Source organism: Lagopus muta, chromosome 1 (genome assembly GCF_023343835.1).
Source record: "Lagopus muta isolate bLagMut1 chromosome 1, bLagMut1 primary, whole genome shotgun sequence".
Taxonomy (NCBI): domain Eukaryota; kingdom Metazoa; phylum Chordata; class Aves; order Galliformes; family Phasianidae; genus Lagopus; species Lagopus muta.
Window position 1 is genome coordinate 183,642,816 of NC_064433.1, and position 57,434 is coordinate 183,700,249.

General features: G+C 43.5%; 2 protein-coding genes across 3 annotated transcripts in view; one reads left to right on the top strand and one right to left on the bottom strand.

Annotated features, from left to right (window-relative positions):
- The first annotated feature begins 5,668 nt into the window (after positions 1–5,668).
- Positions 5,669–49,822, top strand: SESN3 (sestrin 3). 2 transcript variants are annotated; one of them, XM_048937358.1, is made up of 11 exons: positions 5,669–5,895; positions 29,082–29,147; positions 32,715–32,912; positions 33,229–33,411; positions 33,806–34,042; positions 35,569–35,716; positions 37,791–37,906; positions 40,284–40,474; positions 40,899–41,043; positions 41,906–42,029; positions 42,290–49,822. In XM_048937358.1, the coding sequence occupies exons 1-10, from the start codon at positions 5,791–5,793 to the stop codon at positions 41,990–41,992; spliced, it is 1,476 nt and encodes a 491-aa protein (XP_048793315.1). In that variant the 5' UTR covers positions 5,669–5,790; the 3' UTR covers positions 41,993–42,029; positions 42,290–49,822. The 2 variants fall into 2 exon arrangements, with proteins under 2 accessions (XP_048793315.1, XP_048793306.1); XM_048937349.1 differs by having other exon boundaries at positions 41,906–49,822.
- A 3,726-nt stretch (positions 49,823–53,548) lies between these two features.
- ENDOD1 (endonuclease domain containing 1) overlaps positions 53,549–57,434 on the bottom strand; it is a 10,585-nt gene continuing 6,699 nt past the window's right edge. Inside the window, exon 2 of the mRNA XM_048937371.1 lies at positions 53,549–57,047. Within this exon, the coding sequence (XP_048793328.1) occupies positions 55,917–57,047 (1,131 nt within the window). The 3' untranslated portion in view covers positions 53,549–55,916. The remainder of the gene's footprint in view (positions 57,048–57,434) is intronic.

Here is a 57,434-nt window from a genome sequence, read left to right on the forward strand (position 1 = left end):
GCAATAAAAATAAGCCAAGTTTAAAACAGATGCAAATGTTTCATCACTTCAGCCCTTTGTCCAGAAACAAAGAATAAAACTGTGTTATAATTCAAACTCATCTTCCAACTTACTTAGATATCTTGGGGGGCTTCAATAGGAGATGGTCCTAAATTATGTGCCATATCCCAAAGGCTGCTGAGTTTTGTATTTGTTGTGAAAATAATGAAAGCCCTACCATTGCCAGTGAGTAACGGAAGCTAATCTCACTGATCAGCTCCATCTTTAACATGGCATCATGCTGTACCATGTGTTTCATTTGCAAAATATGAACAGACAATTTTTGCTGCTTGAGAATTTCTTTCTCCAGCAGGACAAAGACATCTACACACACACACAAAAAAAAAAGAAAGAAAGGAAAAAAGGCTGGCCAGGCACACAACTGAGCCAAAACTCCCTCTTGCTTGCCCTCTTTTTGGCCCTTCGACTTTTGAACTCTTGGCTCCTCAGCTGCCTTGCTGCCACAGGAGGGATTGAGGCAAAATAGGGAGTTCTTAATGAGGGATACCTGAGATCTGAAGCCAACAGCCAGCAACATCTTCAGGGAAGTGACAAAATCCTGATGAGTCAGCAGTTGTTGTGCACACCTCAAATCCTGGGTTCATTTGCTCATGGGATTCACATCTACAAGAATACATTACAGGAGATCATTTATAATTCTGAATCAGGAGGAAGACCACTAACAAGGCTACCTGTGTCCTGCTTTTTGGATTTTCTTTCAATTAATGCATTTCTCCAATGTATCACCCCCCAAAACTGTAGGCCCCAAATACTTCCAAAGTGAACCTGAATATTTCCCAGGTCAACTTGAAGCATAACCTGTTTTTTTTCTAGATGATCCCTATTTACTGTCTCAGCACTGGCCTGTGTGGTCTCAGAAGGCTGAGCTGAAGTAAACAACATGCTGAAATGTATTTAGTGAATTATCACGCAAACCTCAGAAAAGAATAGAGAGAGAAAGGATTTCTTGGTTGGGTAGTGATGTAATGTTTTTTAGAACTACATATTTGTCCAAGAAATTAGGTATTAAAAAAGCCTATTAGGTTGGCAAGCTCAGCTCTCCTGGACAGGCTGTAATTGTTTCATACGATAAACATAATTTAGAGTGCTTTATCTAGTCAGGGTTTAAATGCTGCTAATGAAAAGGTGTGTGCCCCCACCCTCGAGGAAGAATTCCACAAACTGACATCTCGCCTTCTCATGTAATTATCTGAACACTCATTTTGCAAAATGTGTGTGTGTAATTTTGAGGATGGGAAGTCATTTTGTAGTGTCAGGGCACAAACTTTATCTGCTGCCCTTCCTTCCTCTAAGAACACAATAAAAGTCCTGTGCAAACAATGCTAAAATGGTGCACCAAGCCTGGTGTAATGAATGCAGGACTGTCACTTGTTTGACATGCTGGTAACGTGCTGGTTTTTCTGACCTTTGAGAAACCATATCAGTTTTCCTATCTATCCGTGTTTCATATGGCTCTGCTGAATGATTCATGGACTCAAGAAATGAAAGGCATGTAGCATGTCAGTCACCCATCTGACATTTGAACAGGGCTTTTTAGTGGCAGTCAGATGGGGAGAGTGGGTAAGTCTCCACTTAGGTACTCACATATCCTCTTTTTCTGCTTCTGAAGTTTTTTTTTTTTATGAATAAAATTTGAGGATCTTTTAATTTCTTATGAAATATCTTGTCTTGTAGCAGTCCAGTCTGAGTTACTGCATTGCAGTTGCCCCCTCTTTTCCTTTCTCCCTGGGCTGCCAGAGGTCTTTGAATTGCAAACACATCTATTGCATAACTAGTTCAGTTTTATAGCACTGATCTTCTCAATCCGACCTTTTCAGGAAGCATCAAGCTTTTGCATTTATGTATGGACTGTGAAGGAACTGTGCCCTTCTACAGGAGGTTTGCATCATAGGAAGAACAGATATGGACCTACTGAGCACTCCAGTAGCATCTGCATGCACACCATGGCCAGGTGGATTTTTCCAGGACACAGTCCATCTACACAGCATCTTCTGTCTTAGCTTGCGTGGACAGATTGGCTTTCAGCTGATGACTGTTGGATGCAATGCTTTCTGAAAGGCAGTAAAGACGCACCGTACCACTCTCAACTTGCTCATTAGGAAAGTCTAGGCAGAAATATTACAGCCACAAAGTGAGTTCAAAAGCTGGTATCCCACCATGGTGTAGGCACTCATTACTGGGGGTGAAGACAGCTTAGTGTTTTGATGGGCTACATCTCTTAGCTGATTGGTTTGAACCAGCTCAAAGGCTGAATAAAGCATTAGGTGAACTCCAACTGTCACATCTCATCCAGTTACTTCTATGGTGAGCACAGAAACCTGTGCCTGGCTGTAATGTGTCTCTCAAGAATGCACCCAAATGCTTGAGAAGGCAGAGAAAACCCTATTTTCCTTTGGAAGCGTGTTCCTCTCTTATCAATTAGTATTACTCTTCAGTAATAAGTAAAACTTCACAAAAGTTTCAATCATCAATGATAAAATTCTGCTTAAACCATTAACCACTTAAGCCAATCTGTCTTGGCAGGTCACTGATCTGTCTGCAGGGATGTGATGGTCTCAAGCCAGTATGATGCATGCCACTGATACAAAAATTCTCCCCCTTTCCCATACATGGCAATAACTGGCAGCCTCTTTGTGTGACTGCACCAGAGAAGGCTGGTTGTGTTTATAGAATTCACCACCTTCTTAACATTTCTGGGCAGGTCAAGGTGCCAGGCTGCTGGTAACTAAATTATGAGGTAATTTCAGGATTCTGCTTTCCTTTACCATTCAGTAACTGGACAGAAACTGAAGGAAACACAGCAGTACACAACCACTAAGGTACAGTTGGATCACAGAAGCTAACAGGTAATTGTGAAGGGAGCACCAGATACTTTTTGTAGTATTTCTTTTGTGAAATAAATTTACAAGAACTTTCAGGAATGTGGCTGTATTCACAAAGACAGCTTGTGCAAAGACTTTTACACATTTGTTTAACTTGAAATGGAACAAGCCAAGGGCTTAAATTCAGTCACACAATGCACATGCCTTGTCAGGCACTGGGGCCTTGCAGATGGCATAAGTTAAGCACATACACAGCATTTTACATGATCAGTGCCATGGGGATCCCAACAACTCATTTCAAAATACTGCATCTAGACAAAGACCTCTGGTATCTGGACTTTTTTATTTTTAAATTGTCTCTGGTCGATGAATTATTTAATACTGATACTGGATATGCACTGCATCTGGCCCAGTTAAGTACTTTTTTCACTTCCATTAGGTATCAAAACTGATTATAAAAAGAAAAGAGAAGAAAAAAAAAAATGAATTTCAGAAAACATATAAGAGAATTTGTTGGGGGGGGAGGAGGGGGTTGCAGGAAAGAATGTTAGCCGACTTCTACTTGCTGTATTGTTTCCAGAAACAATGAAACACAAAGTGTATGTTTCTCTTGAGAGTTCTCAGACACTGAAGAACTGAATGGCAAGCCTGGGACCCACAAAGGTATTTATTTTAAGGGAGGTAGTTCACAGAGTACTTCAGGCATCTGGGCCAGTACTTCCCACCTCCTCTCACAAGAAGTTTGTGGCAGAACAGAGACTAGATATCAAATTTCTCCAATTGTAAGTTGCCTTACACGTCAGCTTTACTTTAACACTCACTTGGTTAATAGAAAATGTTCCCTTTTGTAATGGGCTTTGCTAAAGGTCTGAAGTGGTCACCCCAAGTGGGAATAATTGTAGTGGAGAGGAACAGGACACAATCATATTTCTGAGGATGTCTAGTCGTGGGTACTTGTCACTGTCAGAATAAAATAAATGAATATTATTCAAGAAATCTGACTATTTGCCAGTACTCGGTGCTAAATATTAGCCCAATTAAAACCATTATCTTACTTGTGTTTCAAGCTTGCCTGCTCCTGTCCTTATCAACAGGTTGAGTTCTGAAGCAGGCCCTTTGACAGCAAATGACTCCAATGGATCTTACTTGTGCTAAAGAATCAGCTGCTGCTCATGGCTATAACCCTGATCCTCTACTGCTTGTTCTAAAGCTTCTCATTTCAGATAATATCATAGACCTCAGCAATAAATAAAAAGCCGTTTACATCATTCATGTTGTTTACTTACATTTTAGCATTACATGCAGATTAGCTGATGGAAACTAATCTGTCTGGCTTCCCACTGTCTTTTCAATGCTAGTAGCACCATGCTGCAGCATGTGGGATGCAAACATGGCACAGCAACTACCTGCACTCCAGCAAGCAGTGCTTTCTCACATTAGGATCCCATTTCTACCATTCTGCTTGGGGAATAAAAACCTCTTGTATTTATTTCTCTGTGAGTGCTGCGTTCTGTTCTCTGTTGCTGTGTCTGAGTGCTTTCCACACTGAAATGAGTGACGAGTGGCAGTCCTCACTGCTGCCGACAGCTCTGTTTGAGGTAAAGAGTCCTTCAGAAGCTGCTGGAAGGGGCAAAATGGCAGTGGCTGTGGTTTTACTTTGGCGGAGAAGTTTGCCAAGAAATTTTTCAGTAGTTCTTGAAAACAACCAGAGCTGGGTTCAAAAGATGTAAATTACTTATTTCACTGTGCCCTTTTTAGCTCAGCCAGTCGTCAAAACGACACAACACGTGGTTTTGCAAAAACAGGAGGTATTCTAATGGATGAAGGCACACAAAGCAGATCACAGCTCTCAGGCGGGCCATTTACAATTACTTGGACAGGAGAAATGTCGAGAACGCGGTATGCAACACCCTAAGTCTTCTTACAGATTTGGGGAGCCGTGATATTCAGCTTCCACGACCAAATCCAATCCTTCTTACCGTAATCTTTCAACATCAGAATGACGCCACGCGGCGTCTCACACACAGACGCCAAAGCCTACACGCACACCGCTGGGGCTGGAAGAGCACGCGGACCAGGAACCTCAGCGCTGCTCCGAGGCGCAGAGGAGGCGCGTAGCCCGGCTGCCTTCCGCCGCAGATCGCGGCCCTGCCGCTCTGCTGATGACACCCTCCATCTCCGTGCATTAGCATGGAGCCGAGAAAACCTGACTCATCGCTTCTCCCAACGCGGAGAGCCGAGCCGAAGCTCGCCGAAGGCGGCCAAGGGAGGGGCAGGCTCAGCCCTCGCCTCAGGCCTCCACAGCGCCATCCAGCTCCCGGCCCTCGCTCCCTGTGCCTTTCGGGCTGCTCGCTGCAGGTCGCGGAGCGGGGCCGATCCTGCTCCCGACTCGGTACCGCGCTGCGGCCGAACAGACGCGGCCCAAACCGCCCCCACCCCCAGGCCACCACCGCCACTCCCTCACAGCCCCGGGGGCGGGGCTTCCCGCGTCTATTTGCATAGGCACCCGATTGGCCAGCAGAGGACACGCGCCGACGCGCTGACCCCGCCTCTCTGCCCAACGCTGCCCAGAGACGCGGCTGGCCCCGCCCCTCTGCCGCGCCGGTCCCGCCCTTTTCCCCGCCCCTTATCTCAGCTTGCCCGGAGATGGGAGCCGGCAAAAGCTCTCCCCATTGGTCGCCGGCGTGTGGCTCTCGTGATTGGTCGGTCGGCGTAGCGGTGGGCGGGGCGGGAGGCGCGGATTGGTGGAGCGCGCAGGGGTGTGTGCTCGGGGGGCAGCGGCCCGGAGCGGGGAGCTGGGGCCGCGGCTGGAGGATGGGGGCGGCCGGCGGCGCGGGCTGCTGAGCGGCACGGAGCCCAGCACAGCCGAGCCTCGGTCCCCGCCGCACCCCGGCCCGGCCCCGGCAGCATGAACAGGCTCAGCGCCGGCTCCATCGGCGGCGGCGGCGGCGGCGCTGCATCCGCCGCCGGCCAGTACAGGGTGTGCGGCAATTGCCGGAAGGTGCCGAGACAGGTAGCGGGGGGCACGGCCGTGAGTGCGGAGGGGCAGCGGGGGGTGTTGGATGCTGAAGGTTCGGGGGGCTGGAGCGGGGCCGTGGGGTGCAGACAACCGTGGAGGGGGGAGGGCGAAATGGGCGCAGGGTGAGGGCTGGGGACCGGGAACTAGGGGTGAAGGCAGCGGGGTGGGAGTGTCGGGGGACAGGCGGTGCCGCCCCGGGGTCGCCGTGGGGCTGCTTACGAACCCGGGAGTTCGTCCCCAACACCTTTTCGGGGGCGAGGAGCTCCGGGAATCAAAGCTGTAAAAAAATACACGAAATCACTCCAAAAAGGCCTTCGGCAGCCGCGCGCCGCGCGCTGAGCTCAGCCCCGTTCCGAGCAGCTCCGCCGCCCCCCGCTGTGCCGCCCCGCTCCGCCGCCCCGGCGAGTTGCGCTCCGGTTGCGCTGCGCCAATGAATTAAAAGCGCTGAGCTGTGCAAACGCGACCGCCCCGAGCCCGGGAGAGACTGCGATTCAATCCGCTCCGGCTTCGTCTTCCGAAAAGGCTGAGAAAGTCTCGAAGTCAGCGAGCTCAAATATTTGCGCTCTTTGTCCAAAATCTGTTTTTCTTCCTCTGTGGGTCAGGCCAAGTGCCAATCAAAGTTGTTTTTCCAGCCTCTCTTCCCTGCAGTACGAGCGCTCTTTTTTGCTTTTTTTTTTTCCAAGGGTTTGGTTTTTGGACAGGAGGTGTGTGTTAGGGGAGGGGGAGGAGAGATGTTAGAGCCCGGTCGGAGGGCGAAGCCGATCTCAAAAATCATGTTTCTAGGCTGTTTGAATGGAAAGAAAATCTTATTAAATGTGCGTGCTTGGTATGCGCGGTTATTTTTTCCATAAACTCTTGGATCATGTTACGGCTGATACTCGGTGCTGGGCTCTGAGCTCAGCCTGCGAGAAATGCTATGGATCAGAGCCGCACATCGGCGGCTTAACCATTTCCTGGCAGGGCCGAACCCCCCGGGCTGCAGCGCTGCCTTTGGGGCAGCGGTGACACGAAGAGAGGAGTGGGGTTGAAGCCCAGAACAGCTTCAGACCTGCCTTAAGCTGTGCCAAATATGTGGAGAAAGTGGGGAGGGAGCGTGCTGCCTTCTGCCAGATCATCAAAACGTTTTGTTGACAAATAAAGTGGTGCTTGGCAGCGCTGGCATGTCTGAAATTAAATCGAAATGATTAAGTTGCTGTTGGTTTTTGGAAGCTGCGCTCACGCCGTGCTGGGTAGGGCTGGTTTTGTGTGCTGCTTTGATACTGGGGGGTAGGAGTAGAATTTACAGTCCAGGTAACAGGAAACTTTCCCTAATTAGGTGTTTTTCAGTAATTAGGGAGGATAACAGTCATAGGACGAGAGAGGGTGGTTTTAAACTAAAAGAAGGGAGATGTAGATTGGATATTAGGAGAAAATCCTTTGCTCAGAGGGCAGTGAGCACAGCTGCCCAGAGAGCTGTGGTGCCCCATCCCTGGAGGTGCTCAAGGCCAGGTTGGATGGGCCCTGGGCAGCCTGAGCTGGTGGGGACAACCAGCCCATGGCAGGGGTTGGGACTGAACGGTCTTTAAGGTCTTCTCCAGCCTCAGCCATTCTATGTGGTAATATTTCTATGGCAAAGCTTAGGAACCTGCCCTGGTTTGTCCACGGTCGCATAAACTGCTGCAAAACTGGGGAAAGAAAAGAGAAAGCTTGTAGCCCACAAAATGCAGCCTGTTCCTTGAGATGTGCATTGTGCTTGTGTTGGTTACACAGGACATCGTTGCATCTGTTTTTTTTTTCGGCAGGGCAATAAACATAGAAGCAGAAAGCTGCTGACTTCATCTGTAATCATTTAGAAGTTGGTATAATAAAATCACTGTAAATTTTAACCTTTTGCACTTTATTGGCAAGCGTACAAGTAGAAAACAGGGAGAAAACAACAAGGCTTAGTGGAAGTGAGATGCAGATTTGGCTTGAGACTCAGAGTAATAATCTTCAGATAAGTGCTGCCTCATCTGTTCTTTTGATGGTACTTTTTTTTTAAGCTCATGTGATAATATGCTGGAAGGATGATTGGCCTTAAAATGTGCTGAATCTCTTCTGCCCTCCTCAGTCTCAAGCCTTTATCTGGAGGCACTTAATGCCTGCAGCTGGGCAGTGCAGTGTCAGTAAGACACAAGGCCAAAGCAGCCTCCTGCTTGGTGCCACAGGGTGAGACTGCAAATAGCCTGGAAGATTTTGGATGCTGATGGGTGAAGGTGAGCTTCTCTTTCAACAGGAGCAGCCAGATGCAGTACTTCAGGTTTCAGATCATTTCCCATTGATCACAGTGATGTAATGAAACAAAGTTCTGTTGTACTTGCTGAGGATCTTCGAGTTAAATTGGCCTACGAAGAAGATTTGTCATAATAAAAAGAATCATTTCCAGTTGGTTTTCTTGTTAGTTGCACTTCAAGTAACCAGGTATGCTTGCAGAACAATTGCTACTGATGAGAGGGGTGAGATGGTTGTAGCCATGAGAGCTGTGTTGCTTTTCCTAATCAAAGGATGACACCCAGTGATTGGTGAGGCTGTTCTAGACTGCAGGTGAGCTTGTTGGAAAGGCAGTCAAGGCTAAAGCTGCAATTCAGCTTAAAATAAATGGAAGAACGAGCAAAATTAGATCAGTAGTTCAGTTTGTGGATGTGATAAGCAGGCTTTTTAACTAAAATGTGGTGTTTTTGTGTATGGGGAGGCACATAAGCACATAAAGTGGTGTGGGAATGTTGGAGCCAAGAATTTCATTGAGGTGGCTGAGAGCTATTGCTGTTGCTGTGACCCGTGTGGTTGTCAGATCTGGAGGTGGAAAGTCCTCAGCTGGCTGCGAGCTGCAGCTTGTCCCAAACCCCAGCTTCTGTACCCAAAAGAAATCTGCATCCTGAGCAAGCCAGAAGGGTGCACACAGGAGGGGCTTGGTAATCCTTTGGACAAATAACTGCCTCAGGAAGGCTTTGTGCAGTAAGCAGAGAGTCTTCAGGGGATGGAAAAACCTCAGCACGTCAGGAAGTGTAAGAACAGGGAGAGTTCACCAGTTGGTGCAGCTCAGTTGCAAATGGTAATGCACAGATAGTAAAAGGATCTTTTTTTGTGCGAGTACAGATGAGATAGAAAAGAAAATGTGTTAGAGTGGTCCCAGAAATAAATACTTGTTTTGTGCCAGGTGTCGGTAAGGGAGATGGAGGGCAGCGCTGGGCAGCCGAGGGGAGCCTGAGCCCATCTCCCTCCTGGTGTCCTGGGAGAGCTCTCAAATCCCAGATCTGTTCCCATTTTTTTTTCACAAACCTGCCAAATGTGGATGATCTCTGGGAGGAAAAAAGCGCTGAATGTGAGGGGTGGAATTTTCCATGCTCTGCATCCCCCATGCCAGTCTCCTTCAACATGAATTTCAGCAATAGGCAAGTTACTACAACTGATGTAGAAGGAAAAACATACAGATAAATGAAAAATGCATGTGATACCACCAAAGTAGGTCACACTAGACTTAAATCGTAGCCTTCTGCTGATGAGATCTGCTGTAATGTCCTCTTCTGAGAGCTGCAGATTGACTGAAACTAGATCTCATTCATTAAACATCTGAAGTAACATCACAGGCCGAATTTCTGGCTTCACCAGCAAGTCAGCTGGAAGGAAATGTTGTTCTCAACAGCAGAAAGTTTAAATAGGTTTGGAAAGCATTGGGGTGAATTTGTGACCGAGAAATGGAAGGAGATCTGTCAGTAGGATGTGGTAGCTCTGTGGGCAGGTGCTGCTGTAAGCTGTGCTGTCTGCTGCACGTCAGCTGTGCCAGCCCTGTGGGCACTGCAGACCTGTGGTCTGCCCCGTTTTGTCTGTTTTTCTGTTCCTGTAGTGAGCAGAGGGGTGATGGGGCTGGAGATGGTGGTGGGCCACAGTGATGGAGGTTGGCATTGGCTTTTCAGTACATCGCTTTCAAAACTAATCTGGTTTAACACTTTCCTGAATCATGATGGAAGTGTGACCATTTCTCAGATACATACAGGAGCGAGAAGTGGTAAATATTGGCCATCTGGTGGAAGAGCAGAGTGTTCCACAGCAAGATGGGACACCTTGAGCAGCAGACTACTGAAGGGTTGGAGTGAGATGCAGTGGCATGGCGTGTAAGAGTCACCTGTAACTGCTCATTACCCGTAAGTCTGGTTAAGCTCCATGTAGGGGCCAAGGAGAGGGATTTCAGTGTACTGGAGGACCAGGACAGTCCCACAGGATTTTGCAACTGGGAGGAAGGAAGCCAGGATGGATCACAGTTCAAAAGGTGCAGAATTGAGCTGGGTGGATGCTCGGAGAAATAGATGACTTACTTTACAAAAGGAGAGTAAAAGACCTTTGCTTTTTTAATCCAGCAGAAATATGGGGTTATGATGGATGTCCATAAATACATCATACAGTAAGAACCAGCAAGGAGAAATAAGCTGAGGAGCAGATGGATATAAAATGGTCATAAATACACTTAGGATGGAAAATTACGTGTCCTGGGCTGTGAGGGTTCTGGAAGAGTTTGTTCTAGGTCTAGATTGTCAAAAATACACCTGCTTTTAAGATAGAAAGTGTTGTGAATGTCATTCAATGATGTAGTGCTAACAATAGCACTGGCCTAGACTCAGTGAGTTGAGGTCATGTCAAAAAAAAGAAAAAGAGAGAGAAAGAGGAGGGGGACTTTCATTCACTTTAATGTTTCACGTGGGTGAATAAGGAAATAGCCCAAAAGTGAACCAAAAATAGTCTGATGTCAGGTCTCAGAAGCTCCTGTAAGCAAAAATGCACATCACCATGAGTCATACAGGTGCTGTCACCTATTCTGTAGAAGTCAGTAGGTCTCTCAAAGACATCTCAACTATTGTAAGGAAAGCCAGCCTGGTTCAGTGGCTTCTGAACATATGCAAACTAAAGCTGCTTTGCTTTTGCTTGAAAAACAGCCCTGGTTTTCTGTGATGCAGCATCTTCACATTACTGTTCTGTGGCATGGTACTCCAGTATTGTGGTTGGTGTTGGATAACTGGCCATGATGCTTGGCAGAGCATCTTACTTTGTCAGTCTGAACAATGCCCAGTGTAGTTTTGTGCTGCTCTTGGTCACTCTGTAGTTATCTTAACTCATGGTTGCCTTGTGGGCAACTTTAGGTCTTAGGTGGGCTTCTTTCTAAAGAAGTTCTCACAACAATTTGCAGTCTTTGGCATGAAGAGCTAACTCTTTATCAAATCTGATTGTAGTGACTGTTGTCTGCAACACGATGTGTGCTTCTTGTCCATTCCCTTGGAATGGAGCTGGGGAGAAACCAACTCAGGTCTCTGCAGTGCTGAGCCCATCTGCACGGCTGGGGCAGAAATGGGGAATGTGGTCTGTGAGGGTCCAGAATGTAAAAACCAGGCTCAAGGCAATCAACAAGACTCTCACCCTCATTATTTGGTCCTATTTTCCTGGAAGGATTGGCTCTATAAATAAATAAATAAACAAACCCCTTACGTACCAAGATTCTTCCTTTCAGAATATGTGCATCTGAAAGTCCAGTGATGATTGATTTCTGTCCTACGTTCTCACAATCTTTTAGCATTTTCTATCTTGTTAGAATCTGATCCTTTAAAATAATTGTTCTTTTGATTGTGTTCGTTAATGTTTGGCTTTGGTGTCTGGAATTGGAGAGCAGTAGTGTTTCTTTAGCATGTCTGCTCTTATTGAGCGTTCCTGTTTTCTTCTGCTTTGTATCTTAGGTGTCAGTATAAAACTTTTTTGTAGTACCTTTCTAGTCTCATGTGCTAAAAATGAGAATGCAGTTTTTGAGCTGACCTGTAGTATGAATGACAGGGGTAAAATGAACCTCCAGTGGAGGATGAAATTTTGCAGTGACGAGCTTTGTATGAACTGCACTCATGTAGAATAGTCACTTTTATTTTAAAGAGTAAAAAAGAAAGGAAATGTATTCTCTGAATTGCAGGGAACTAATGGAGGCAGGAGGGGAATGGGAGCGGGGGGAGGATTTTCTTCAAAAGAAACCTCGAGGCTTAGTGTTGAGAGCAAGTTGGCCAAGTGTGGACGTTGTCCTCTACTGAGACTTACTGTTGCTGGTAGGAGTGGTGCCTTACGTTAGCCAAATCGCAGGCTGTGGTTTGGAGATGTGGATTCTGTGAGCATTTGCTTTAAATTTATGCATATTACTTAATTAGTGCTTCAAACTTCATGTCTCTTTAAATGATGATGTTTTGAAATCTAAACAAAAAAAAGGTGGCTTGTTAAGCATCCTTGGTTTTTCCTCTCTCACATTGGCAGGGGAGATGTTGATACTCGTTTGGTTCTCTCTTTGAACTATTTTTTTTCTGGCTAGAGACACTTGAGAGAGAAGATAGTGGTATAATTCTCCTCTGGTTTTGCTTAGCTAGGGGAGTTAGTCTGGAGATCTTATTATCAGAGTTCCATTTCCAGGGCTGGAGAGTAAGAATGGATTGCAGTTTGCGTGGCCAGACTGAATATTGGCTTTTGTTTAAGTGGGTCAGGATAGACTGGGGGGAAGAGTGGTGTTTTCAGTAGAAAAGAGCTTCAAATTATCAGGAGGGAGATCTTAATTAATGAGAAACGGCACATCATCAGCTTTGGAAAAATGTGCATGGAAATAATTCACGCTATTTAATTTCCCTGTTCTTTGCAGGTGTTCCAGTTCGTATGCTGAGGGCCTTCCCATTGCTTTCTCAGCAGCCCAGCCTGGTAGTCTGTGCCTTTTAAGTAGAAGCTATAGGAAGTGTGATGTAGATGACTCAAATATGTTGTAAATATTTTATATAACATGTATATTATAGAAAATACAAAAGTATTTTTGAGGTGGGGATATTCTCTGCAAACAGTTCTCTTTTTTTCTCTGTTTATCAATCAGTGCATTGAATGCGTTAGTGGTGTTTCAACAAATTGTATGGGATTCTGTCTGACACCTTGGGCAAACTGGTGTTACTGATAATAAGGGAGACTGTGATCGAGGACTATTAATTTCAAATGTCTCTCTTAACTACTGGTTTCTGGTTTTTATTATAGGATACTTCTTGCATATCAGACATTGGGTAACTATTGGTTGGGACAAAATACCAGAGTAGATGAGATTTAATATTGCATCTTCAGGATGCTGAGAAACGAACAGCTTTGCTCTTGGTATAGACTGTTATCAATCACTGACTCATTTAAACATCTTCATTTTTGCATCGTATTTAAGTTGAGAGTTAGATGTTCTGAAGTGTAGGCTTTTTTCTGCTAGGGTGTAGTGTTTGTGACAACTGCGGGCTAAACCAAACACAAGTTAGGGGAGGGCTAAGCAGAGTGTAAATGATGACGGTCAGGATCAGAGATGGAAATTGGTGTGCTCATTCTGGAAAGGCGTCTTACATCTTTCCTGAATGTCTCTGATTGCCTGAATTAGAGAAAGATAAGTAGATACAACCTCCTGATTAAACATCTGCTTTCTTTCTTGTTAATGACTCTTATATTTCTCTCAAGGTAAGCACTAGTTTTCGTAGACTAGCAAAGTGGTGACTCAAGGCTGCATACAGTCCCTTTCCTTGGGCACTGTGTGGAAAAAAACTAATAATTTTAGAGAAATAGGAAGTATTCTTGGCTTTGTGTCTTATAAATAGGCTGGAAGCGGAGGGGATAAGCCTGTATCACACAAGTGAGTTCCCCATGGACTTGCTCCATATCGTGTGGTTAATGCATGGACCACCCTTAGAGCTGTGTTTTAAATCTTCCAACATAACCAGTGTTAGATTAACACATATGAAAGCCAGAAGAAACCACATTCTTAAGTATTATGTGGAACCATAGGTTTCTATAATCTCTTAAAGCACAGAAGACATTTGGAAGATTACTTTGAACACAAATTTTCATCTATTTGGAGCAAGTAAAAAACTCGTAAATACATTTAATGTATCTCAGTTACTGCACTTCACAATCAAAATACATAGTTGTGCATCTGTTTCTAGAGTATTAAATTTGAGCTTGATTTTGACATAGAACCAGAGAGGACTCTGCATTCTTACAGTTAGGTGATACTTTTAAAAGATTCTTCCTTGGAAGGGAATAATGATCACAAAGAGGTCGTGCTTAACATTTTCACATGCAGGTGAACATTAAATGTGACTTGGGGATAGGTAGCTTGGGAATTGAAGAGATAACACTGCTGAGCTACTCCACAGAACCAAAGTCAGAGTTACATTGATAGTATGAAGGCTCGCTGTCTTGGTGTAAGCTGTTCTTAGAGCAGTATGCTTGCCTACTCAGAATCACCTTTTGTCTGTCTCTGCGTTATTACTGCATTGGATTTGCTTTTGCTGATACTGATACAACGACTGAAAGCCGGCATATGTTCTCTCTTCTATATGGATTGTGCAGTTAAAATTATTAAGTAAAACACTACATTAACAGCAGTGAAGCTAATTCAATAGCATGTGCTTGTAAATATGTTTAATGTCTCCTGCTTTAGCATGTGGCGAAGGGAATATAGTTATATTATTGACTGAATATATCTGGAGGTGTTTTGGCCATATGCTATTAAGTCTGTTTTAATGTATTTCCATTAACTTTAAAACAAAACAAAAAAAAAAAAAACCACCTCTTTTCGAGTTGATTGACATCGTTCTCAGTAAAGCACCCTCACTGCTGATTAGAGAGGTGTGGAAATAGTAATTTGTTCTAGCATTTAGAAATTTGATTAGACCTCTAATGAAATGGAGCGCCCACACACTGTCTAAATATTCTACCTGACACCAGTTGGATCTCATCCACGTTGGAAGAACCCTTGAAATGTTGCTTTACAGCAGTATGTTTTGTGTCTTGAAATCAACTGCTTTCCTGCAAATACCCACTGGGTGTTCAACCAGCAGGATGAACCTTGACCCTCCTTGGAAATCAGCATCAGGATTTGATTATTCTGCTGAGTACTCATTGCCTTACTGCAATAATGAAGGTAGAACTAGGAAATCATAGAAGGCACTTGCTTCAATGGAAGCACCCATATTACTGAATAGACTTCAGAATTGCTGTGCATGTGCATGGTAGGCATTGTATAACATACAGATGTTGTCCAAGTATGCTGCTTAAAATTCACAAGCTATTATTGTTCCTGGGAAGCAATAACTTGATATGAGCACACTAAACGAAGATTAAAGTTGCAGAACGATTCCAGCTCTCCCCATGATGAGAAGGCTTATTCTGTTTCCTCCGAAAGTTGATCAAAACAACCTGCAGGTGCCCTGACAGTTGTTGTAGCGCCTGTCTTTTAAGCCCTCTTAACTCAGCTGGATGCAGTTTTTGTTCAAGGGCACTACTGTCAGAAAAGTCTGAATCAGGACTCTTCATTAGTATCTTGCAGTGGAAAATTCCAGGTTTTTCTGGTAGGAAACACATGAAAACATGAAATGCATGGTGTCCACTAGTCAGCAGCTCATTGTGACTGATTAGCTTGCAGAAGATAAGCTCTAACCTATCTTTTGTATTCTTCCTTCTAGTTTTTTTGTCAGTTATCTCAACCACTGTGGTCTTCAATTGTTTTACTTTTTGCAGACCCTACTTGTGAGCAAATACCTTGGGAGGGTGTTGTACTGAAAGACTGCAACTGATTTATGCTGTTTCGATGCATACTAAAACTCAAGGTTTTGTGTTTTTTTTTTTTCCATCTTATGCTCTTTCCAGAAAACCCAAACAAACTGTTCAATTACATCAGTGGCTTAAATTTTGCCCATGATGTTACTGGGGGAAGGCAGTAACATAAGGGATCATTTAAGTAGAACCTGTCTTAAGATAAGTGACTCTTATTCCAGCAATTTAAAACTTGTTTTCTGACTTCAGTGTGGGTGCTTCACAAGCAGTTGGAAGAAAGGGCGTGTTGGTTGAAAAGGTCAGCTGCAGCGTTATTAAAGAGTGAAGGAACCTGCAGGCTGCCTTGTTGTTCTTCAGAGGAGATGGAGCCTTGTACGTGTTAGACGTGAGCAGAGGACAGGTGGAAAGAGAGCGGTCTTCAGCCATGCTGGAGCAGTGTCTTACCCACAGCTTTGAAAAGCAGAATGAGAATGGAGGCAGAAGGAGGGTTTCCCTCCATGCCCCTGTTCTTTAGGTGACTTATGCAAAAGATATTTTAGATAAAGCTGTAGTTCCTTGACCTATTTATCCAACAGAAACTTGCAATACAAGCAAAAGCAGTTTGACTGTGTAGTGCTGTTGCTTTTTTATATGGGACACTCCTTTGGGTTAAGCTGTGCCTCATGAATACTTAAAGCAGCATTCAGCCATCCAACATGAGTAATTCTTGGTTTAGAAGCTAGGTCTATGACTTCATATTTCTTAGAAAACTTGGGATGCCCGTTGCGTGGTCTGATTTCTGTCGATGCAGAGGTAAGCTGGATGCAATTAAAGGCTGTCAACCTCTTAGGAGCTGGGCCTACTCCAGTGCTAGGGTCTTAGTCTGGATTTGGTTACTTCATACAGAAGGAGGGCTCGTGGACTGGAACGTAATAGGAGATCTCAGTAGATAATCTGTGTTAACCACTCTTCTGTCCCTACAGGAGAGGACACAGAATAAGTGGCTTTATCATTTCTGCAGGACTTTCTGGTGTTTTTTTTACAGCCATTAAGTCACTAAAATGCAGCCAGAAGTCCTCTTAGTGGAAGTATAGGCAGTAATCTGAGGAGACAGTGGAGCCTGTCAGCTCTGAGGTTGGAGGTGGATCTAAAGTTCTGCCAACCTGCCGGCCTGGATGGCTACAGAGAACAAGAAAGCTCATCTGTACTGGCACACGTGCTTATGTTTAGGTACAGTGCATTTTCTGTATCAGTTACGAATCTTCATTTTTGAAAATCAGCATCTCTTTCAAGCTTCAGCAGAAAAACAGAAGCTGTGTGCCTTACGTCGTTGCTGCCACCAGCTCAGCTGCGTTAAATCAGCGTGCTGTGGAGATGGTGTCTCAGCAGTGACTCACTCTGGTAAGACCTAGGTTAACGTGGAAAAAGGAAAAGAAAAGAGGACGAAAATGGAAACTGCTTGACTGCAAGTAGTTACAGTCACTCCAGCAAGTTGGTGGCTTTCAGTTGTGCTACTGAGATGAAGCCTTTTCTCTGTCAGTCTCCTGTCCAAACCTCTCTCAAACTAATGGAGCATGAAATGGTTGGTGGGTCAGCTCCTTGCTTGTTGCAAAACAGGCTGCAGGCTTTGCAAATTAGACCATTTGGAGAAATAATTTGTCCTAAGTGGTGGCTGTGTTAGGATTTCCTGTCAGGTGAAGAACCTTGAGGGGCACCCTCGTGGTTCTCCCATCTGTGGGCCCTGCACCCATAAGGATTTTGGGGACTTCTTATAAGGAAAGCTATGTAAGAAAACTTAGTCCAGTGTAGTCATGCATGGTATAGATAACAGCTATAACAGCTCCTTCTGAAAAATGCATAGGAGTCAACTAATCAAAAAAGCCTTAAGCCCCTGTCTTAGCGAGGTGCTTGCTCTTGGAAACTGTGCCCTTAGGCTAGAGGTAAAAGTGTGTTAGTCAGGGAGATTTTATTTTTCATCTGGCATATTCTTTCTGTTTGAGTCACGGACCAAATTTAAATGGCAGAACCCACGCTTCTCTGAAAGCAGGAGGACATTGTTCCTGTTGGGCATCCACAGGGACTGTCCTTTTCCAGACAGAGCTGGGAGAGCAGCATCAGTATTTCTTACATTATTTGAATTGTAACAAAGATGCTCAACAGTCATGAATTGTAAATGAGCATTGGACTGAGAAACTGGTGCTGAGAGGGTTTTTCATTGTTACAGAAGCTTTTCAGTGGATTAACTTATGAAATTCTGTGGGTCATGTTAACGTTTCACTCAGTGGAATTTTAAGGAACCATAGCCACGAGTTCTGTTTCCTGTAAACTAGAAAATTTATGCCAGCCTTGTATGTTAATATTTTTATGCTGGCTTGCGTTCTGATGGGAGCAGCTTAGCTGAAGGCCATCATGGTGAGGTGGCATAGCCGAAGTCTGTATCCTTCCAGGTAAATGTCAATCTAAGCAAACCTTCCTATCAGTGAGTACAGAGTGTACATATGTATTTTCTTTCTGCTTTAACTTTCAGTTTTTTCTTCACTTTTTTTTTTAATCTAAATGGATGTCACTTCTGATATGGCAGAAAAGGAAAAAACATTTTTTCCTAAAACCAGTATTAATAAACAAAGTGCAAGTTATGCAAAATTATGAGGTAAATGATGCAATAGTTGTTGAATAAATATCCCAGTAATGTGCTCAGCCAGGCTCCTAAGGAGTTATCTGATGTGGGCTGCATGTTTTAGACCAGAGTAGCGTGATGGTTGTTTCTGCAACAGTCGAGTATAGCTAAAATTGCTTAGGTAAAGCCAATTCATACCTCTATTATTATATACCTTTTTTTCTTAATGGCTTGTATAGAATAAATTGTATTTGGGAGCCAGATCTGTCTTAGTATTGCAGCTTGTCTAACAACGTTGGAATAGCTGTAGTGGACCAGATTGAAACGCAGTGTCCCAGCAGCAGCCAGTGGGAGGAACCAAGGAGAGAGGACACAAAGCAGAGCATGGTCATGGTGGTGCTCCCATGGAACTGTCTCCCAGTCTCTAAGTGTCTGCAACTTGAAAACTTCCCAAGCTAGAGGCAGTTTCCCAATATTTAATGAATGCCCCTTCATTCTTTCTTTTCTGTTAGCTCCAGTGATTTGCTTCTGAACCCATACATGGTTCCACAGACTCTTACAGCAAGGATTTCTATGCCTTAGCTGTGCACTGTTGAAGAGTTTTAATACTGTTATTTGGCCTTCTCATCTGCGCCTTGATTTGAATCCCAGCTCTCTGTGGACTGTGGCAGCCAGGAAGCCATCAAATAAAATATCTTGACGTGCATCTGACAGCAAGTACATGATTTCAGTTTCTTTCCAAGACCCAAGCTACTGAAATCCTACATGGAAAATATGGCAGGAAGGTAACCCAGCTAAGCACATCTCCCTCTTTGTAATGGTCTGGATGAGAGGATTTGTTTTTCTGAATTTTAGCATGTTACTTCCGTGAGTCTTAAGATAGTTCTTGCACATAGATTTAAAATAAATCGTGTGATCATTTTGTACATAAAATCTGTGGAAAAAAGTAGTTTGAAAAACCATGTTTCTGCCATCTGTGTGACTTTCCTCTGTCTCGGAATAGATTGAGTTTTATATAGTACCTGGTAAGTGAAAGGTGCTTGAAAGCATTTTCCTGCAGCAGCATATTCTGGGATACCATTTGTTTTCTCTGGAATACTTTTTGTCCCCTGCAAACGCTGCAAGGACATGGAGTTACCAAGCTGGAGTTTTGGCAGGGACACATGAGGAGCTTATTCCTGGATTCTGCAATTTTACTACCTCCTTGAGATGCAGCTATCTGTGATACATTGCAGGTAATGAACGCTGCTTTACAAGAGCATCAGCCAGCACAGCCTTGTTACTTCATATAGTCAGTCACTAGCAGTTAAAGCTGGGGAGGAAGCAATTTCAGCGAGGTGGTGCAGAGGTCAGAGCCCAGCTTGTTCCCCTGCAACTGCAGGGAGATTGAGATGCTAATCAGAGGAGGATATCGTTGTTATTTTTTCCATTAAAGTGCAAAGATAGGACATAGAGATCTGTTCACAGTGAACAGAAGCTGTCCAGCTTCATTGCCTAAATTTTGTCTCTCCTTTTGCTGTAATCTTTGCTGAAATTACAGCATTGCTAAAAGAGAAGAGATGACAGGATGCGGCCTTGATGCCAACCGCTGTTTAAACAGTTCTCCCAGTCTGTTCTTATGGCAGCTCCCTGTGAGGTGCACCTTCCTCAGAGTCCTTGGTGGTGATGAGCTCTGCTGGAGTGCTGCAGTGTTTGAAGATGTTCTGGCATGGATTGCAAAGCCTGTTAATGGTTTTCTTCAGAACATGCATCATTGGAGCATTTTGATGTTTGCTGCCCTTGTATTTATCAGCTTTCAAACATTTTAGCATATTTGAAATCCAGTTTAAAACAAGTCAGCTGCTTTCTTCACAGTAGAAGGATGCTGTTATTGATCTACGATACGGATGAATACCATTCAATCTTACTTGCTTACAGGGCATGTATTTCCAGACAATACTTCTATTAAGAATTGAGCAGAGCATTCTTAGGAGGCAGCTCTGCCAGGGTTACACAGCAGATTTACATAACCCTGGGCGTCTTTCTCTCTCTCTTTTTTCATGTCCACCAGTTATGCCTCTCCGATTGGCGGCACACCCAATAACCGTGCGTGCATTTATGAATTGTAGTATTTAACTATTCAATTACTGTATGCTGAAGATAATGTGATATCTATTGGTGGTTAATTTAGGCATTAATTCAGGCCTGCTGAAGCAGCTGCCGCTTATCTTCATGTTCTGTCAAACATTTGCTCTACCCGTTGGCTATCCCAGCTAAACCACTGGCATTTTCCAATGTAACTTTTGCCCTCGATTCCTGATGCTGCTGATACAGAAAATACTCTTCTGCCATGCTGGTAGGATTTTGAGTCATCCTGACCATCACAAGATGATCTTCTGTCCTGAGGGCATTTCTGGGGAGCGTACAAACCTCCAGTGCAGGGAGGGAAGGAGGCACGGTTGCCTTGTCTGCTCCTTCAGGGACTGGTAAGAGGGGAGTTTTCTTTATTTTTTCTTTTTTTCTTTGGTGGCTGAATTAGACCAGAAGACCACTTTGGTAGCAGTGTAAGCCTTGCCACTTAGCAATGGATTTCTGTTGATCTGCAAAGGAAAAGCAAGCCGTGCTGTGAGAGAGTTCAGTTCATCCTGAGTTGGACATCAGCTTTCTTTTTGGGTTGTAAACAGCGTCCAGCTGGCAAATTGATTTGGGTGCCAATGTTTGGTTAGTTTTGTTATCTGATAATGATGCAGCATGAATAACTTTTATTTTGAGGTTTGTCTTAAATTAGATGGAAGTGAATATCTAGCAGCAAGTAAACTGAACAATCTCTCCTTTTCATCTGTTAATAATGTTTAGGCTTGGTTATTGGCCTCTTGAAGAAATCTTCTCATAGATGGTTTTCCATTTTTTGGGTCAGGAGCCCTGCTTTCTCAGGTAGAAATGTGCTCTGTACTTACCGTGACTAAGTTATAGATAGGTCTTTTATGTCATATATTCGGTTTGGTTTCTTAAATAAAGAACTGTCTTGCAGCAAACTCAATACTTGGATGTTTGACTTGAAGTCATTGCCTGTTAGATTCCAGGTGCAGCTGAACGTTCGTTTTGGTTACTAGCTGTCAATAACTTGGAAATTACCTCCAAGATAGAGAAGGTGTAACAGCACAAGTGGGACTAAAAGAGGAAGTAGGTGTAGGTAGGCTTTCTTTATGAAAAAGGACGTAGACTTTTCTGCCAGTAACTGCACATTCACTTCTGAGTTTTCCTCCTGTAGGTTGAGCGTACCGGATATCTTTCAGAGATTGAGGAACTGCTGTTGAATTTCTGCTGCATGGCCATCCATCTTGGATTGGGTAGAAATTGCTGCCCTTTGGTTTCTAATTAGTGTGGGTTGTGTTCTTAATAGCTGGTAAAGGGATGGGAACTTGGGATAGGCTTCCTTTTATTGTATGGAATCCAAAAGGGCTGTAACCTGTTACCAAAGCAAAAGCTCCACATCAATTGTACTGCACTGGCTCCCTTCCCAGCTCCTCGCACCGCTCCATCAGCTGTTAGGCACAAAGATGGTGAATTCTTAACATGAAGGGTGGCCTTTAAGTATTTCAAAATGCTGCTCCACAGGGAAAAAAAAGATACTTCCTACAGTTTGACTTCCTCTGCGAATTTTCATCTTTATCGCTTAGCTTGCTTTCTGGAGTTGCACATCCTGTTAAGAGGAAGAAAGCGTTGCAAAACCACTTGAAGTACCATTAACAAATGACTGTAGGCCAAGACTTCTACTTTGTGAACTCTAACATTGTGACATTGTCCCCACTGAATATCTCTTTTATTAATTCTGGACATAGTCCTAAATTGAACCATTTTAGGAATGGGTCAGTCCTAAAGAGGAGTTCCACACTGTCAGCAAACGGTGTTGTGTGTTGTTTGTGTTCAAATTATTCCTCTTCACATTTTCTCTTTTGTCTTTTGGCTTGTTTTCTGTTTTTCCTTCTCTTTACAGAAATTGCTTTGAGGAAGAGAACAGCAAGTTTATGCTTCTAATGTGCATGCATCCACACTTTTGAAGTTGCAACAAAAGTTAATTTGACATGACTTGCAGATACCTTCTGAAGCTGTAAAACTTCTGATTTTTAACTCATTAAATGCCGTAAACAGATTTCATTTCCTTAAATGATGCACCAACAAATGTCAATAAATTTCAAAATGACACAGCTTTAATGTGTAAGTTTTTTGTCTTTGTCAATTGGAATCTCCCAGGAGTCCTGAAATGCAAAGACAAGTAAACTGTCTGTCTTTCCTTTTAGTCAGCGAGACTGTATGTAGTTTTCAGTATAATACTAATTCTGTGTAAGTGCATGAGAAGTATTCATGTTTCTACCTCAGATGGATCAGGAGTGTCATTAACTTCTGCCACATTTCTGATCTGTTCTTCCTTTTACCTAGTTAGGTGGATAAAGTAAAATGAAGCTTGGCATATGTAGAAGTAAACAAGGAAAGCTTTGAAAAATAGTAGAAGCTAAGAGTCAGTTTCAGGCAACTTTCAAAATGTTCATTCTTTTTCTTTCTTCTGTCTTCTATGAGGATGGAATAAACTGGTAGTCTAGTATAACCGTAAATTTGTTAGGTGTTGCTGAAATCTAGAACATTTGGCACATGTGAATGAACCCTGCTCACCCTGCTCTTAGCATCCAAGAGCCAAAAGTGGAAATGTATCCAATGTATTCAGTAAGCAGTAACAGACAGTAGGATCCAGTGTGGAGGTAAAGTCTTAACCAGAAGCAGCAAATAATGCTGCCTGTGCCATGTGAACTAAAATGTGTTTGTGTACACAAAGCTGAATCCAGAAAGTAGGGTTCTACAGCATCAAGTCTGAGAGTGAATGAGTATATTTCCATTTTGAAGAATTGTAAGATAAACGAGAGGCTGTGCTGAAATTGATATCTTCGGGATGATTCAGTCCCATACAAGGAGTCCTAAAACCAGTTTCCCACTTGTACCCTCAGTATTCAAACACACAGTGTAGCCAGCCAGGCTCAGCAGCTGACTTGGCACACTGGTAATGAACTGCATTCTGCGACCCATAACTAGTACCATGATCTCAGTGTAGACACTGGGTACCACTTAAGATATCTGAGAGTATCCACAGGGATTAATAGATACGGTACAGGCCTGTGGGAAGCCCATTCTGGTGTGGTGGCTTTGTGCCAGGCAGGAGACCCCAGGGACACTTGAGTGGCCCTCAACTCTGCTTTTTAATGCTGCCATATTTGCTCTTGCTGTCTGCTGGGAAAAGAGTTGAGGCTCCTTGCTGAAATGGAGGCGTCTCAGTATAGGTGTCCTAATGAAATATAGGTGTCCTCAGCTTCAGGTTATTTCCTCAGATGCTGGTGTGTGTTATAAGGAAAGAGATCGCAGAATTTAAGTAACAAAGTTCCTGAGAAATGCTAGATGGCAGCAAAATTACTGGAAGATGATAATGCAAAAGAATATTTAAAAATCTATGAAAAAGGAGGGAAAGATGAAGCTTATGGCTGGATGTTGTTGCAGTACATCCAAGACTGACCGACTATTAATAAAAAAAATTGAGTCCAGGAAGCTATTAGAAAACTCATATTGAATTGGCTGAACTTCTTCAAGTGCTGACCAAGAGCTGAAGCACTTTGTTAGTGCTATAAATAATGACGTTTCAGAGCAGCAAGTCTTGGTACTTGGAAGATGCAGCTGTAGGATTACTGGGAGATAACCGACTAAATTATTTTTCGTTCAAAGAGCAGCCTTCTGAATAGTAGCTATTGAGATGGAATAATGAGAAAATGTATTACTCCCTCCTTCAAGATCTCAGAGAGAAAACGAGAAATGCTCTTGACTGGACAATGTCAAATTGCCAAAGAAAAAAAAAGCAAAGCTTTATTCTGCAGTTAAAATTCCAGCATGTCAGAGAACTTCCTGGTTGTCAAATATATTTGAATTTTTTAGTGTATTATTCCTTCTAAGTAGCAAGCAGAGGCACATGTACAACGTGGATGTAGAAGCACAGTGGGCAGCAGTGACAGTATGGGTTTTTGTTATAAATGAACGTAATGTTCACAAGATAGAGTAGCTGTGAGAAATTCTTAAAGGGCACTTGCTGGATAGCTAATGAACAGATTCTCAGCATGCTCAATATAGAATACAGAGTAGCTTAATAGTGTAGTAAATCGAATTGAAAATGTATATGATTTTTATGATTTTATGATGGGGAGACAGTAAAACATGAATGGGTAAATAATCCAAAGCTAGAAGCGTTTATAATATCCTATGCTGGGAACTTTGAAGTATAAAAAGTGATTAATACAAAGTACCTGGAAAATGCAAAAGAGAAAGGGGAAAAAATAATGCAGGAGTAAAATCCAGAAAGAAAAGTTCTTAAAAGGAGCAGATGAAGACTATTGAACTTACAGAGATTTCATTGACTCTTTGTACTTCTGTGGAATAGGAAAGCTATGGAGACTTTCCTGTTCCAAAGGTACATTCTGTGCATGGTCAGAGAATGGCCTTGGCAGAGGGAAGCATCTGAGGAAGAAGTGTCGTAAAGCAGTGGAAGAACAGAGTAATAGGGCAGAGGGTGGATGGTATTTGCTCTTTTGGAAGCATTGGAGAGCAGACATGAAGCAGAACATTAGACAACCTGGGTATTAAGCAGGAGGTGGGAGGGCATATCATTCATGTTTTTTTAAATAGGTAATGATTAGCTGAATGCCAGTGGAGAATCTAAGAGGTGGTTGGAGAAGGATAACCTCAGCACAAGCATGGCTTAAAGTCAGAAATAAAACCCATCTTGGCTTCCACAGTATGGGAGAAGTATTAGAGAAAGTCAGTAAATACAGTGAGTAGAAAGTACATTTTCTTAGCCTTCCATCACTACTATACCTGCTTATCCAAGGGGAAAAAAAAGTTTACACCTCAGGAGAAAGTAATTTTGGGATGCCCTTGGGATGTATGCGTATGGGATCCAGTGCTATTTATTGCCCCAATGTCTCTGGTGATTTTTGTGCAAGTGATGGCCCTCAGCCTTTCACCAGCCGTCCTGAGCCACTCATGCTGTTCTGGCAGCTGAGAAGTTGCAGAATTCCCTCATGAGGTACAAAACGTTTCTTTCCAATGATTTGGTTTCCACCCCACAGCCTGACCATCTTGATGTGCAGGATGAGTTAGCTTGTATGCACAGCTTCTGTGCAGAGCTTCCATACGCCCCAAACGCTGCACCAGCCTGTGCTTTGCACGTTCATAAGGAAAGAGATCGCAGAATTGAAGTAACAAAGTTCCTGAGAAATGCTAGATGGCAGCAAAATTACTGGAAGATGATAATATTCGACAAAAAAGTATTCAAAAAAAGGTATTCAAAAAAAAGGGCTTTCTAAGCCAGCTGTTTGATCAGCCCTGCCAGATAATGGCTCCATTTTCTTCTGTTTCAAATGAAATTAACCTCCTTTTACAGCTTGCTAAAAATAGTCATTTCTTTGCAGCCTCAGGACACAGTGACTCATGTGATAGCGAAGAGGAAGAAGTTGAATTTCTTTAAAATTCAGGCTCACACAGGAGGGCTGCTGCAGGCCGGCTGCACTCTCAGCTCGCAGGTGTGGCTCTGGACCATGCTCTCAGCTCTGGCCCTGTCCTCACCGAGGCAGCTCAGCAATGCTTCTGGTGGTCAGAGGGAACCTCCTGTGTTCCAGTTTGTGCCTGTTGCCTCCTGTCCTGGCACAAGGTACAGCCTTTGGTATTGGCTTTGGCAGATCACGTCCAAGGAGGAAGATGCTTCCCACTGTTGAGTGTGAATTGCACATTCACAAGAAAAATAGATCCATTTCACAACCTTTCAATTCTCGGTGTTTAGTTCATGACGAAGTGCAGCTTAAGGACAGAAAGCAAGTCATGGATGAGACCCACTCAGGGCTGTCTTTTTGTGATTTCCGGCAGCTCTTCTGCAAACACGTGTGTTAGTGTGTCCGTCACACCACAGCAGGCCACTGCGGAGCTTGCACCTCAGCATGAATTGGGCCCCATCTCATAGAATGATAGAATAGCTCAGGGTGGAAGGAACCTTAATTATTGGCTTCCAATCCTTGCCATGGGCTGGTTGCCCCCCCCCCCCCCCCCACCAGCTCAGGCTGCCCAGGGCCCATCCAACCTGGCCCTGAGCACCTCCAGGGATGGGGCAGCACAGCTATCTAGTCAGCAGTGCCAGGGCCTCACTGCTCTCTGAATAAAGATTTTTTTTCCTGACATCTAACCTACATTTCCTCTCTTTTAGTTTAAAGCCATTCCTCTTTGTCCTGTCACTATCAGATAGTGCAAAACCTGAGTTCCCCTTCTGCTTATGAGCTCCCTTCAGGTACTGGAAGGCCGCAGCGGGGTCTCCCCAGAGCCTTCTCCAAGAAGCAGCAGCCTTCTCCCAGCAGCCTTCCCTGGCCTGGTTCTCCTTTCTCATCTTTGAAGCTCTTCATTATCTTTCTCTCTCCTCATCAGCACTTCCAAAAAGATTCTTTTAATTTTAATGTAAATGATGTTGGTTACAAGCTTTTAAGATCACGTATTCATACTCCAAGAATGTGTTGATAGAGGAATAGCAGAAAATGGCTCATGGATGTGCATATGGTATCTTGGTTGCTGAGCAACCTGTTCTTGGTTCATTTAGCATAAGAATCCAATTTCAAATAAGATATTTGGGACCCCACTTGACTTACTTTGCAACAGCCAGTGTAACATACAAGGATGAGTTGAGCAGGCAATTGAATCAGCTTTTCTTGGGAAACAGAAAGCTTTGCAAGAATGTCTCATCTTGAAGGACCACATATCTGAAGCATTGTTTGCTAATTCCCATATTGGGTAGGTTTTAAATCCCTACTTATATACAGCTTGTCCGGGAGAAGTGGTTTTCATCTACAGTTCAACAAAGCCACTGTTATCTTACTTAGTGGTTGCAAACTTCCCATGTTTTTATTAATAGCGTCCTGAGAACTTGTACAGCTTGATCATATTTGCTCTTATGATGATGAGCTTGTGTTAACCGGTTTCAGTAAAACAGAAGCTTTGGTGTAGAGGCAGCAAAATATTTTCTGTTGCTAGAAGGGAATAGTCTACACCACTAGAAAAAGTTCAAGGCAGCCATGCTGAATGGGGAAAGTAGGTAATGGAGGTCGTAGCCTCTTAAAAGTAGGATAACAGTGCTCTTTTTTGCTCCGGTCTGACCTAGATGACCCACTGGGCAGTCTGGCAAAGTGGGCTATAGCTCAGAGGGCACTGATACAGTGATTCAGCTCTGCTTTCAACCTGCGCTTTGGCCAAGGGCTGTTATCTCCCTCACACAAACTGTTTCTTCCAGGTATTTGATGCAAAATGAAGGCTTTCAAAGACTTGATGTCCAAAAACCCTTCCTAAAACCAGTGATGTACACCATTAATAGTAATCTTGGAAAGCGTTTCTTTTTTGAAGGTTGACCAAGATGATTGCTGGCAAAAGCAAGCATTTAAAACTAAGAGAAACCTTCTGAGCCTTGAATAGCTGTATGGAGAAGAAGTTATGTGGGCAGATACCCAGTCTGTACTTTTTTCACTATAGATGTGTTACGTGTGACTCATAAGGAGTATTTTACAATGCTGTGGGGCTGTGACAGCAGGCAGTGGTCACAGTGAGTTGTCTCCTGACTACTTGTTTTCACGCAGTGGATTCTGCTCAGTTCAGAAAACGAGCGAAAGCATGCGTGACTGCATTCTTCATCATTTAACAGCTAATTACTCCAAAGTAACAAATTTAATTGTCAGGAGAGAGTTTGTTTTGGAACATCTTTCCTGAATAATCACTGCTGATTTTTGCATGGTTTTTTTTTTTTTTCATACTCTAATTTAAAAGGGAAAGGATGTTCTGAAGACACAGAACAGTTACGCATTTCTAGTGTCTTCATTTCCCTGTGTGTACATCTGTGGCACTTTCAGACCCGCACTGATCTTTGTGTATGTGGCCGCTATACATAAGCCTGCCAGGTAGAGTCACTGAGGTATTTAATGGTCATTTGTTATGGAAAACCTCAGACTTTTATGCTTGGGACATGAAATATTTGCCATGCAGATCTGATACTGCTGTTGATGGGTAACTTATTAAAAGTGACTTCTGCTGCAGTGTCATTAGCGACCTGAAGAAATGCACAACCATAGTTTGCAGTTACATGGGATACAGCTGTAAAGAAGCAAAGAAGAGAGGCAGGTCCCTTCCCAGCTTCTCTTTGTCAGTGGCAACAGATTGAAAGTCTCCACAACTCCATTTCTTATCCACTATTAAACAAGAAGTCCGCTTGCTCTTGTTAATCTCTGCCTATTATCAAAGAACATGTAATAATTGTTGGGCTCCAGCTCTTCTTCTAGCTGCAATTGGCACACCAAGAGGTATATGGCATGCTTTGTTCTTTTCTGGACTTGGCAACTGAACAACATAGTATTTTTGTCTTTGTTTTTGGATGGAGTCTTTACCTGGGCCTTGCTGGTGTATCTGGAGGGTGACTGGGCTTTTCAAGCCACTGGCAAAACAAGTGCATGTACTCTGCTAAATGCTTAGAATCTGATTAGGTTCTTACACTGAAGAAAATGGCTTCTCGATTATAATTTCTCAGATGTGGCTTTTGTGCACATAGTGGTAAGGACAGCTTTTTTTCCCCCTTTGCTTTCAAAACTCCTGTTCAATCCAGAAAATTGCCAATTTTAGCATTGTGCCACATTTTTTATTGTTGTTGTCCACATATCTCTAATTTGACCGGTAATTTTCTTTTTGGCCTTGCCAAAATTCATGCCATTTGTTTGAGCAAAGCACAAGGGATGCAAATCCAATGTGGGGAGATGGCTTCTTGTGTACTTGACTGTAAAGCATGCAGGTGGCCTTGGGAAGAGAACCAAGCCAAGGCCTTTAGATCTAACTTGCAAGATAAAGTGGGCTAATGTATTATTCCTCAAACTGATTGAATTGCATGACTCTTCTGCAGGAAAAAAGAGTCCAAGTCTCTCCACCATTAACAAGAGGACCAAGTGCCTTTATACCTGAGAATGAGGTAAGTTTGCAGTTAGCTGGGCTGAGTGTGAGGTGACTCTTAGCATGGAAATACTGAAGAACAGTTTTACCATCCTGCCTGCCCAGGGGAACCTGAATGAGTCCCTTTGGGAGCAACAAGAATGGTTTAAGAGGAGCAAGCTCTAGCAGATAAGAGCCAAGCTGCCCTTTCCTGCATGTGCTGACAGTGGAGTTGCTCGCAGTTGCCCATGCTCCCCATGCCAGCCCTGAGTGCTGCTCTGCTCTTTCCACAGGGGATGATCCGTTCTTTCTGTTAATGTCAGGCCTAAGGGGGGACCTGTCCGTACTGCAACAGAGCATTATATAGCTCTCAGGGCAGTACCTGACCTTCAGTTTAAGTCAGCCTACAAATATGACCAACTTCTGAGACTGTAACTGTGGTTCTTTAGAGAATTTATGGTTGAAAGGAACAGTTTGATTTCAGCCTGAAGATTTCTGTGCATGATTTAGTGTTCAGCTTAAACCTTGATTTGCACCTTGCCACAGTAAATAGAAGCTTTCCTGTGCAGTAGTTCCCTTGCCCTGAAATTAATCTTCACAGAGTATTATTTATTGATTGACAAATTGTTTGGGATGGCAGATTATAAAAATAGGGCCTTTTTTTTTGTTTGCTTTTAAATACTTAGTAAAAGCAGATCATTCACATGCTATAAGAGCCAAAAAGAAATTTTTGAAAGGTAAGATATCTGCTGTTCTCTGAGTCTCTGTTTATACATGGCGAAGATGTGAATCTAAAAACAGAGTAAGTGTAAAGCCTGGCAACAAGAAATATAATGAAGTAAAAAAAGACCTAACAAATATCAAAATGAGCCTTGCAGACTGGAGAAAGAGGAAGCAGAATGAGTTTCAGCCAGCCCAGCTTGTGAGAAGTACTTCCTTTATGTATATTTGTCTTGTTAAGAGAAAAATTGCATGAAAAGGAGAAATGTGATTGTAATTAAAATAACAGCATACAACATTTTGAGTGGGTTCTCAATGAATTTATTTTACAACTGATACGCTTGGTAGTAGGTACTAGCTAAGGGTACAGGAGAGCACTGAGTCTTCTCCAGAAAGGAGCAGCAGTAACTCAGGGCTGGAACCTCCCTCTACCTGAGGGAATGAAAAGTTACTCAGAATCATAAACCAATTTTAAATATTGTTTGTTGAGCAAACAACTGCTTTTTTCCCCCATTCTGTGACATTAAGTAACATAGTAGGTAGTAAAGTTGTGGTTAGAGCCTGATCATATGTTCATTGTCTCACAAAGTTTGATAAAAACACTGGTCTTATCAAAGTTTGGTTTATTTTCACGATGTATATGGGCAGGTAATGAGGAGGAAGTACATGTGCACTGTGAAGAGATTTGCAATATACATAGGGATAAATCTTGGAAGCAATAATGCTGCATACTGCTGCGCCTTGTATTGCAACAGTGCAGTCCTACAGGAGTGTATTTCAGTTTTGTCAGCAGAATGTTTTCTCTTTAACTTCTGCTAAGATAGATGGAAAATTCCTGCCTAGCTGGAGAACAGCACACCAGCAACACAGCAGGCTGAAAAGTAGAATTTCCTCAAGGAACTGCTGCATGAGACAAAAGTCTCTTACACATCAGGAAAGTAAAGTTGCTGAAGAAATTGGGGGATTCCTTAAATGGAGTGAGGGGTGTAAAAAACTAAGTGACATAGACTGATTTCTAACTCATGAATAAAACACTGATGGCAAAAATGTTCCAGAGAAAAACCAAATTGACATGATTTCTGGTGCAAAGCAAAGAAAGCTGTAATAGTGAGGAGTGACGCACACAATAATAACGGGGTTGCCGAACTGCTTCTCCACTTTGTCTGTGGGCCCGTAAATTCAAACTGGGAATACAGTCGTGAGAAATGAAAGGTGGTATGTTCATAGAAACACAGAATGGCCTGGGTTGAAAAGGCCCACAATGATCATCACGTTTCAACCCCCTGCTATGTGCAGGGTCGCCAACCACCAGACCAGGCTGCCCAGAGCCACATCCAGCCTGGCCTTGAATGCCTGCAGGCATGGGGCATCCACAGCCTCCTTGGGCAGCCTGTTCCAGTGTGTCACCACCCTCTGTATCAAAAACTTCCTCCTCATATCTAACCTGAACCTCCCCTGTCTCAGTTTAAAACCATTCCCCCTTGTTCTATCACTATTCACCCTTGTAAGTAGCCGTTCCCCCTGCTGTTTATACACTCCCTTCAAATATTGCAAGGCCACACTGAGGTCTCCCCACAGCTTTCTCTTCTCCAAGCTAAACAAGCCCAGTTCCCTCAACCTTTCCTCATAGGAGAGGTGCTCCAGCCCTCATCTTAGTGATCCTCCTCTGGACTTGTTCCAAGAGCTCTGCACCTTTCTTGTGCCAGGGGCCCCAGGCCTGGACGCAGTGCTGCAGATGGAGCCTCACAAGAGCCAAGTAGAGGGGGACAATCACCTCCCTGTCCCTGCTGGCCACCCCTTTTTTAACGCAGCCCAGAACACAGTTGGCCTTCTGGGCTGCAGGCAGACACTGCTGGCTCATGTCCAGCTTCTCGTCTACCAGGACCCCCTCCTTCTCCACAGGGCTGCTCTCAAGGAGATCTTCCCCCAGTTTGTATAAATACCTGGGATTGCCCTGGCCCAGCTTGGTGGAAGAAGATTTGGTACACAATATGTTCATCAGCCCATCGCCAAGAAGGAAAACATACTTTGAATGGAGTTGCTCAGCAAGAGTTGTGTCTTCTTGGTTTTAGGCACGTTTTCTGTCTCTGTACAGTAAATCTGCTAAAATGGCTTCCCATTTCATAGTGCTTGCAGCAGTAAGCTGGCTCGTCTAAAACTGTGCTATTTCAGAATAAATGCTGGGTATTTTAGCCTTTTGCTTGTAGCTTCAATGGTGAACATGTTTAAAATGGCAGTTCTTGATGATAAACACTGAGTAATAGTACTAATACTGTGTCAGGGCTTGCAGTTCAAGAGCTGCTTGCTTGTACTGCTTCATTTCATCTTGTGCCCAAGGTTTGGATCAGCTGGAATAATTAAAGAACAGCTTTTGTTTAAAGAAAGCATTAAATTCCTATTCTAAATAATACTTGAATGTTACAGACAAATTAGCATTTGATCTCCTCTTCAATTATACAAACCCAGCTGTGGTAGACTGCCAGGCTGTTTCTGTAATTTGGTTACGTAACCCCACTCTTCTCCATTAGTTTCAAAATTGGTTTTAGGGCTGAGTGTTTGGGTAGTGTGTGTCTCTGCAGGTTGACATCCATAAAGACTTTACTTTCCATTTTTGCTCACTTCCAAGTCTCAACACAAATTTTACATGAAGCATCTGAGAGTTTAGCCATTTTGGAAAGCTCTGCAGAAATATTCTGGGTTTTTGTAGTCAGTTACTAGAACAGCAGTCATATGGTGCTCAGTATACGAGTAACATCTGTGTGCATGTTCACTTATTAACAGGCACATGTATACATCTAGATCTTCAGAAGTTTTTTACACAAGCCAACATTTCATACTACAGTATGTTTCTCTCCAGTATCTTAAGTTTCTCCATCTTATTTTGCAGGTGATGCAAGCAAATGGTTTGGATGAACGTACTAATCTTCTTGTGGAAGAATACTCCACATCTGGCCGCCTGGACAACATCACACAGGTCATGAGTATCCACACGCAGTACCTGGAGTCTTTCCTCCGCAGCCAGTTCTACATGCTGCGCATGGATGGGCCCCTTCCTTTGCCATATAGGCACTACATTGCTATAATGGTATGTACCAATGGGCTAGCCATTTTCTCCCATGACCTTGACTTTCTTATTAAAAAAAGAAAAAGGAAGCCTTTAGAAAGAAGATGCTAGTATGTTCTAGAGATCCCCTGCAACCTCAATTAGAGCTTGTGTTGCAAAGTAATCACACTTACAGGAGAACCCTCCCTACTGTGTAGAAATGCTTTGCAATATAAAACATGGCCCTTTGCAATCAAATTGTATTTTTGTTTTGTGTTAATATCCTGTTTCTACCTGCAACAAAATCACATTACTCGCTAATGTGCTGATCTTTTCCCTCTGTGTTTAATTATCTTAGGCCGCTGCCAGACATCAGTGTTCCTACCTAATAAATATGCATGTTGATGAGTTTTTGAAGACTGGTGGGATTGCAGAATGGTTGAACGGTTTAGAATACATTCCCCAAAGGCTGAAAAATCTGAACGAAATAAACAAACTCCTTGCACACCGGCCCTGGCTGATCACGAAAGAGCACATTCAGGTACCTGTTGAATTGTGCCTTGTAATAGCAGTAAATGTCCAGTAATAAGAACTGCTGAGAGCTAAGCTGTGTCTGGTTAGACTTTTTTTTTACCTTGAGTTAAAACATTCAGGGAAGTTCTAGAGCATCGAATAAGCCAATAAATTCTGCTGTGTGACAAAGGCAACAAGATTTAGTTTTTAGAAGTAGCAATGACTAAAATAACCCTGGGAGAATCGAGGTGATATATCAGGCCTCTCTCTTTTAATCTAGTGAGTGTTTGTGTGCGAGAGGAGTATGGTATTTATTGGAAGAAAGGAATTGATCCCTTTTTAAAAGTCATGCATAGCATCTTATACAAAAGCTGGGGGCCAAAAGAAATTTTATATTTACACTTTTTTTATTCTCATTTCAGAAACTTGTCAAGACTGGGGAAAATAATTGGTCTCTTCCTGAACTGGTGCATGCTGTTGTCCTGTTGGCACATTATCATGCCTTGGCAAGTTTTGTATTTGGTAGTGGCATTAATCCAGAGAGAGATCCGGATACATCTAATGGAGTCAGACTTATAGCAGTCAACAACTTCTGTGTCTGTGATCTTGCCAATGACAACAACATAGAAAATGCATCCCTCACAAGTAGCAACTTTGGGGTTAGTGTTGCAAGAAGATTCTTTTTGCTTGCCTCTGTTTTGCATTAGAAAGCTTTCTTCCATTCTTTCCTGTTTAAATTTCAGGGTAGTTTGAAAGTTTTTGTCTATTTTCTGAAATGCTTGGGTCTGGTTACTCTTACATTAGCTTTAGCAGTTGCTGTGTAATCCTTTTCAAAACCACACTGAAACAGAGGATGATAGTTAAAGTAATGTGATTTTAATAGCTAATCTCACAACCCATTGAGCAAGACTAAAACTATGCTTCCAGTTGGAAACTTAAAGTGCCAGTGTCTGCAGATGGCGTATCACTGATAAGAACACGGTGTTACCCATGTTCCGACCATGTGGAATGAAAAAAGAAATGGGAAGAAAGCAGCAGAGGTCGCATTATTCATTTTGACTTCACGGTCTGTGATCACAAAGCAGGTTGATTTTGAAAAACACTTCCATGTGGCTGAGAGGAAATGTCTGAAATAAATGGCATGGTTCTTCACGCAGGTGTTCTGGTCTTGAGTGAACCAAGAGAGGACTTAACATAAATGCATTATTTTTCCTAAAATTGCCTTTGAAGAAAAGTCCTTGAATTAATATCAGTTGGTGAATTAGCCCCATCTCCTTTATGGAATATAAGGATTGTGAGCAGAGTCAGTAGATGCATTTTTCCAAACCAGCAGTCAGCTTGCAATGTGAGTTTGTGATCCATCAGTTCCATTAGCGCATCCGAAGCGAAGTTTTTGGGCTGTAAGACATGCCAGCTTAAATCAGCAGGATGTGTTACTCTGCACTGGTAGTGGGCAGAGGGCTGCTGCTGGCTGTAGGTAGCTTGGTAAGCAGGCAGTGCTACACTGAGAGACATTCACAGTTAGGGGCAGAAAGCTGGAATCAAGAAGAAAAGGTGGAAAAGAAAGACCAGGCAGTTCACCTTGTGGAAAATGGTGAATGCAGATCACCAGGCTCCAAACTTTGATGTATTTCTGTTGAAGAGAACAGTTTTCCACACAAGAACAAGAAAAAAGCTCCATGTCATAGTTGTTCTGAGCACACAGAATGGATAGCAATTAAAAAAAAAAAAAAAAAAGGAAAACTCTGTTTTTCTGTCTCAGGTTGTGTTCCTGTATTGCGCTGTATCTCCTCAGTAAGATATTTTGTATTACCAGTAGATTGAGTAAAAGTACCATAAAGGGTGGCTTCGTATGCATGTAGGGCATTTAGCTGTCTTTTCCTGAGCAATCTTAATGGGGGAAAATGCACTTTAAGCAACTGTGTTTTCCATGTTCAAACACTGCCTCTTCCACTGTTAATCGTGCTGCAGTGTGCTGTGATAGCTGAGAGCAACACCTACCTCTTTCCTTCTCCTGATTTTCTGAAAGCTGTTTGTCTACACTCTGTATTACACGAGGAATTCTGGCTTAAGCTTTCATATTTGCTGCTCTTTTTTTTTGAGAACGCTTATTATTGAGCATGAACTGTGAAGATGACACACTGTCTGTCTTCTGATTTTAAAGAATGTCTTGATGTTTTTGCAGATTGCAGATTCCTTAAGTGAGCTGGAGGCCTTGATGGAGAGGATGAAGAGGCTGCAAGAAGATAAAGAGGATGAAGAAGCCTCTCAGGAAGAAATGGACACTCGCTTTGAGAAGGAGAAGAAGGAGAGTCTGCTAGTAATTAGTGGAGGTATTTATGTATTCATGCTTTTTCAGTTTAAGTTGGATTTTTGGGGGCTTTGCATAAAATAAACAAAGAGTAAAGTTCAATGCCTACAGCATTTTTGCCCATTTCTTTGTGCTGGATCTTGGCTTAGTAAAAGCGTGGTAAGGTTCACTTGGTTCATCTCTTTAACCTTTCCTTATTGGCAAATACCAGCATCCATTTTGCTTCTTGAAATTTAGCTTTTGTGTGTTTAGAAAAATAAAACAAAAAAAACCCATAGGTTTCTGTAGGAGTTTGAATGTAAACTCCACTTTCTTTATATGCTCTGTGTTTTCAGATTTATTCATTCATGCCTCCTCTCTAACTTGCTGTTTTTAGTGATCATTCTTCTGTGCTTTTCTGTTACTGGTATGATGTCAGAGATTGCTTAGCGTTCAGTTTATTTCAGACTATTTCAGTTTTCATTTCTAACAAATGATGCAATGAAGTATTCTGCACTGACACCAAGGTTTTTTTTCCCAGTGCTTTTTCCCAAAGCATTTTAAGAAGATTGTTAAGACAGTCAGAATCTCCAGCCATCTCTTTATGTTAGGGGTTGCCTGAATATCATAGCTTTATCTCTTTGAGGAACAACTCATAAAATGTCACAAACTGTATGGACAGTATGAATTTAATGATATCAGTCGCTTCAAAGAGAATCTGGTAAGAAAGCCAAAAATATGCACTAGTGGTGAATTGCTTCTTCTTGTTCAGAATACAAGCCAGAACAAACACATCTGAAGTACTTCAGGTTTTGTGCACCAAGCCCAAAAGAGAGGAAGAGTTCTGTGAGTTGGCACTGATTGTTTTGTGGCTTTCTAAGAATGTCCAAAAGCTCTGAGGCAGATTTCCACCAACATCACTGTTGGATGTTCAGAAGCGGACATTGTCCATTCTCACTTAGACAGACTCAACTGTGTTGATGAACTGAGACCCACTGCGGTTTCATTTTCAAACTGGGACTTCTGGAAGTCTCTGCCACTCAGGCTTTTAAGCATGAGGTGTTGTTTGGGCTAGGAGGGATTTTTTTTGCTAATGTTGCTGCCAGTCTTTCCTTTGCTGGGTTTGAGGTGAGGAGTTTGCATGCACCATGTCTTGTATCCTTCCACGGAATCCAGCACTGCTGGGGAGAGGGGTGTGTGAATGCAGGTGTTAAATTCTTCACTGAGGATTCGCTTTAGCAGATGCTGCTCAATCTTCTTCCTACGCAGTTATGTTTTGATTGTTTAATGAGGCAGAGAGGAGATAAAGCACTTCTGCAATTCTTAGGCTAACCGACTTTGTAGTGGACATATGGCAGCTGTTCTGTCGATGCACGTGGAAGCAGGCCAGGATTGTAACATCAGGGTCAAATGCAGTCAGCTATGCAGTAGTCAACTTCTGCAAAGGTAGTTACACAACCAGACCACCTGTTTATTCGGGAGAGAAAGATTGATTCCTGATAGTGAACCACACTTGCTTAGTGACACATTTTGGAGCTCTTTGAAGATGCCTGGTTACTGGGGCTTCTGGCAGAATTTCAGCCAGTGCTATAGAGCTCTTCACTTTCATGTAATTTTCTGTTGATATTTACAAGTGCAGAATTGCATTGCTCTCTTGTTGTTCTTGTTCTGGGTTGTTACAGATCACAGCTGATGTAATTCTGGACACTGTACCTGCTCATACACAATCTGCTCAGCATAACAATCTGGTTGTCAACAGGATTATTTTTCTGTCTCTTATTCTAATCTAATAACTTTACTAACAGGATTCATCTTGTCTAAGATACCTAGCCTGTCTCAGAAGTGAACTGAAAGAGGAGGACCTCTCCAGAAGTTTAGCTTATCTCTTCCCATCTTGGAGAAGTAATCTTGATGTCCAGTGTAGGCTGATAAGTGGACTCCAGGAGAAGGATGGACTCCGTAGAAGATGAAGATGGACTTTTTTCCTTCCTTCATACCACACTTTTCCTTTGCACATTTTTAAGTTGCCTTCTAGCTGCAGTAGAGTGGTAATTTGAAGTCAGAGCTGACTCCTGTGCTTGCCTAAAGCAAAGCGTTTTGCTGTTTTTTTCTCACAGCATTTGATGATGAAATAGTTTCTACAGATGTCTCCCGCTACGTTGAAGATCCTGGGTTTGGGTACAAAGACTTTGCACGGCGAGGAGAAGACCATCTGCCAACATTCAGAGCTCAGGTAGCGTCTCTTTAAAGCACGTTCGCTCAAAGGATATATGCAGCTGTCATTGCAGGACAAGGTGAAGTAGTGGGGCATGTTTGTTACCTGTGCTTTTTCGTGTTATGGTCCATTAAATAATTTGGAATCCTCTATAAATTTACCAGCAATGAGTCTTTTACAATTTGTAAATCTCAAACAAGAGGAGATTTCATTTTCAGTCGTATTCCAAGTATTAGCAGAATTAATACTTGAAAACTGTAAAGCGTATCATTTAGTCTGGAATAAAAGCAAAAGGTAAAAAAGAAAGAATCCTTTTCTGTCCCTCCAAATGTGAAAAAGACCATACTGCAAGAATACTTTATTCCTGCCATTTGTTTCAAGTGCTCTCTGCCTTGAGTTATCAGTGAATAGATCTGTCTGTGTCTGTGAGAGTGATTGGGTGAAATCCTTCCTGCAGATGCACCACAGCACTGAAATTTGAATGTCTGAAAAGAAAAAGAGTTCTTAAATATGATTACTGTAACACTGAGGTTTCTGACTCTTTATGAATATATAAATATTCAGTGCTGTTGAAAGAACTGTCTTCTGTCTGTACCGTGTCTTACATATGGTATCTTTGTCCATGACCAGACTCATAAGCCTCTGTGTAATATATGATACAGCAGAGACCTTCTAGATGGTTCTGTTCCAGGTTATAGAGTAGATTCATAAGCAGTCTAGTGATAAATTGTAAGGAATGGAAGAAATCTTAAACCGAAACAGAGAACTTCAAGTAAAGCACAGTAGGTGCAGTATAACTCCATGGTCAGAAGATGTATCCAAGACTTTAAAATAAAAAATCTGTGATCACTTTCAGGAAATGTATTTAGCTATATAGCAGCCATTGCTGGTCTGGATAATTTACTCTGTGGTCTTCATATGAGTCTGAAGTAAGTAGATACTGCCAAAAAGAATAAGGCAGAGTCAGAGCCTGTAAATCAAACATACTGCTTAAATACTTTAGGAACAGCAGGCTCCCATGGAAAAAAACTCAACCAAAGTTGAAATTGGAACTAAAATGTCTCTGCTCTTAAATAAACAAGACAGCTTCTGGCCTATATTCAAAGGAGTCACCTTAGAAATTTAACTTTATTAGTGTGGCCTACTCCAAAGTAGTTCGATGTACATACCCACAGCATCCAAATACTCTGCTATTAATGCTGCTTAAATTGAAGCAGCATCACAAAACTCTGCAATAAATCCAAACCTTATTCTGTTGAAACAAGACTATCATTTGTGTCTGTGCATTTAAATTCTGTGATAGAAAGAGGTACTTCACACACAGCAGAGTGTCTTAAAACGTTACCACGATTGCTATAAATCAGCTGTTGTCAGTAAGCACTGCTTTGCCCCATCCTGGGGTTTCTGTTTTTGAAGCATTTGTGATGTCCCTTGGATGTACTTGACATCTCTGCAGGGCCAGGTAGATAAGGCATAGCTCCCAAACTTTGTGGTTGTTTGGACTGGCAACTGGAGGTCAAGTGGGACCTGGAGCATTTCAGATGTCACTGAATTCCAGTTTTAAGCAGCTGAACGTTATCCTTCTTGATACTTCCCTTAGTCCTAATCAGGGATTCAGTCTGGTAGATGAGCTCTAAAGCAAGTGAGTGAAGCCCTTGCCCCACAGTACTTCTGGAAAACAGCCAGGCAAGAGAAGGATGTGGAGATGATGCCCTCAGTTGTAGAGAGTCTGTGATGGAGTAACAGAACACTTGCCAAGGATGTGGGCAAACTAACATGTTCTGTATAACCACAACATGGAGAGTGGTTGTATGCTGCCCTAATGCATACAGGGTCATTCTCCTCTGCTGCTGATGCCATGCCATCACCATGCAAAGATTTCCTATTCCTTGTGCAAACAGGCATACTTTTGCTCTTGCAATCTAGCTGCTTGGCTAAGACCTGGATTTTATTACTTTGTTCAAAGATTTTTCAGCGCTTTGCCCAGTGATTGTACATCCTGGATGGAAGTGCATACTCTGCTTCTGCTTGGAGTTAAGCACTAAAACCCCCTAGAGGAATAAATTTCTAAGTTTTGCAAGTCTATCTTGTTCAGAATGGCACTGGTCAAAGCAGCAGAGCAGTGAAAAATTGCCCCTGCACTTCAGAACAAGCTGGGGCTTTTTTCTCACATAGGATGGTGATAGCCAACCAAAGATGGGCAGTTGTGATGTGACTCATGGAGAAGGAGACCTGGCAGAATGGAGCAGGTGATACCAACAAAAGATTCAAAATGAAAGATTCTTTGGAGGAGAGCAAAGCTACTCACAGACAACAAAAAAGTGTTGAGCTGTTGAAAGAATCACAGGGACTTCACATCCCTTGTATATTTATTTCTTTCCTTTTTCTCCTGCAGGACTATACTTGGGAAAATCATGGCTTTTCCCTCGTGAACAGGCTTTATTCTGACATCGGGCATCTCCTCGATGAAAAGTTCCGGATGGTGTATAACCTCACATATAACACTATGGCAACACATGAAGATGTTGACACAACTACATTAAGAAGAGCTTTATTTAACTATGTCCACTGTATGTATGGAATCAGGTATGGAAGAAAACCCCTGGCTAAGGAGTACATTCAAAACTGTGTCAGCACCAAATGAAAATTGAACGGTGTGAAAAGCATCATCTTTGACTCTGGGTGTAGAGGTGGAGGTAGTACCTCAGTCTGGAAGTTGAGTGGTTTCTCTGCCGTGTCAGTAAAGCTTTTACTTCCAGTGAATTATGATTATGAGTCATATAAATGATTATGAATTGGGTTGAAACCAGCCTGTATTCTCTGCTCAGAAAAGACAGCATACCAGTAGTGAGCCTTTCCTCTGTTAGCAGAATGCATTCTAGCATATATAACAAGTGCTTGAATTCCTAAGCATAAGAACTTAATGTTGCAAAAGATCAGAATCTAATGCTGCAAATGACCGTGCTTTTAAGAATGCCTGTCCAACAGAATTCCTGCCTTTGTTATGTAGGTATGATGACTATGATTATGGAGAAGTTAATCAGCTACTTGAACGCAGCCTGAAGGTTTACATAAAGACAGTGACCTGCTACCCAGAGAGAACTACCAAGCGCATGTACGACAGTTACTGGCGTCAGTTCAAGCACTCGGAGAAGGTACGTGTTGCACAGCCAGACTGGCTGCACAGAGGCCCACATGCTGTTCATAGATGAAACTGTGGTGACTCCCTGCCTGTAGCAGAGGGTCAGAATTAGATGATCTTAAATTCACTTCCAGCCCAAACCATTCTATCATTCTGTGAGTCCTAAAAGTGGCTGTATTTCCCAAACTGTTTGTAACTAGAGAAAAACAAATGAGATTAATTCATTGAATGTTAAATATCAATCTTATGAAAATACTTAGTAGTGTGCTGGTGGTATCGATCTTTTTTTGTGTTTTTTCTTGCTTTGAGTGACTTCTGCATAACGTTGAACTGACATCTGTAATAGAAAAGTGGATAAACTTGGGAATGCAGATGCAGATGCAGTCAACCATGCCAATGCTTTGGATTTGTGGATCAAAAAAGAGCTTACTCCACATAAATATAATCTTCACAGTGCTTTTCATCAGTGAAATTGTCAACATGTCTTCATATATCTAAGTTAAATACTTCCTGACAGGTTCAGTGCTTTCAGGCCTGCCTGTCCGGTGTATAAATTGTTCCTTATTCTATGTTCCTATATGGCATTCATAAGTGGTAGAAAACCAAAGAAAGTATGATTCTTGAAGAGCTATGCCATTAGGGTACAGAAGTGGTTTTGTTGGGACTTTTCAGATTGAAGGTCCCTTAAAGCAGGCAATGTTAGTTCGTAGGACATCGTCCCAAAAGGAACTGGAGTCTTGCAGCAGGAGCAGGGAGAAAGGACCTCATTTCTTGACGTGATGCTTTGCTAAAGGTTCCAGATGGTGGCATAAATAAATGAAATAAATGATCCTGCATTCAGCGGTGAACTGAACGTCTGATTTAATTTCTAACAGGTTCACGTCAATCTACTTCTAATGGAAGCTCGTATGCAAGCAGAACTTCTGTACGCCCTTCGTGCCATAACTCGTCACTTAACCTGAAGCATTCACTGGGAGGGAGTAAAGGAATTTTTACTGAGTATGTAAAGACCTTTTGAAATAGATACACACCAGAAGCTGTTTGTGATGTAGCATCAGGTTATTCGATTCTATAGTGTCAAAGTTAAGCCGTGTTTCTTGACGGCTGTAATGTGCAATGACGTGTTTTATTTTCTTGATGCTTAACATTACTAATGATAACAAAAGTAACACTGAGGAGCACTACTCTGCATTGTTTCCGGTTGGATTTCTGCACGGTGGTCAGAATCCTAAAACTCTTTTTATTATATTCAATTCTAGCGCTTTGTTCTTTAAGCAAGGGAGTGAAGTGCTTAGAGACTTCTTTTCCAAGCAATCATTTTTCAGTTTAGTGGAGTCCAGCAGAAGATTGGTTCTGCCTGTTCTGAGAGCGTGCCACCAGCTCATAACTCTGACAGAGATGCACGTGCTGTGTTGCATTGAATTGCCCACTGGATTCTTCTGTGTCTCCTGGAGACTGCCTGCCAGTCACTGTCTTACTACAGCAATTGAAGGTGATGTGAAATGTGGATGCAAACCTTGACCACGCTTTAATGTGAAATTAATCATGACAAATTCTACAGCATGCTACTGAAGTGCAAAAGTCATCTGCTTTATCGTGTCTCTTCCCAAGAGGAGAACCCTCACAATTTGCCATTTCAGCTACACTTACTGTGTTTGAATCATGCCTAATCTTGTTTTACTGACAGCCACCCTCAGTTGTCTTTACAATGTCCATGCTCATCACACGTTGCAGTTTGTTGAGTTGGCACCTATAAAGCTGATACAGGCTGACCAAAAATAGGGTTGTGGGGTTCTTGTACTCTCTTCTTTCTCAATGTTTTAAGTAAGGAAAGTAAAGGAAGGCTAGCGTATCTGTTCTGTCGTATTGGATGTATAGGAATTTATTTCCCATAACTTCTTCATAGCATGAAATGTTCAAAGCTTAAAAAGTTTCTATGCATTAGTGTGGGTGAACAAAAGAAAAGTGCAATATTAAAAAAAGCAAGCTTTTTTCCCTATCATGTCACTGCTAAAGTGTCCTTCTTCTATAGCCATAAAGAAATTGTAAAACCAAATTTCTTTATTGTCTAAGGCCTAGCAGTTTTGTTTTAGCTTTTGTGGCTTAAGACAACCTGATACTGAGATGCCAAAGCATCCCCAAAACAAAGCATTCTTAGACAACTGGTAATATTGGGGAAGGGAAGAAATAAGCTGCCAAAAATGTCACACTTTTGTGCTGGTTTCTGTTGCTTTTGACTAGTTTTAAGAGCACAAAATGCTGATATTTATAGCTTTATTTTGTATTGCATTTAATGAACCAGTGAAGTGCCTAAAGAGATGCTTAAGCTTACCCAGATGGATGTAAGTTGTCACTGCATAAACTTTTCTCTCAGTTTGGACTTTCCGTAGTACTTAGAGGAGAGTGACCTTTCTTTCCGTTGCATACACACAGAGCTCACTGCATAGATTTACTTTTAATATTCCGTGGTATTTTAGGAGATAATACAGGATTTCTATCTGTTGATGACAGAATAGTTTCTGAAAAATGATGATATTACTGGTGCAGTCATACTTTTCATTGAGAAAATCGTGGACCAGTGTGCATCTGAAATGGGTTTGCTTCCCTTTTCCCGAGGCAGTGCCGTGACTTCGCATGTCGGTTTACCCGCTCTGTCCATCTGCTCCAGCTGGGAAGGCTGAATGATTGTACACTTGGCTGCACTTCCCAGCTGCAGGTCCTGCATGTGGAAAGCTTTTGAGGAAGAAATCAGTGATTTTTCTTTCTTTTCTGAAATGTAATGTTGGCTATTTAGACAACTATCTGATAGACAGCATCAGAGTCTCTTCTAGAGAGATCACTGGGTAAAACATCAGATGTGTTTATTTTTATAGCTGACTGCAGAGATTCCTCAGAAGCGTTAGGACATGAAGATATATGAACTTAGATTAGCTTTCTTATTCCTACCTATTGTAACTGTAGTGGCCACACCGAATGGCTTTTGTGCATACAGCAGGTCTTCTGAGAGGCCTTTTCATGCAATACTTCTTTCTTTTTCCAAGTGATGACAACTGTACAGTACTACTTTAAATTCCTTTGCTTTGAAAAGTCAAGTATTTCTCAAGAAGCACAGCTGAGCTCTGGAAAGGAGGTGAAACTGCATTTGGGTAAGGAATATGACCTCTTAGTTTCCCTTCAGAAATGCGAAGGCCCTTTGAGTAGGTTGGGTTTTGTGTTTGGAAACATGAGTGCCTTTACTTCTTTCCTTATGAAATATACTTGCCAACTCAGATGCCTTCTGAGCAAAGTACACGAGCAGATTTGAAATACAGAAACCATAAATGGATTGCTCCATAAAATGTGTAGTAAGTCAGAAATCTTTTTCTTTAAGTGCCATATCAAGTCACATATGGCCTGCGAGACGTTCCGCTGCAGGAAATGTCAAGTAGTTTGCTATTCCTTTTTTTTTTTCTAATATTAAAAGCAAACTTGAAACTTCTGAAAATGTTTTCCATGTGGCATTTTTTTTTCCAGAGTATGGCATTTACAGCATAACAGTTTAGAGCTTCGTTTTTATACTCAGATTTATGATTTTTAATAGGCGTTTGTTCAGAATAGCTCTTTAAAGTCGTGCAGTTCTACCATGTGCTTCATGCATGCTTTGGGTCGCACTGTGCCAAATCTTCACATGCAAGTGTTCTTGGACTTTTTGCATTTTGAAAGCACTCATGAATGTGAATCTTCACGCTTTGATCATTAATATTATTCTGGGGAGTACAGTAATTGTTGGAAGTGTAGATACTCTCCATCTGTGTTCCTTTATTGGAATTGATATTTACCAGCATTAATGTTAGTGCACAAAATCCCAGCTGTGACCATCATAACACAAAGTGTGCAGTCTCCTGTCTGTGAAGAGAAAGCTTGTTAGGTACAAATTAAATAGCTAGCATAGGGAATGTAAGTAGGGAATGGAGCTTTTGAGCTGGGACAGCTTCTTGTCATTGCAGAATCACTGTAAAATGTGTGTTCTGATTGATAGAGTACATTATCACTGAAATTGTTCCTTTTTTTTCTTGGTAATGAAGAGAAATGGAAAAGACACTAATTGGGAGAAACATTTGCATTTTCCAGAATATTCTGCCCACAGCTGAACATCACAAGAGTGTCATCATGCTGGAGCAGAAACTATTTTAAACGAAGGTAGAATTTGGGAGATAGCTATTAAAGTAGTGTTGAGATAGCCTATGAAAATTTTGGTAAGCTGTAGATGGATTTATTTTTAGTGGTTCAAAAATCCTAAAGCCTTCATTAAAATGAAGAGGATGTACTTTCAGCTTTAAGAACTAGCAGATTGCCACATCAGCTTTTCCCGTGTATTAAAGAAGTCCTTAAAGCACAGGGAAATCCATGATTATGAACAACTACAAATGTAGAGCTCAGTACAAATGTAGAACAGATTAGAGCAGAACACAGAAGAACACATTTTGCTTCTCTCTCACTTGAGTGCAGAAGGTCACAGCACCAGATTCCTCAGTAGTAGCTCTGTTCATAGCAATGCTGAGAGATGCTTTCATGGGACTGGGGAAGAGCAGCGTGTTGCCAGAATTTCAGTGGGAATTTAAGCAACTCAGCACTCGGCAAAATTCTACAAGGTGCCCACTTGCATTTTTGAGTCAGATTTTTAAAGATAATCACCTACGATCAACAGAATACAAGCAGTTTCCATAGAGATTGAGGGAATAATGTGAAGCAGATCCATGTGATTTGCAGCAATTGTTAACAAAATGGGTTTTTGGGGAGGCTTAAAATAGAGCAGTCTTTCCAAAAGAAGTTAAACTGTAAGCTGATGCTCTTGCAAAACAGGTTTTTGTTTCTCATGCATGTGTGTTTTCCATGGACATCAACATGCATTACAGGTTCATATTCCAGAGTTTGGACTCCCTTTTTGAAGAGCTGGATTATTTCACCTCTGCTTGCAGAAAAGATCAGCTGCCATTAGCAAATGGATAGCTTGTGCCAGGACTTAAGAGTTTTGGCCAGGTGAATGTATTCCAGATCTTCTTAAACTCAGCTGATTTTCTTTCAGATGCTTTTATTAGGTGTTCAGATTGTTCTCCCCTAAATAAGGGATGATGTTGCACAAAATAGAGGTGGGGTTGAATTCACAGTAAGGGAACTTTCCCAGTACTGATCTGAATATATCTGTTAGAATTGGTTTGCCACTAACCTGTCATTCCAAGAGCTGGACAAAAATGTCAATTTTCCCCACCTGAGCTTTAGATTTATTCTTCCTAATGTAGCCAGCATGGTATGGTGGTCTAAAGAGATGCACCCACCAGTTTTTTCACCTTTGGAAATTTTAAATGCAGCTTTTTATCTGCAGTTGAAAATTAATTTGACATTTCATACCTACTGCATGGATCACAGTGGTGGGAGATGGAAATACACAGTGACGTGAGGAAACTGGAGGTGCATCTTGAACGGTGATAATTTATTTCTTAGAGCAAGTTTTCTTGCCAGGCCATCGTGCAGCTGCCCACTCAGTGCACATCAGATCTCTCTTGTAGACATTTAATTCTGCTGCTGCTCACCAGGGGCAAAACCTGTTGTTTTTCAGCCTGCTGCCACCACCCCACCTTACATGCTTCCTATCATTCTAACTCACAGCCCCCAGCAATCTTGCAGAGACAGCCTTACAGCCATAACCCTGTAAAACAGTGTAAAACAACGTGCACTTCTTAACATTACCATTCATTGCTGAGTTCAGAGGACCTTTCTCCTGTTCAGAAACACTTAATTCCAGGATCAGGTTATTTCTGGGCAGGAAATATGAATCTAGTGTAAAGTATGGCACTTAGTACTTGCTTAAAACATTGAAGTAGTTTTTGCTAGTATTGCATCATGTTCCATCTGTGGAATTAGAGGAATAATCCAGTGGATCCACTGGCAGAATGCTTTCTTTGGCAAAACACACCTGTTTGAGCCTTGGAGCTGGGCAGGCTTCTTACAGGGAGTTGTCATGGGAATTCTGAGTTGCTCATGTGCAGCGTGGATGGGTGCAGGGCAGGCACCAACAGGGCCTCCCAAGCTGCGTTCCCCGTAATTGGACAGACACAGGTGGCCTTCAGAACAAATGGGTTTGGGTTTTTCATTTATTCGAGGGATAACTCTGATTACAAACTTAGTTACTTGAGGTGCAGACACATTTGGATGTTGATCAGAGTCCATGGAAGATAGGAATTCAAATTCTGCCCTTGTTACAGTAGGTAGAGCCAGTATTTAAGTTGCCGATGAATATACAGGCAGAAGCTCTTGCTGTAGGAATCAAAAACGGGCTTTCTGGAGGGGATGCAGCTGGTACAGGAGGATGTTGACACTTCAGTCAGTTAGAGAAGCTTCACTGATGTGTCTGAAAGGTTCATATGCATCTCCATGCGTAGAGGAGGCAGTAAGAAATACCTTCTTCCAAGATTTTCTCAAGGATGAAACCCCAAGCTGCTCTGGAAAGCTTTTTCCTTTTCTTACTCCACGGATGGAGAGCAGAAGGGAACCTTTCTCATGTGGCTGCATAAAGCATGCTCCTCATTCACCACTCCATGCTCATGCCGTGCCACCAGATGCAAACCAGCCTTCCTTTCTGCTTCCCTCCTCATCCATTGCCAGGCCAGTGGGGCTGCGGAGGGCTGGAGGCCCAGAGAAGTTGTGGATGCCCCATTCCTGGAGGCATTCAAGGCCACGTTGATGGGATCCTGGGCAGCCTGATCTGGTGGATGGCAATCCTGCCCGTGGCAGAGGGGTTGGAACCAGTGGGCTTTAAGGCGCCCTCCAACCTGAGCCGTTCTATGATTCGGCTTTCCTATGAGACACTCCAGCATCCAGGGCAAAAAGATGTTCCCACAGGGAAACCATAATGACTAGGCTGCATCCCTGGGACTCTGTGAGGAGGCACAGGCACCAATATTCCACAGCTATTGATCGGAACTGGATATAAACGGTAGCTTAAAAAAATAGGAATTCTGTAAACTTGAAATCTCTCAGTTTTACCCTTTCTCCTTTTGCTGGAGAGCTATATAATGAATGTATATGCTTTATCTTTCTATCTGACGTAACTGAAAATCAGACTGCCAACTTCTTGTTTTGTATTAGCCTCTTTTTTTTTTTTTTTTTTAAGGAAAAAAAAGTTTGTGAGCAATATATGTAGCATGCTGTGAACGTCTGTTTTGATCTTTATAGTTACTCTTTAATTCATCAGTATTAACACCAGTTCTTTTTTGTGTTTCCCTTGGTACTTTGTATGCAGTGTAATCAGAAGCTGTGATGGGCTCTGCAGTCCCGTGCTTTGTTACTGTAACTCCTTGATTTCTATGAAGCACCTGACTGTGGGCCACTGGGCGGGCAGTGCGGCCGTACACCACTGCCACTTTTCAATCTCTTGTACTATGTATAGTTTTGAGTAGAATAAGCTTTTTAACAGAATATTGATGCGGTTTATGATTCACACCGGCTGCGAGCGTCTGGTGAGTGAGAGTCTTTGTATTTATAGTTGTTGGGGGGGGTTGTTTTGTTGTTTTGTTTTGTTTTTTTAAATTCATAAGGTAGCAAACTTGATAAACATAGCCACTTTAAACTGCTCGTGCTAAACAGACCCTGCTGTAGGTGGAATACCACTGTCCATGCAGGAGGAGCTCTGGCAGCGCGGAGCTGGCAATGCCCAGCCATGCTGAGCCATGCCTGCGCAGGCCATAGCTGCAAGGCCCGGCCCTCCTCGCCCCAGCAGGTCACTTCATCCCCTCTGCACACAGCAACCCAAGTGTGGAGGAAGCCTTGCTGGCGAGGAGGGACAGACAGGCAGACAGACAGATGGCCCAGCGCTGGGTCAGCCCGCCAGGCCAAGGTGGGGAGCGTAGCTCCCAGGCCTCTCTGCTGTACGCAGATGGGCTTCTGGTCCGACGGCCACAAAGGCTGGCTGCTAAGGGCAGGAATTGCTCCCCGTTCGGGTGGTTGTCCAGAGATGGCCTTGGTCTGAGCCTCCCATCAGCAGCACGGTGCGGGGCCACCCCAGCAGGCAGGCAGCTCCCTGCTGACTGCAGCTCTCCCCTCTGGACGGGGAGCGCCTCGTTCCGTGGCTGCTGCCAGCTCTGCCCTGTTTGGGGACAGAAGAAGAGAGACAAAGCTCTGATCCTGCTGCTCCGTCCCACCACGTCCCCTGCAGCTCTGCTCTGCTGGGCGATGGGTGGCACAGGGACACGTCCCCACATTGTCCCTTGGGCTGCCGCCTGCCCTCAGCTCTGGGCAGAGCTTGCAGGGTCTGTGCTGTAGCGGAGGTTTGCCTGCAAGGCATGGCAGCTGCTAGGAGCGAACTGTGGGTGTCCACAGCAGCTTTTACCATTTTTTGTTCTATTTTTGCTGATTGGTATATCTTTTTTTTTCTTTTTTTTGTTGTTGTTGCAGAGGACAGACTGACCTATTGGGATGGGTTGATTTTTTTTTTATTTTTATTTTTTTTTGGTGCGTGTGATTTTGGTTTTTTTTTTTAGTTTTTAAGTTACCCGACTTGAATTTATCTGAACAGATGCAGAAGGAACTTTTTTTGTGAGTTAAGAGACAAAAATGCATTTTTAAACAAAGGAATCATGTATTAACATTTTAACAGCAATTCACAAATCTGCACTTTTTATGAGGTTTTGAAAAATCTATTTATAGGTACGGAACAATGGGGTTTGTTTAAAACTGTATTGCATTTATACTTGCTGAAATTACTTTCATTGTTATCAGTAGGAATTTCATTGGTTAAATAAAACTGATAAAACCTGCCTCTTCTTCAGTGCTTTATTTACCGAGTGCTCAGGACGGGGTCAGCAGAACACTTGGGGAAAGCTCTAGTCCTGGAAGTGTTACACCCTTCTGTGTACTTGTCCTGGTCTTTAGTCCAGGTCTGTACTGCAAACACAGGTCCTGAAAAATCTATTGCTCTTGCTGAAGGTCATGTCTTTTCAATCTGCAGCTCTCGGTGACTGCGGTTGAGGCAGTGGACATGGCGATTCCATGGACATGGCAATGTGATGGACATTGTGTCATGCCAAAGGAGGATGCCAGGTTTCTCTTCCAGTAAGAAGTCCACGGACTGTGCTGCAGGGCACTTTGTTAAATGGGATGGGTTTGGGCCTTGTACTTCTCAGTCTCTGTTTTTTTAACACTGCTTGCCAGAGAAGCCATAATTTCAAACACAACACTTCAGCTTTGCTTGGGCACAATCTGGAACACAGGCGGTTCCTTCTGGCCCTCAGGAAGCACTTCTGTGCTGTGTGGGTGATGGAGCACTGGCACAGGCTGCCCAAAGGCTGTGGAATCTCCTCTGATGATGTTCAAAAGCTGATGTTCAGACATGATCATGGCCAGAAATCCTGACCTGCTGGCGACACATTGCCTGATGCAGGCAGGAATGCTGTTAGCTTTCTCAGCAGCAAAGGCACATTGCTGACTTCTGCTCAACTTGGTGCCCACTAGGACTCCCAGGCCCATTTTATCAGAGCTACTTGCCATCTGGGTGTCTCCCACATGTCCTGGTGCCTGGGGTTGTTCCTCTCCTATGCTGGACTCTGCACTTCTGCTTGTTGAATGCTTATGTGCCATACTGGCAGATGTGAGATGATTTCACCATCCCCTGTAGGCAACTCCTGTGTGATGCCTAGTAGGATCTAGGAAGGGATGAGGGCTGGAGCGAGGTGGGCAGCCCCACATGGGTGGTACAGAGATATTCATCTGGGCTGACCCTGAGGCCAAAAAAACATTCAACATAGAAAATAAAAGCACTGGATTTGTATTTGCTGTTTAACTTTAAACTACCCAGGTTTGCTTTTTATGCTCTGGTTTTCATCAGGACTTTCAAGCAAAACCTGAACATTCCTGACCCACACAAAACTGCTTTTCCAGAAGGGAAGTCCTCTTTCTCTTCCTGCCTGAGCCTGATAAGTAGAATATTAACATTTCTTGGGAAAAATGGTGTCCAAAAACAGGGAATGAGAAATACAAGAAAACTGTCATTTTGACTACAGTTGGGTTGCAGTGTTTATCTTACAGAAAAATGGACTCCTGCCCACACCTGCAGTACAGCACAGTGAGATTGAAAAGGTCAGATCAGGTAGCAGGTTCTCAGGCACATCCCACTCCACAAAATCCCACTTTTCATTGGGTTCGGGGGATGATCCATGGAATGAAAGGATGTGAGGATGAATTCTCCTCCATTGCTGGAGTCCTTGTACCCCTTCCCCAGCCCTTGGTGATGCCACTCATCTGAATTGTTACCCTGGTGGGGAAATGAGCTTCTAAGATGCTCTATACCTCTCTGACAGGAAAAAAAATTGTTGCCATTCAAAGTTCTTCTGCAGCCAGCACAGTCTGTGCTCTGACAGACTCTTCCAAAGGCAACCCAGCATGAAACACCACACCTTAATTCCACAGAGACAAGTGGGTCTTTTTTCAAGTGTAAGCTATTATCTACAGCAGTGCAAAGGTGTCTGCTTACACCAGAGGTCCCTGCCCTGCCAGCTCCTTACAGGTGAAGGATGTGCTTGGCCACCCACAAATGTGCATTCAAAGCACTCTAGGTCAGGTTCTTGGCAGAGTGGGAACGCTCAGTACAAGCCAGGCCAACTTGCAGGGTTTGAAGTTTGATGGTTCATCCCATCCATTGCATCAGGACTGCACACACAAATGCAGACCTCCACCCAGATGGAGCTGTGAGCGCTGAAGGTTTCCAGCAGCACTCAGGTGTTGGTCACTGCATCCATCCTACCCACATGGAAAGGAAGAGCAACCCAACAGCTCTCCAAGAGAATGTGGAAAAGACCATCTCACCTGGGGACCTGAGCCAGTGGGCACCTCGAGGTTCCGAATGGCTGGGACAAGTCCCATCAGCTGCCAGCCCCAAACTAGGCTTCACTGACCCCAGCTTTGGGCACCTAGCTGAGGCATCCACAGTGAAGCCTGGATAACTCATCACCATGGATCAGTGATACACCAAATAGAGGCATGCAGGTTAAGAGATTCTAAATGCCCACACTTAGGTGCCACAAATCCAGATAGCATTGGCTTCTCCAACCCCTCATATGTCATCCCTCCATGCCCATTCCACTCAGCTCTATGGTTTGTTGGCATCAGGATCAAGCAGACTATTTCTTTGCCATTCATTCTCATTGTTGAGCTCTGGCCACTTGTTTTGAAGCATCCATCTGCCATCTTTCCTCCGCCAGAGAAGAGCTCTCACTGCTCCTTCCATGCCCATGGGCATCTTCCTGCCCACCTGGCTCCATGGAAATACTGGGCTGGGTTTAATTCACCAGAACATGGTGGAACAAGGCTTCTGCCCCTCAAGAAAATGATTTAATTTCACAGTCTCAGCACATTTGAAAAGGAAAAGGGGTCCTGAAAATAAAAGAAAATGAGGTATCAGGCAAAGTGTGTGCCTCTCTGAGATGGAGACGCCCACATTCACATGTCAGGCTTGCTTGAGGAAGGAATGTGCTGAATGTCCACATCCACACCTTGAATCCAGAGCATGGGCTCTTCTTGGATGTTCCTGGTCCTTTCAGCCTAGGCCTAAAAAGACTTTTCCACTAAAAATGGCAAATTACTATGAAAACAACAACAACAACAAATGAAAGAAAGAAAAAGTCCTGTTTGATACATCAACCCTTTCTGACAATAAATTTCCTTGGAGGTGTTCCAACCAGCTGTAATACTAACACTGCTGGGAAGTCTGCAGGCCTTTCTGCTTGGCTGAAAACACCAGTTCTGCTGAAATCAATGGCAGATGTTACCCTGTGTTAGGCACATTCACAAAGTGAAGCAAGCCCAGAACTGCACAGCAAAGAGCAATTGCTCCATGCTGAGTGTGTGGCATTGCAATCTCTAAGATGCACACCGCAGACACGCCTTGCACTTTGTGCTCCCAGGCAATCCTTTCTGGCCAAACAAGTTACACTTGTAATTATTTTCCAGTGCCTGTTTCTTTTGCTAGCACTGCCTAAGTGGAAGAGAGAACTTGTGGACAAATAGGGCTCAATTCCCCTCCAGATTGCAGCAGCTGCCTACCTTGAGAGGTGCCTAGCAGAGGATGGAGCTCCAAAGTACACGATGGCAGCAGAGGTGGGAGCAGAGGACCTGACACAGGGCTGGGCCCCATGGGCTGTGCTGCTGGAGTTGCTGTTGTTCTAGACACATGGCTTGTTTCTCTGGGCTCAATCCAGAGTGAAGATAACAGAGGTGAAGGTCACCTTGAAGTGCACAGAAACTCCTGCAGTGATGGGCTGGGTGATCTGGTTGGGGCAAGTTCAACTCACATTGCTTTCCCTGTCCTGCTAGTGACTCTGAGCCTGCAGTTATCATGATAAAGATAAGGAAGACCAGCCCTTCCCCCTTTGTCCCTCTGCGGCTCGGGGCAGCTCTCAAGCACACAAGACCTCTGAGGGATGAGCTCAAGGAGAAGTGTCAGCACAGAGCAACCTGCCCAGAGGCTGGGCTGGTCCCAGCCTTTTCTCCTGTCCTAAGACCCTCCACCCTGGGCAGTGGGATCCCATTCCCAGCAGAGCAGGAGGTCCTGACCCCCTATTTCCTCACATGGAAACTTCCCCTCCTGCTTCAGTCCCTTCCCACCACAGACCAGCCTGTCTTGGCAGGGAACTCTTTAGGCACACACAGAGCTAAACAGGTTGCCTGCAACCCCCAGCTCTAACTTACATATTCTATAGCTTAATGAATTAATTCTTTTTAATGTACTTTGATAATGAAAAGGTGTTTTAAAAGCACAAAAGAACCATTAATATCAGATGTCAAGCCATAAAAAAAGAACAACTATGCTGCTGTTACTTTCTCTATTAACCAGAGCTCTCTGGGCTGTGTTATCTTATTTGCAGTTGAGACAGAAATGTGATAGCCATCCCTCTTTGCAAAAGTAACTTTTATTTTGTTAAAGCCATACATCTCCAAGGACACAGTAAAGCTCTCAAGCCATAAATCATGCCCAGATAAGAATAATCTGAAACAATACTCTGCAGCAGGATGTTGCTTGTTCTGTAACAATTACTGGGTGTTTCAGGCAGATTTCCCACTGCCTGCTCAAACATGCAGCAGAGAAGAAAAATGACCTGTGCTGGTCAGGGTCCTTCATGTTGGAATCCCAGCGTGTTCAGACAGCTTTAATAGTATGGCTCCACATCTGCCCAAATCCGACACTGCTGCAGCCTCCTGGATGGAAAGAACTGGCTGCTCTGCACCCAGGGCTGCAGCATGGAGATGCCCGTGGGCTGGCCTCAGCCTCTCTGGGTGACAGTAGTGATGAAGATGTGGTGACACCAACTCCACAGTGCACTGGGATATGAGAGCAAGTTAGAGATAAGGCCATGCTTAAGGCACAAGAGAGGCATGTGGGGGGCAGCTGGAGCTGCATTTGGACATCGGTGCCACCACGTGTGCCCCCTGAAGGTACCCTGGGGCACTCATACTGGTGCCCACCGCTGCACTGACAGCTTCAGCACAAAGGAGAGATTGGTCAAAATGTTGCTGATTTTGCACGATTAGACTTTCCCTCTTCTCTTGCTCCCACAAAGTCACATCCATGGGAATAAGGGCTGAAGAAACAGGAGCAGTGAGGACAGGGAGTGCAGAAAAGGGGACAGGTGCCCTTCTGGCATGAACACTGCTCATAAATGAGTCACTGGACAGAGATTTTAGCAGAATGCATACTGTGCCCCAGGCCTCCCTCACCTCCACCTGTTCTCCAGGCAAGGTCTATTAAGACATAAAATCTGTGAAAGAAGCAAAATTATCCACAGTGCTCCCTCGCTCTTCCCCTGTCATGTGTTCCCCCTGTCCCCCTTGTAAGTACATCAGTGCTGCCACCAACCCAGACCAGTCCTACAGGAAAACACACGAGGATCATTTTAGAATGATAGAATTACAGAATGGCCTGGGTTGAAAAGGATCTCAAAGATCATCCAATTTCAACCCCCCTGCCACTCGAGCTGCATTTTCGCAATAGGCCTAAGAAGGATAACCGGGACAGTACCAATCCCCAGCCTGGGCACAATCCAGCAGAGATCTCTGGCACAAAGGATCACCTGTGTGTTAGATGAACCACCAGCTCTGAGCAGAGGCAGGGCAGGCTGGTCACTGACACACAGGCTGATTCAAGGCCAAAAGCACCGTCCACATGGCTGTACTGGGCTTTGGAGCCCACAAGCCAGAGCAAGGAATTTGGGGTTGAGATCTTGACTGGTCACCAGGGAATAGTTTGGGGAAAGTGCGCTTGGTATGGTGAAGGGAAGGAGTTGGCAGCTGGTCCAGAGAGCTGTGAAACACACCCAGCCAAATTCCTTCCCAGGCTCCGCTGGCAGGACTCCAGCGCAGTCAGCAGCGCAACCAGCAGCACGACTTGAACCCATTCCCTTCCTGCTCCCCATCTTGCCCCTAACCCTTGCACTCTGCCCACCTTTTCTCTTTCAGAAACTGAAGTCCTTCCCCAGACCACCACCTCTGCACCACGAGGGATGTGCTTCTGCAGAGATCACTGCCAGTGCACAGGTCTCAGTGTTGTCTCAGTGGGAAAGAAACAACCTTGTACCACATTCAGAGAGCATCTCCCAGAGGAAGCAGCTTGATGTCTGCAAATCACAGGAAGTCTGTGACCTGCACTGATAAAATCCGAACACTTTGAAACGGATAGAGCTTGAGTTGCAATGGTGATGTCCCCTCGCGAAGTTACCTTGGCCCTCCCTGTTACTCCCCATATTATTAATGTCACTTACAATAAATACCAGAACAAAATCAACAGCATTTGGCCACATATCTTAAAGCATTTCCCCACTCCTCGTTCACTTTTTGTCTTTGCAGCCTTGATTTCCATTGCTATCAGTCAGCAGAGGAGCCCTTAGGGACAAACCGCTTGGCTATGTGACTAGCCACATAGTAAAAGCCATGCAGGATGGAGGCTGTGGCATCAATGGCCAGCGAGAAGGTGCCACCGATCCCAGCAGCCATGTCTTTGACAACAGAGGGAATGGCACAGATGGAGTAGTAGGGGAAAGAAGCGAGGTGAAGGACAAACCCCATAGGGATGCGTAGAATCCTATAGGTGATGACTGCCACATCTTGAATAATTCCCAGAAAGCCCAAGAAGATATTGGTGATGACCCTCCCCACATCACAGGGGATGCTGATGAGCACCATGCTGATGGCTTTAAGGTAGGACACCGTCCCGTTCCACATGCTGTAGACTCCATCCAGAAGAGTACTGACAACTCGCTTGATAACAAGCCACAGAAAATAAAACATAAATTTCACCAGCTCCACAAGCAGGTAGATGAGGAGTTCTAGAAGTTTGATGAATGGGGTAGCAATTATGCCAACTATTTTCCTCACCAAGCCACTGTCTTTGGCCTCCTTGTCATTTGTTCCTACTTGCTCTCCAGATCGGATCTGACTGACAGCTTGCAGTATTGCTTCCATTTTCTCACTGCTTTCATTGTCTTCTCCACAGTTGCCCTTGAACAAGTCAAGCCCTGCTAGGAGCTGCTTCTCCAGCTCTCCCACTGTGAGGTCTACTAAACTGCTTTCATCATTGACTTTTTTCACCAGTCCTAGAGACCATCCCTCTGGAGCATCACAGCACGCTGCCAGCCAGAGGGTCTCTGGCACAGATACCTTGCCTTTAACTCGGACACTGGAAGGAATCGCTCCTGCAAGGAGATACAGCTGGTCCTTCTTGGAACAATGAGGGATCAGAGCTTGCTCCACCACCCTCCCGATGTCACTGTGCCAGGTTTTGCTCAGAGAGGGGTGCAGAGGCACAGCATTTGTCAATGTGTAGGTGGCCATTTGGAAGTCTTCCTTGTTGAGCAAGCTAGGGTTCAGCAGCCCTCGTTCATAACCAGAGCCCACATAGTCTGAGGTCAGAGCTTGATTTGCACCAAGGTTGGCCAAAGAGCCAACAACATCAGCTTCAATCACCATCTCACGCTGGTCATTCTCTGGATCATCTATCTGAAATAGCAGAGAGAAGAGTTAGTGCGTGCAATTCACCTTCCTGCAAAGCAATGTGTAAAATAGGTTTTGAAGTACGTTTTCCATGAGGACTGCTACTACACGCTGTGCCATGGATCCCATCCTGCATCCTTCCTTACTGTCCTTGTGGCAATGGTTTCAGAGGGGTGTGCACTGCCTTTGCTGTCCTGCTAAACATGTCAGTTCAGACTGCCAGTGCTGACTGCAACTCTCCAGTCCTGCCTGCAGCACAGCACGGCCTCCAGCTGCTCACCAGCCATCCTCCATTAAGCTTCAAACTGGTGTTTATTTTCTAGAAGGGATTTTTGGTATTCCTAGGGGAAAACCTAGAAGGGATTTTTAATAGGACTGATTTAAGTCTATGTT

Coding starts and splice junctions, on each gene's coding strand:
- SESN3 (XM_048937349.1), top strand. CDS start 5,791: ATGAACAGGCTCAGCGCCGGCTCCATCGGCGGCGGCGGCGGCGGCGCT. Junction 29,148..32,714: donor CCTTTATACCTGAGAATGAG/GTAAGTTTGCAG, acceptor CTTATTTTGCAG/GTGATGCAAGCAAATGGTTT. Junction 35,717..37,790: donor TCTGCTAGTAATTAGTGGAG/GTATTTATGTAT, acceptor TTTTTCTCACAG/CATTTGATGATGAAATAGTT.